The 72089-nt window shown below is 36.2% G+C and overlaps 1 protein-coding gene and 1 pseudogene across 4 annotated transcripts; both read right to left on the bottom strand.

Annotated features, from left to right (window-relative positions):
* Nucleotides 1-272: 272 nt before the first annotated feature.
* LOC143625214 (ras-related protein Rab7-like) lies at nucleotides 273-3937 on the bottom strand. 4 transcript variants are annotated; one of them, XM_077095633.1, is made up of 4 exons: nucleotides 1207-1817; nucleotides 900-1046; nucleotides 753-833; nucleotides 273-663 (listed from the first exon to the last, which is right to left on the bottom strand). In XM_077095633.1, exons 1-4 carry the CDS (start codon nucleotides 1282-1284, stop codon nucleotides 514-516), a joined length of 456 nt encoding a protein of 151 aa, XP_076951748.1. In that variant the 5' UTR covers nucleotides 1285-1817; the 3' UTR covers nucleotides 273-513. The 4 variants fall into 4 exon arrangements, with proteins under 4 accessions (XP_076951748.1, XP_076951746.1, XP_076951745.1 ...); XM_077095631.1 differs by adding an exon at nucleotides 3764-3937 and having other exon boundaries at nucleotides 524-833; nucleotides 1207-1692; XM_077095630.1 differs by having other exon boundaries at nucleotides 524-833.
* Nucleotides 3938-42991: 39054 nt separating this feature from the next.
* Nucleotides 42992-54929, bottom strand: LOC143625224 (protein SABRE-like; annotated as a pseudogene).
* Between the last annotated feature and the right edge of the window lie 17160 nt (nucleotides 54930-72089).

The following is a 72089-nucleotide window of genomic DNA, read 5'->3' as shown; positions in this document are numbered from 1 at the left end:
CCGCTCTGCCCACGAAGAGCTCACGGATTTGTTTTTGGTTGCCCAAATGGAGACTTCCCAGTAGGTCGCCCATATCCTAGTACTATTTCCACCTAAGCACGCTTATCGTGGAGTTTTCAGGTGTTCCACAGCCAACTAAACCCAAAACGCGTGGTGATGTTAAGAGGTAGGACATTACTTAAAAACCAAGGATCTCTCTTGTCCACAGCCAATGTGGGATAGCCTAAGAGTGGGATGATGTTGTGTTTGCTTCCAAGGGTGTTACAGTTGACTTGTGCTGCCTACGTCAATGGTATCCGGCAAGTATCTTCAAAAGTCACACAAAAAAATCAGACATGTTTGTCAAAATTCAATACTACAAAATGTTGCTCTTTTTGTTGACATGACATAATTTAGACACAAACATAACCAGGTTTGGTTAATAATATTTAGGTTGTTTAATAAACAGGTCATGTTCACCTGTTTAAAATTAGAATGAGAAATAGATATTTTAAAAGTTTAGCCCGTTTTGACTTACATCTCTTCCTCTTGTCCATTCTTCAAGACATTCTTAGGAATGACTTGAAAAGCTTCTTCAACATTAATCCTCTCCTTTGCAAACGTTTCATAATAAGGGATATCCCCTTTCGCGGCACACCAAGCCTTATCTTTCTTCTCAGAAACCTAATTATCATCATAACCAACCAACCAACAATTTTTAAACATGCGAAATTAACAAATAAAAAACCAGTTTCTTGGTGAAAAACACATACCACTCTACTGTTTCCACCATCTACATCAACCTTGTTGCCGAAAACTATAAACGGAAAATTTTCAGCATCCGACGGGCTCGCCTGCAACAAAATTATCAAGATTTTACATTCATACATTCAAAACTGATTTGCTAATTATTAGCATACCTGAATAAAGAATTCTTGCCTCCAATTGTTGAGATTATCAAACGACTTTTGCACATTCACATCATACACAATAACATAAGAATCTGCACCACGGTAAAACGCAACTCCAAGGCTCTGAAATATTTCCTGTCCAGCTATATCCCAAATCTACAAAAGCAGAATTTTGACTAAATATGTAAGACTGTTTCAAAAGAAATGACATAATTTGTCAAACACCAAAAAATCAAATTATCAGAGAAGGCAACCATATATTTAAAATAATTTAATGAGGTATAATGCATTAAAAATTAGAGTTTAAAAACGACACCTTGTTGAACTCATTCTCACCATTACATGTGTTTTCCCGGACCCCGTATGCATAAATACACAAGTCGTAACCATCCATAAGTGATCTTATACGCAGTTGATTATCTGCAGATACCTCATGTAATTAAAGTGCAAAATGTTAGTATTTAGTGAGCTTATAAAAGAAAAAATGTTAAATCAGATAAGTTCATAATCAACCACCTTGAGCGGTAGTTGAGAGATCTATAGCTAACAATTATATTTTTTGTGTCAACTCTTAATGCGGGTCTGATTCTAAATTATACTTGAATATTTACTTAAATATGTAAAAAATAGTTAGATTTTTCTCCATTTTGATTACATTAATAAGCAACAATATAAGAGATGCCTTTTAGGTGATAGAGCATATTGTATAATATCCTGTTTTCTTAAACAACCTAATGGTACTTCTATCATGCTTGTATAAGATGAAAGAGGCTCTACTTAAACTGCAAGTCTGCAACAACCTCTTTATATCTTAATTCAATTCATCATCATCATGTATACAATATTGATAACAATAACAATCAGTATAATATCATTAACAACAATCAAAGCAATGCAAGTCACCTGAAAATAATCACAACGATAAAAAAACAAGCCTTCTAAAAAAAATCACAATGAAAAAAATCTCACTGTTACAAAACCATAAAAAGTTAAACCTAAAACAAAAAAATTTGAAATTTAAAAATTGAAATGATACCAAAAATCAAGAAAACTAAATAAGACAAAACTAAGCTGAATGGATATGAAACCGAACTGAAAATAAAATGTATACAATAAAGGCAGTCGTTTAGGCTCGCGAACCAGCTTGATAAGTCACCGCAACAAGAAATCTTACTATAATAAAACCATAAATAGTTAAAAAAAAGAAAAAAAATTGGAAAAAAACAAAATCGAAATGATAACAAAAATCAGGGAAACTAAAATCAAACCTAAACTAAAAAAATGACAAAACTAAATCCTATATATACGAAAAGGAACTGAAAATAAAATGTATTTAATAAAGGAGCTCATTTAGGCTCGCAATCCAGCATTAGCTACACAAATCGGGTGAGGCAAGCAATTCTTTCAATTGCATTTCATAAACACTTTGATCTTGTACAGCTTGACGATGCCCAACAAAGCAGGTTTGAGAATTTATGAAGTTATAATCACTAACATGTGAAAAGACTTATTTATGTTTATGCCTGTTTAGTAACTATTATACATTTAAAACATGTATTTATATAAACCAATGAACTACTATTAGATTTCAATACTGATAAAAGAAGCAAACACGAAAAACTGCAACGAAAAAATCCTACGGTTACAAAACCAAAAAAAGTTAAACCAAAATGAAAAAATTGTGAAAATTCAAAATCGAAATGATATCAAAAATCAAGAAAACTAAAACCAAACCAAAACTGAAAAAACTAAACTAAACTGAATGGAAACGAAAACTAACTGAAAATAAATGAATGTATATAATAAAGGAGCTCGAAATGTGTAGTCACCGAAACTCGACCATTGTTTTAATACAATCTTATGTGTAACCGAACCTAAATGAAACCAAAAAACAACCCTGAACAACCAACTAAACTGAAACCAAACTGAATGAGACTAAAAAATAACTTATTGAAATTCAAGATAAGTAACAATGCCGCCGACAAATTCATGTTGCCAAATTTATATTATGGATGGTGGATGTTAGGAGATGCCATCTTTCTTCTTGTGTCCAATATTACATTACAGGTTAGCATTTCCTTCTGTTATGTTAGTGTAAAAGAGACTGAAATAATAAAATATCCCAAAGCTGTGATACTGATAACCAAACCGTATAACGGGCCCGTAGGCTATAGATAACTAAACCTTAATAACAAACGAATGACTAATATAACCAGCACTTCAATAAACTGCTTCCTACATATAAGTTCCACTTGATAAATTCCTCAACCAAGTAAATGAATAATTTCAATATTTTGAATAGGCACAATGAATCATCCATTTTATGTAATCCAAAAGTACAAATCAGTGTTATTGTAAGAGGTTGAAGATAAATAAATATGTGTAGGTTTTTTATATTGATCAAATAAGCTACTAATCCTCTAATAAATATAAAACATGAGTCATTAATCCAATGCAATTCCAGGAAACAATTTAAGATTATGTGTTCAATAGCATTATCAATAAGTGCAGAATCAACCAATATGGATCTCATATTCATTAAGAATGTATATTTCTTTTATCTATGAACACTAGTTATGTGATCAGACTACTGAAATTGTGCAAAATCACAAAATATAATTATAACTTTTGCATACTTTAATTCATGCGGACATCAGGACGTAATTGGCTAAACGGAGAACAGAATAGAAATCAAAACATACAACAATTCACTCACAAAATAAGTAGATCGTTAGCACTTAACTAGTTCCGACAACAGGGATTCAAACCAATACAATGGAGAACGAAATCAGTAGATAATCAATCGGACTAGGGTTAGGAAGTTGGAATTGTTAGGCAATTATAATCGAAATTTTTTTTTTATTTACCTAGACGGAGATCGTCGATATATATGCACGTCAAGGGAATCGTCGGTATAAATAGCAATGAATGGAGAAACCAGAAATGAATGGTGGAATATGTAGAGGGAACGTTGCCAAGCCAGAAAATTAATGAGTGTATTGCCGGCGAGAATATAGTTTAGCCTGAGAGTTAGAAGAGGCATTTAATTTTACAGCGTCTCATGGGTGAGATGAAAGGTTGCATATATACATTATAATGTAATATAGATATATTTATTATATATATATAAGTATAAAAATATTGATTATTTTCGAATAAAGAGAACTCACCAACATTCGCGTTTACGTTTATTTTAATATGTTTTTCAGGTAAATAAGTAAAGTATTGAAGATTCGTGAAGAGCGCGGAAAAATAGTGACGTGTGTTTGAATGAAAATGTTGAACTTGTAATTTGAATAAAAATCATGTAATATGACACATGTAATGACTCTGATGGTTAAATAAAGTTCAACTTTCATTAGAAATGTATACATAAATGTGATTGGCTGAAACGGCGTCTGTCACCATCCGAATGACTTAGTCAAAGTCTTCCACTATTTAAATTAAGATTTTCGGGGTGTGATAGAAGTTGGTATCAGAGCCAACGGTTATAGTGAATTAGAAATTTTGGATAAAAATTTCTAAACTATAACCCATGTATTCAAACACACGATTTTCCTTCCTCGTGAAGCAAATGTATAATCAATTAAATGATTATATTATTTTTTCAAATAAATAAATGAACATAATAATAATAGGTAAATAAATAAATAAAATTATAAAAATTTAAAGTTATATTTATATGAATATATAAATATTTACTAACGATTACTTAGTACAGATTATGCTACATGTCACAAAAGCCTAGTTCACACACTATTATCAAGATTCACAACATCGACATTAGGTTGAAGGATCGCCCCCAATGACCTATGTTGTGCCATCAATCGTGCACCGCGCTGGTGCCTTTTCTGTGAATCTCAATATTTCGTTTAGAAAATTTATTCACCCACACTCGTAGAGCCTAGTTCCCACTAACCTTAGGCCATCTTTCATCTTCCTATGCTAGATCTGTTTAAATCGTTGCTAATTAGAGGATAAGGATTTGAACATATCTCTCCAGATTCTCATGATGCGTAACATTGTTATCAATATTGTTGTTGTTTTAGCTCTTAGAACCTATTTGTGGAATACTTAGACTTCAAGTAATTTCCTCTAATTAATAGATGTCCTATAGCTTATATATTTTGGTAAGGAAAATTTTAAAACTTGTGATTGGTGCTGATGTGTATTCACACCTATTTAGTAGTTATTTTAGTAACTCTAAACAAGTACGATATTTTTCCATTATCACGATGATCCTTTGGGTTGATTTATTGATTATTATGCGGTTGTGAATATTTCCTATATTTATTTACACGCCTTTAATAATTAATAATGACCTTTGTCTATTTCTGCTATTCAAAAATAATAGAAATGACAATAAACCACCCAAATTAAGACAAACACCTGCCATTAGAAGATCTAAGATATTGACTTTCTTTGAAAATTAGTTCAACAAGTCAAACAATACATTAACGCTACATTAAAGTAAAAATCAAGGACATAGTGCAAATAAAGACACTAGCAATGGAGATACTATTTGAAATCTACTAGGAAAAATAAGATTGAAAGTGTCTGTAATGATTCCAAGAATTGTTATAACCCAATTGCATACATTAAGTTGAACTTTAGGTAAACAAGAAATTTGGTAGCTAGCAATAAGCAAACCAAATGTTGTTTTGATAAATGAGCGACACATCCAAAAAGGATTGTCCCAAAATTCAAAAATTAGAATGCTAGAGGAAGATCCATGAAAACTCGTAAGGATTCACTTAGTTATCACTGAATAACCATTATGTTCTTGTACTAATCTATACTAGATCCAAGTTAAGTTTATAAACGATTAGGGTTATCTCTTGCCATAAGACCAATAAATTTAGACAAAAGGTATTCACTAAGCTTATTTATGAAAACAAAAACCTTTGTAGTCATCTGTGACTGCAATATTTCGATAGAAACTCACAACCTCTATAATGATATATATACATATCGAATTACACAACCTCGATATAGGTACAAGCTAATTATCTGAAAATCATGCTGAGATCATGGGTTCGGAAAGGCTAGTACGTTTACCACTCGCTAGTGGTGAAACTCTAGCAATCCATGGTGATCAGTATGATATCAAAGTGATGATTGTTACAAAGAAATGCAAGCTATTGCATGAAGAATAACCTACACCTCGAGATACACCTACAATTTAAGATTATCTAGAAGCTTCTCCATAGATTTTCCTACATAATTCCCATCAAGACACATCGAGTTTAGACTAGATCTTGTACAATAAGACGCACCAGTATCTAGATCTTCGTACAGATTGTTGTCATTAGAAAAAAAAAATCTATCCAAACAACTCCAATAACTGGAACTGAACAAACCTACCATTAAAATTTGATGCCAATATTGAGAATTGATGATCTGTTTGATTAGATTCAAGATGGACCTTATTCATACTCGAAGATGAATTTACCAACTAGATATCAATAGAAGAAGACTTTCTAAGACATTTTAGAAACACGATAGGACCATTATAAGTTTGTAAGTCATACCGGTCAGATTGACAAATAAGTCGTAATGTTCCTGAATCTCATGAATAGGATATGCAAATTCTACCTGGATGATATAAGCATATTTATTCACAAACCAATAAAATTCATGAACAACACTTTTTGAGAATATTTAAATGTAGAAATTATTTAAGTATGATTTTTAAATTTGGGAAATTCATTGTCAGTAAGAAAGGTATACATGTAAGTGTATTAAAGATTGAAGCAATTGAGGATTGGGAAACACAAAGGTCTCATACCGAAGTGCGACAATTTTTAGGCCTTACTGGGAATTATTGAAGATTAGCTTGACCTTTGACGGTATAACCCAAAATGATAAGAAATATGCATAAAAGGAAGCTTCTCAATTACTGAGAAAGATTGTGTAGCGCACCTAGTTGTCCCTCCCAGAAGAAGCACATAGATTTGTAGTGATTGTGATGTTTTACACTTAGGTCTTGTATGCATGCTAATGCAGAAAGACAAAAGATGATAGTCTATGCATCATGATAACTCAATGTGCACAAGAAGCACTATACAACTCACATTTTAGATCTAAGAGTTGTTGTTTTTACTCTTAAGACATGAAGAAACCCCCTTTATAAAACAAAGTGTACAAATTACACCAACCATGAGAGTTTTCTATGTGTTATAGATCAAATGGAACTCAAAATGAGGCAGCCCATTTGAAGTAGAACTAATCAATGATTACAATTGCGATATTTGTTACCACATTGGTAAAATGAATATTGTAGCTGACGATGGAGTAGAAAAGAAAAGCCTTCACATATATGTACGTTGGGATTAACGTTACAAACATACCTTACAACTTAGATTAGAAATGTACAATGCATTGAAGAAAGAGAAATCTAAGCTGATCGAATAAAGCTTAGATGCCTTGATATGGAGATTTATGTGAATTAGTATTAGACGAACGCATAAGTCTAAATTCTCAATTCATCGTAGATTTCTTAAACGAATTCCCACAAACACCTAAGTAAGTACGACACTCTCTTGGTAATTGTAAATAGATTTATTCATTCTCTAAAAAGACAAGCTAGAGAATGTAACATCCTGTTTTCGATAAGAAATAATAAAATAAATTCCGTTTATTTTATAATGTGTCGTTATTCGGTTTAGATAAATAAACTAATAGAAGGTGGGCTTGGACTTTAAAAGATAGAATAAAAGATGGAATGGGCCTTAGCTCCATGGGCTTAACGGAGTATAAATACCCTTAAACCCTAAACCTTTCCATTTTTATTCATCTCTACACCATAGCCTACACCTTGGAGAACACTCACAAACACTATCGTTTAACCCGAACCAAGATCCGAAGGCGAAAACCCGAGCTTGTTGGTGCTAGATTGTTGTGAAGAACCAAAACAACATCAAAGACCAGCTCGTGTTCGTAGTTCGACTCTTTTAAGGTACGCTTATAACTAGAAATCGTTCATTTAGGTCCGGATTCATTTAGATGATCATAGATCTGTTTTAGTATGGTAAAAACAAATCCAACGAAGCCAAAATTACTGAAATTGATTAACGTTTGATAGGTTAAACGTTATTTAAAGAAACCCGTATTATAGATGTGTAAATCGCACCATGTAAACACAGATATTTGGATGATTGGACCCTTGGGGTTTGTAGACGTTGCATAAACGATTCCAATGAAACCAAAATCATGATATTTGGTTAAGAAACGAAGGAGTATTGCAGATCTAATACCTGTTGACTGTTATTTGTTCTTGTCAATTTTGACTTTGACCTCTGAGCCAAAGTCTGGATAAGAACATGGATGATTCGTTAAAATTGATTAATTCATTACGCGTTCATAACGAATGGGACTCATTCGTGTGACTTGATAATGAATGAGCCTTTAATTCGTTATCTACCCATTCATTACATTAAGATAACGAATCTGGTCACGCCAAGATAACGAATTAGGCTAACGAACTGAGATAACGAATCAGACGAATGAAGTGATTTGTTACTTTCCCAATTCGCTATGTTCAGATAACGAATCAGAATGACGAACCAGATGATGAACCAGAATAACAAATCATGACAGCGAAGCAGATAACGAATTAGACTATGATCTGATAACGAATTAGGCTTAGCTTAATTCGTTATAGCAAATGAGATGGCGAATTAGATAATAATTTAAAATCCTAATGGAAAATGTGTTAAGACAAGTAATGTAAATAAAATTTTTCCAAGCTGGCCTGGCAGCTTAACCCCAGCCAGGGGCTCTGCCCCTTGGACCCCGCTAGGGGCTGCCGTCCCTAGAACCCCGCTTCCAGGGGCGCTGCCCCCGGACACTTGTTCATTGAGGGTTATATAAAGATAGAAATACGATATGAGTAGTAATAGTTAATTGATACATGTAAATATTATACAGTTAGCCGTGCACAGCTCAAGAAGGGAATAACTATTAACAGTGAACGTAACCGCATTCAGGTGAGTTTCTAGCCCCATTTCCTTGTTACGTTTTCGGGGCTGTGTGCATACTCGATGTGATAGTTAATACACTTACCTTAACTGGTAAGTGTATGCCTTGTATGGTTTATATGTTATGTATGTATATCTTAAATGTGAATGAAAGCTTGTTGGTACGTGAACGATCTTCGGATATTGCACGTGCTATCAAGGGAGGTAGTTATATGATAGATGAATGTGCATGATAGATATATGTGCAATATATGAATATGCATGAATGATTAAAGAAAGTATGTATGTTATGGGTATGTAAAGACAATATGCATGAAGATGAAGAAAGAGGGATCAGACCCTAATAATATTTGAGATAGAGAAGAAAGGGATCAGACCCTAATAATATCTGAGATAGAGAAGTAAAAAGGGATCAGACCCTAATAATATCTGAGATAGACAAGAAAGGGATCAGACCCTAATAATATCTGAGATAGACAAAGGAAAGAGGGATCAGACCCTAATAATATCTGAGATAGAAAGAGAAGGGATCGGACCCTAATAATATCCGAGATAGAAAAGGACAGTAATTTATATAGTATGAAAGTAACAAAGTACGAACGTATGTATGAACTTATGTAATTAAAGTAAATTATTAAAGTAAATATTATGTATCTTCGGATGCATAATTGAGGGTTAGTGTATGTATTGTATTATGTGTGATTAACTAGAACTCACTCAGCATAACTGACTTTTAGTATGCAAGCAGGTGAGTAGAATGAGGCAGTTCGCTTGATGAGGACACATGGAATCGAATTGAAGACACTGGCGTCTCAAGGAAATGTTATGATATTTTAAAGACTATGTTTGGTTTTTTATAAATGACTATGAATGTTTGATGAGACAAGATTTGAAAGTTATGTAATGTTTTATTGTTGAAGTTTTATATTCTAGGTAAAGTTATATTAACTCTGATTTTTAGAACTGTGTTTATGAGTAAATCCAACACCAAATGTAGGGCACCGGTAACGGGGCCTTACAGAGAAAATAATTGATTCATGACGGAAAGAATGCCAGAGTAATCTTGTAAGGTAAATTGACAATTATGGTTCTAGAACATAATTGTGAATTTAGGGGTGCATTTGAACTCTAATATGGTTTTCTATGTCAAGAATTGGGTTAACTCTCCAAGAATCTATGAAATACTCGCCTAGGCTTATTTTCTTTAAGCATTGGGAGTCTTATATGGAAATAAAATTCGTCAATCGACACATTACTAATCTAAGCTAGGGGAAATTGAGTTTTCATTATATTGGACTCTTTCGAAATCGACAATCGAGCTAGTCCAATTGTGTGTAGGCTCGAATTACCTCCGACAGTTAGTAGAATAAGTGACATGTTCCACGTATTTAATCTTAGGAAATGCGTATCTAACAATTCGAGTCCGTGTGGACATCATGCTTCGATTCATAAAAGAACCTGCATAAGCTATGAATAAGAACATTCATAAGCGTAGGCAAAATTGAATCAACTTAGTCAAGGTCCCCTAGAATTCAAGACTTGGATCCGAGTTCATCTGGGAATATTAAAACCAGATGAAACATAAATACCCTTGTAATGTCCAAAATCAGTGCCATCTCCTTAATTTTCGGGATGAAAATTCTTAAAGGATGGGAGAATGTGATACCCGGCTAAAAATTAGCCTAATTCCATGACTAATATAACCGTACTTGTGTAACTAAAATAATATAATAAATAAGTGATATTATTTTTGTCCAAAAACTCCAAAAATATGTTAGACATATTTAATTAAGTTTGAAAAAGTCCAATTTTGTCGCGTAGCGAACACTACGTAAAATGACCTCGGGTGACGACTTAGAAACGGATAAAATCCTAAACGTGTCTAAATGGCCTCGAAAAATTAAAATTTATGTTAGAATATTATAGATAGTATATAAAGTTATTTTTAGAAGATTTGAATTCTCAAAAATTAGAAAATAAACGAACAAAAGCCAGTGTAGGACACCGTATGAGACCGAAACCAACTATTTAAAAAAAAAGTTTCTATTGGGATAAGGAAAAGACATAATGAAGATTGGAATCTTCTCAATCTCTCTGAAAATGGTTAAGTATGGAAAACGAGCACACTTAGGCCTCCCAACAAGCTTTTACTTAATGTAGCAAGGTATATTGCCTTTCGGGTAAGGTTATCTTCTTGAAGCCTTCTTAAGTGTTAAACCGAGCAAGGTTCACTTTGTCTAGCAAGGTTGTTCTTAAATTCAAGCAAGGTTTATTTTCGAGAAAACACTTGGCTAAACCAAGCTGATACCAAGTCTTTTGGAAGATCTAGCAAGGTTTATTCTTAATAAACAGTGGTCCTAGCAAGCTTAAAGGAAGTTAATAAAGAAATATGCTAAGGACTTCTTCTAGCAAGGTTCAACTCAGGACAAGCTACAGTGTCACCAGCACAAGCTACAGTGTTACCAGCACACTTTGGTTTGTTCAATAATTTAAATTTAACAAAGACTTAAAGGGATTTCTGAAGAACAAGTTTGCTCGTAGGATTATATCGAGCAAAGTTTGATATAGTCAAGATGATTAAAGTCTGCTAGATAGATATTTTCTAAGGAAATATCCTAAGTAAAGTCTGCCCTGAGAACTGTTCCCCGGCAAAGTTTATGGTTACCAGGTCTGCTCGATGAAGGCATAAGCTTCAAAGCTTGCTCGAACACCTGTTTACACTTAGAATCTTTTGTATTTTGTTTGAATATGTAATGCTACCATCATTAGGGTTTCTAGAAGGAATGTCAGGTGTCAGGGCATGCCTATAAAAGGAATATTTTAGCGCACGCCTATGACACTTAGACCTTACACCTGATAGTGATTTTGACGGCTGACATATTCTTGTATGGAAATCTGCCAAAAATCCAAACATTCCATTCTGAAACCCTAATTGATTTCTGATTGTTTCTGACATTATATTAATGGAAATCCTTTGAGTTACAGTGTGTGTTTGTTACCTTTGTGTCTAGCAAGCAACATTTAGTGTGTTAGTGTTTCCGCCATAAATACTCTATTGTTATTTCCTAAATTAGCAAGTCGTTAACCTTCTTGTCGATACTTAATGTGTGGGTTACGACAAAGTGGTTGGGCGATATTGATATGGGCTAAATTATATATAAATAATATAAGTATTTCTTACACTTTTGAGTAACTTTAGGGTTATTTAATTTATTATTACTCTCAATTGGCTCATATTTAGTTTTTAATGTTTCCTGATTAAACGAGCTAAATTAAGGTATTTATTCTAAACTTGAGACCACAATGGCGTCAAGGTAATAATTGGTGGAATAAATGGCCACATATTTTGTGGAGTTTCATGTTCACGTGATTATTAAAAGATAAATTCCATGTTAACCATGCTCCAATTACTTATGAGTTTTATTTCTTTACAAAGTGCAGGAGAGCTCGTTGAAATAGTTCAAATGGGCTTATGACTGGTGGGCCTATAAGAAAATACAAAGAAAAAAGAACCTAATATATTATGAATATAAATAGAGACGAAGACAAATGAGAAGAAAGGGAGAGGGCAATTATTAAAAAATAAAAACCCTACAATTGGTTTTGGGGGAGCCGACAGCAAAAAGTTAAAGAAAATATATATTATTATTGGTTTGGGGTTTTTTTTTGAGCTCACGTGAAGTCAGATGAAGAAAAGAAAAAAAAAAGAATATATATATATATTATAACTTTTGGTGGTGTGGCTACTGTGCATTGAAAAGGTGGAGCCAACAGTTGACATATACCTTTCAAGAAGAGATCAAGTTACCGGCAAGTTACTAAAATATTATTTTGATATTCTATTATGAACCATAATATTCACTTTATTTTTGTTTCGTATTTTATTATGAGTAACTAAACCTTTACACTGCCTAGATTTTGGCAGAATACTATGTTAGATTAATGGTTTGACGAACTATTATTGATGTTGGTTGATTTAATATTACAGTAAAGTTCTTAATTGATTTGTTCATGGTATTGTTGAGTGATTGAATCTAGTTTATTATTTTAATAATTATTCCACTTGTATTTAATAGTTTTTGGTGATTGTTAGACACATGATTAGGTTATCTACTTTGTGTTTTCAACTTGTTTGCGGTTTATGGTCGAAATAACCGTAGAAATAATTTATAAAAGTTTGTTATATTTTATTGTTATTTCATTAGAGAGGCCGGGAGGTAATTAAGTGTCGTCTGTTTTGGTCTTTTGTTGGTTTGGGTTGTGATTGCACGGTAGTGAGTTATCCTAGATTCCTTTCGATTCTTACAGAACCGAATTATAACCGAATTCAATAAAAATACCCCTTTACGCCTTCGGGTGTTTTGTGATTAGAGAGACCGGGAGGAAATTTAGTATTTGGGTACCTTAGCATAATTATGTTAGGTGAGACCGGGAGGTGAACCGAACTATTAAACCATTGAGCTTACATGATATTTAGGGTTCTTGGGTATTGTTGGTGAGACCTGGAGGTGATCTGACATGCTTTAGTTATTCCTTAAGTTTCATATTTTTAGAATCCGGTAACCAATCATAAATCCAATTCCGAGAGTTTACAAGTTGACTAGTAGTATTCCATGCATAGGTAGTTATTTCCCCTATTTGAGTTCTAGTCATATTTGTCAGTGTCTAGTTTCTGTGTCAGTTTTAGTTTATAATTAATAATTAAAAAAACATAAAAAACAATTAAATATATTTATTTAAGTTATTAGTCAGAGTCTAGTTTAGGTGTCGCTAGTGTCCTTTGGGTTCGATATCCGGACTTCATTAGGCTTTACTACAGTCGATATGTACACTTGCCTGTCTAGTGCTCTAGCATTAAGAGAGTCTAGATTTATAAATTAAAAACTAGGGTGTTTAGGTTAAGTTATATTTTTTTATAGACCGCATTTTGCATATCAAGTTTTTGACGCCGTTGTTGGGGATACTTGGGCGATAGCAAAACTATCTTTGATTGTACTTAATTGATTAATTGGTCTTTTTGTGTCTCCAATTGTGGTGCGTCTTGTGAGTGAGTGTCTTAAATTTAGCATGTCAAGTCGTGTTTAGGATAATTTAGTTTGTGTTTTATTTTATCGATTCTAGTTAATATGTTTAATAGATCGAGCCAGTTTAGGAGTATTTTAAATCAAAGATGTTGGAAAGAGATGATGCTGGAAAGAGCCGAACATGAGGAACGTGAAAGACTCCAAAAGATTCAGGCAATAGAAGCCTAGCTTGATAAGTTGATCGAAAGAGAAACAATCCGTAAAATAGTCGAATTAGAAGCCAGGCTTGATAGGTTGTTAGAATTAGAAAGACTCCGTAAGATAGAGGAACTCGAAGCTAGGTTAGATGAGATAAGTGCTAGATGTCAAATTGAGAGTTTTTCTTACAAGGAGCAGGAAGCCGTCTATAAAACATATGATGAATTCTGGAATGATGATGATGAGGGCATGATAGAAGAAATGGAGTTAGAGCTACCTGATTACACGAATCTGAGTGAAGATGTCTTTGTGGAGCCACTTGACAGATGGAAGATAACGAAGAGGAGGAGCATGTACCATCTTGGGAGGATGAGTTTGGTGATGAATTGGTGGGTTTACCAGTTTTTGAAGTACAAGAAGAATTTGACCCTGTTGGCGACTTATCTATTTAGAAACACTAATCATGGGGAAGCCAACAATGGAGATCAAAACATCACCAGGAGAAGAAAAGAAAGAAGAAGTGGCAACGTAGAAGGATCAGGATATGGTGGTAGTTGAGTTGTCACAGCATAGGAATGTTAGCAAGTCTGTGGGGGAACTGGATAAGGGATCGCCACCGAAATCGACAAAGCCATAAAAGAGGACTCGAAAGTGCTTGTATCGACAAGTTTTGAGGATTCAAAAATGGTACATTAAGAGTTATAGGACAACACTAAAATGCAAGAATAATCTTTTTCATCATTATATGCCACGTATTAGGTTTTGGTCCGGGTACATTTAAGTATTGGTGGTCCGACCCGTTTGAATGTTTTAAAATGTTTTTAAGTTTCACTGTGTGCTATTTGTTTAAATATGTTGAAAGGGTGGAATTAAACGGTTTAGACCAGGATTAGATAAAAGAAAAGCCTCCTGATTGAGATTTCGGGAGCGAGTCTGGCTGAAGACTCTTCTATAAACTTAGCGCTTCCCGGGAGTCAACCAGGTAGAATGTTTTTGTTTTACTTTTATTTTTGTTTTGGGTTTTCTTGCTTTCTTTTGTTGGCCGTGTGTTTCTGTTTTTGCTTTCAGGTTGCCCCAGGATTGCTTGTGAAAGTTTGATGATACATGGTTTGATACAAGTGTGGGGAGGTCATTTGTTGATTGATTGTCTTGTTCGTTCATAAGTGATAGCTTGGTAGAGAGCACTGGAGTGTGAGGCTTTCGTTCGAATTGGAGGGCATGGGGCACGACTTGTGAGGCAATATCGTCATATTTACCAGGGGAGTCTGTTTCACTTTACTTATATTTAAATATGCTTTAATTTTTGTCTTTTTCCTGTCTCATTGAGGACAATGTGACATTTAAGTGTTGGGATGGTAAACTGACGTTTTTATATAAAAAAACAAACAAAAAAATTCAAAAACTTTAAAAAAATATAATAAAAAAAGATTAAAGAAAAATACAAAAAAAAATTTTGAAAAATGTCCCGAATATATATTGAAATTTTTTTCAAATAATGGAAAATGATAGAAAAATTTGAGATGTGTTTTTAAAACTACTATTATATATGAGATTAAATAAAAGATAACGCACTAAGCTTGGGATGTGTCGGTAGGCCCAACTAGCTTTGAAAGTCCTATTTAGAAAATTTTATATATCGAATAATTTGAAAAACGGTGAAACCGAATTTCGATGCTTAGGGAGGATTACCAATATAAAAACTTTGAGATGGTAAGACTTAGATGCACTCAAACCAGCACACCACCGCCTTGTCCATTTTTATACGAGCTTAGATAACAGTTACATATTTTTAGGGTAAAAGATGCCTAAGAGCACCAAAAAAAAGTATGTTATGAAAGTTATAAGTACTCCAAGAGTAGGTCCAAAAAGCAAAAGAAAGAGAAAGTTACGTATTGTAAAATACCAAAGAAGCATTCTCGAAAATAGAAAAAGAGGCCAAAGTGCATATACTAGACGGGACTGAGAGTTTACGTGTTACCAAGGGGATGGCGACTCTGAGGCTACACTATTGGGGCTCAAGGTTTTTAGTCAATAAATATTTTTTATTGGGAATATATAGGACAAAGTCCAATAATATTTAGGGTATGCTCGTACGGCCTCCAAATGACCATTCATTCATCAAATTTCACCGAGTGCATCTACTTAGTACTATCAACGAGTCCTTGGCTTATGGTGATTTGTCAAATTAGTCTGCTTTGACTCTAGTTTTTCTAGCTCTCTTTGTCTGAGATGGGGTAGGTGTAGCCGTGGTTTTTGAACTTAAAACGCTTAATGCAATTTAGGGCTTGATAGGCTGCTGGCTGAGTTTAAGTGGACAACAATATCGGAAATTGTAGTTTTTGCGTTTATATGTGCTTAAAAGATAGCCAATATGCTTTAAAGATCAGTTTCGAATTATGATTCCATTGCAAAATACTTTTTCATGGACGAAAAAGGTTTAAGTGCGGGAATATTTGATATGGGCTAAATTATATATGAATAATATAAGTATTTCTTACACTTTTGAGTAACTTTAGGGTTATTTTTATTTATTATTACTCTCAACTAGCTCATATTTAGTTTTTAATGTTTAATGATTGTTGGTGCATGATGTCAGTAGTTCAGTGTCTAGTGTCTGTAATCGAGTCGTTTGGATTTGAGTTTGTATCTAAGCGAAGTTGCTAACAAGTTCGCTGATATAGGCGAACTTGTTAGACAAGCGAAGTTAGTGACAACTTCGCCTGAACATGCTAGGTGAAGTTGTCGTGTCTATATAAGGTTTAGGTTACGGCTTACTTCAAGATAGACACACAGTTTTCCAGAGAGTATTCGAGAGAGAGAGTCTGTAATCAAGTGATCATCGTATCACGTGTTTAAGGTTGGTATACAACGTGTTTGATTATCGTATCGTGTGTTAATCGTATTGTTTCTATACTCGTAACGTCTTACGTAGGGATTCCGCACCTACGTAGAACGCGATATCTCGTGTAGATCCGGCTGGGAACCTACAATTGGTATCAGAGCATTTGCTCGATTGTGTGGTTCGGGATTATCACGCGGGTATAGAAATCGTTCCGTTCGACTATTCGCGGGACGAGTTTTCTGAGCTTTTGTGCTATACTCTCCTCCTACAATATTAAACAACCCATAACACCTTCACACACCTCGAAAAACCCAGAAATCTAATCTGCAGAAAGTTCGTGTTCATCAGGCGAAGTTGCCGTCACTGTTACTAGGGTTTCGGCGAAGATATAAGGTTAAGCGAAGTTATCCACAACTTCGCCTACCTCTTCAAGTTCGCTTACTTCAAGCGAAGTTACCCACAACTTCGCCTACCTCCCAAGTTCGCTCAACTTAAGCGAAGTTATTCTCAAGTTCGCCAATCCGGCGACTTTAAGAAAGTGAGCGAAGTTACAAATTCACGCGAAGTTAAGTTTAAGCGAAGTTATCCACAACTTCGCCTACAGTGCTGTTTGAAAATAAAGTTTTTTATTTTCGGATTTCTTTGAGTTTTGAGAAAGATGTCTTCGATAAATATTACCGAACTGGTAAAGATGGAAGCAATATGTCAAGTATCAAGATGCCAAGATGTGGGTATGCATACAAGATGGTTACATTCCACCTACTGCTGAGTATGAGGGTCGTGATCAGATCAAGAAGTACAAAGAGATGGAAGATGAAGAGAAGAAAATGTATGAGGCCGAAAGCAAAGCTCATGCAGCAATTACAATGGCTCTTCCACAAGAGATACTTCACACCTTCCGAAAGTATAAGACTGCTAGAGAGCTTTGGGAAGCACTTGAGAACCGGTTTGAGGGCAATGTGGGAATTCGTGCCTCGAAAATTAAACTTCTAAAAACCCAATTCTCGGTCTTCAAGTATCTGAAAAATGAATCACTTAATGATATCATCACTAGATATTATCATCTGATGACTGAACTCAGCAACTATTCAATTGCTTACAAAGAAGATGAGATAGTTGAAAAGCTTCTTGATGCTCTCCCACCAAAATGGGAGATGTATACTGTGTTGATGAGAGAAGATAAAGACTTTGCTGACTATGACCTGGAGACAGCTGTTAACAAGCTAAGAACGTTTGAACTAAACATGGTACGAAAGGAGACACCTACCGATCAGGTTCAAGATCCGGGTATGTATGGTGCAAAGGTTAACTCTGGATCAAGTTCGAAAACTGAATCATCTGCTTATTACTCTAAGGGAGAGTCAGGCGTGAGCTCAACACATGAGGGACATGTATCTCTCAATATGAACGGTGATGTGTGCTATGTAGCTGGAGGGTCAAATGCTTCTCAACCTCAAGCGACCAAGAGTAGTTATTCCCCAAGTGTTTCAAACAACAACTACTCGAAGATGCCCATGAGTGTCAAATCTGCTTAACAGCAGTTTGCTCTCTATGCATCTTTTATTGCTTCGTTTGAGAACTACATTCAGGGTAAGATCGTTGATCCTGCGGTTTTGGATGAAGACTATAACCAGATCGATGCTGATGATCTGGAGGAGATGGATCTGCAGTGGCAGATGGCTATGATTGTCAGAAGGGTGAAGAGGTTCATGAAGAAGACTGGCAGGAAGTTTGTCGGAGAGAGGCCAGGGTTTGATAAGACGAAGGTTCGCTGTTACAACTACCAGCAGAATGGCCACTTTGCAAAAGAATGCAAGAATGAACGTGTAGAACGCAGTCAGAACAGATCTACACAGCAAAGTGGTAGTGGTAATGACTATAGAGCCATGATTTCCAGACAGAACGAAGAGTACAACTGGAATCTGCATGTTGAAGAAGTATTTGAACAGGCCAACTTGGCAAACATCGAAAATGCAGATAGTGAGAAGGGAACTGGCGAAAATGAAGCGTACATGGCAGATGTAGCAGACCAGCTCTCCGAGGTAAGTACCGAACTCCCTTGTACTAAGTGTGAACATCTGTCTGAACAACTGACAACTCTAACTGATCAGTTTGTTAGTTTGGATGCACAATATAAAACTTTAAAAGAAGATCATCATTTCACTAAAGCTAGAGAAAATAGTTACAAAGTAAAAATTAAAGCTAGTGAAACAGATATTAAAAGTCTTAAAGCAAAGCTTGCTGAAAAAATTAAAGTGATTGATCTTAGCTATGAAGTTCTAGAAGAGAAAACCAAACTAATAGCTGAAAGGGAAAAACAGATAGCTGATCACCAGGTAAAAGTGGTGGAACTTAACAGGAAACTTGAACAATTCAGAAATTCCTCCGCTATACTTGATCACCTCGTTAGTGATCAAGGTTCCCCAAAAAGGGGAGGAATTGGTTATCATGAAGTTCCACCACCTTTCAATCATAATTACACTTTGACCCTAGTAATCAGAAATCTGTCGATGTAGACTATGGTCAGACAGTTCCGGTTAAAGTAACGATTAAAGAACCAGAATTTAGTAAGCCTGTTGCAAATGTTAAGATTTCTGCTCCGTGTCCTGTCTCATCTAACTCGGACAAGTCTTCTGAGTCGAGTGAGACAAAACAAGAGGAAGTGTTACCAAAAAGTGGAGAAAAAAATAAAACACCTGAAAAGAAGTCTCCACTAAACCCGTATGTCCCACCATATGTGAGACAAACAGGCAGTAATACAGCCTCAACATCTAAGACAACTTTTGATAAGAAAGTTGAAAACAGGTGTTGTTTTAGATGTAATCAAAAAGGACATCTTGTTGCTGATTGCCCTCTGAAGCAAAAATTCAGAGGTGTGAGGCCTTTAAAATCTGAGAAAAGAGCTAACAGTAATCAATTTAATGATAAAACTGAAAACCCATCGAATTTCAGAAAATGGACTAATCCAGGTTTTCAAAGAAATAGATCTCAGTTTTTCACTGGTAACACCCAAACCATAACTAATAATTCATTTAATTCAAGACGGTTTGGATGGCCTCATAGACAATCCACAAGAAGGTATCTTGTTAGGACTCACAGAAATGATTATGATACTAACTTTGGACAGCCAAGGTACGGGATGTATCGACCCAAGACCAATCGGTCTTGGGTCCCCAGATTTTAACTCTCTGCTTTAATCGTGCAGGAACAGTTGAACAGGGCTGCCAACAATCAATGGGTTGTGGATAGCGGCTGTTCCCGGCACATGACGGGTAACAAGAAATTGTTACAAGACTGGAAACCTGTTCAAGGTGGTAGAGTGAGTTTCGCAGGAGAGAGCGGTGGAAAGATCACAGGAATTGGGACTGTGACTAACGGGAAGATGACGCTAGAAAAGTTAACTTTGTTGAAGAACTGAAGCACAATCTGCTGAGTGTTTCGCAGATTTGTGACAAAGACTACACCGTACATTTTACAAAGAATGAGGCGATTGTATTGTATCCTGGTTTTAAGATACCAGAGGACTGGATTGTTATGAAGGCTCCAAGAGTGAAGAATACGTATATCATGGATATGAGGTCTACTTAAATGGCCACTAAAGAATCGTGTCTTTTGTCGAAAGCGACTGAATCAGAGTCCGAATTATGGCATAGGAGAATGGGGCACATTCATCTTCGTAAGATGAACTACCTTGTCAAAAATGGGCTTGTGTTGGGTGTTCCCTTGAAGAATTTCAACTGCGAAGACAAATGCTTATCATGCAAGAAGGGAAAGCAACACAAGAAATCCCATCACACCAAGAAGGTCAACTCAATAGTCAGTACCCTAGACCTACTTCACATGGATCTCTTTGGTCCAGTGAATGTAAAAAGTCTAGGGGGAACATCGTACTGCTTGGTGATTACTGATGATTTTTCTCGATACTCGTGGGTATATTTCCTGAAGTCGAAGGATGAAACTGTTCAGATGGTAAAGAATTTGATTACCAAGGTGGAGAATATCATGGGGAAACGGGTTAAATTCATCAGGAGTGACAATGGAACTGAGTTCAAGAACTATGAGATGGAGATCTTCTGCTTACAGAAGGGGATAGAACATCAATACAGCGCACCGTATACTCCGCAACAAAATGGAGTGGCTGAGAGGAAGAACAGAACTTTAATTGAAGGAGCCAGAACCATGCTGGCTGATTCGAAACTTCCCGTGGTGTTCTGGGCTGAAGCTGTTGCAACAGCCTGCTATATCCTTAATAGAGTGTTAACTGTTAAAAGATTAAATAAAACCTGTTATGAACTTATGCATGGGAGAAAGCCTAACTTGAGTGGTCTTGAACCATTCGGTTCCCCATGTTCGATATTAAAGACCAATTCTAAATTTTGGTGAAGTAGCCGACGAAGGAATCTTAGTCGGATACGTTGTTGGGACTCCCAACAGACGGGTCTTTAATACATCGAACAGCAAGGTTGAGGTGGTGTGTAACACTGATATCACAAGTTACAAATCACCAAAACCAAGCACGGGACCCGCTGGGGTTTTTGACTATGATAGACTTTTTAAATCTTTTAACATGCCTTATTTGGATTTTGCAAAAGATGAGGAACGAATTGCTACGAAGATGATATGTGATGAGGAAGACACTTTGGTGCAAAGACCACAGTATGATGAATGTCAGCCTTCCTCGTCAAATGCTGTCAATACCCCTGCTGCCTCTACTGAAGAGGAATTCATCAATCCGTTTCACTCTCAACATCAATCAACCATGGATGAGCTATCTTCGAACTTGGAAGATAATCTAAATGTCAGTTCGGTTCCGACTACGAGAATTCACAAAAATCACCCGTTGGAGAATGTGATAGGTGATCTGTCCGCCGGTGTACAAACAAGAAAAAGCGTGAATGAGCACACCTGTGTTTACACAAGCATTAAAGACACAGGCATTATCAACGAATGCTTGTACACCTGCTTCATCAGCCAGATTGAACCAAAGAACTATCAAATGGCTCTTAAGGACAGCTCGTGGATCGAAGCCATGCAAGAAGAGTTAGCTCAGTTTAAGAAAATGGAAGTATGGAATTTGGTTGAAAAACCGAAGAATGTGCATGCGATAGGCACGAAGTGGGTCTTCAAATGTAAGAGAGATGAGAAAAGGGTTGTTATCAGGAATAAGGCGAGGCTGGTTGTTAAAGGCTTTAATCAGCAAGAGGGGATTGATTACAATGAAGTATTTGCTCCTGTGGCAAGATTGGAAGCCATTCGACTGTTTTTGGCATTTGCTGCTCATAAGGAGATGAAAGTTTTTCAGTTGGATGTGAAGAGCGCGTTCCTAAATGGTAAAGTCGATGAGGTTGTGTACGTTGAGCAACCTCCGGGTTTTCCTGACCCTGACTTTCCCGATCACGTGTACAAGCTAAGTAAAGCGCTGTATGGATTACATCAGGCACCTCGTGCCTGGTATTCAACCTTATCAGATTACTTGCTTGAGAATGAGTTTGAAAGATGTAAAATTGATAGCACATTGTTCTTCAAGAGAAAGGGTAGCGACTTTCTGCTGGTGCAAGTCTACGTGGACGACATTATCTTTGCTGCATCAAAGGTCGCCATGTGTCAGGAGTTTGAGGCCATCATGAAGAAGAGATTTGAAATGAGTGCTATGGGTGAACTAACTTTCTTTTTAGGATTGCAGGTTGATCAGAGGAAAGACGGGATGTTCATTCATCAGACGAAGTATGTCCATGATGTTCTCAAACGCTTCAAGATGGAGGACAGCACTCCATATGATACTCCAGTCTGCGTCAATCACAAATTGGGTGCTGATTCAGACAACGATGCAGACGTGGACCCAACCCAATATCGGGCTATTATAGGTTCTTTAATGTACTTAACTGCTTCTAGGCCTGATATAATGTTTGCTGTTTGTCTTTGTTCACGCTTTCAGGCAAACCCAAAAGAATCTCATTTGAAGGGTGCGAAGAGGATATTGCGGTATCTCAAAGGCAAGCCGAAGCTGGGGTTGTGGTACTTGATAGGAGGAGACTTGGAGCTAGTCGCTTACACAGATTCTGATTATGGAGGGTGTAATCAGAGTAGGAAGTCTACAACTGGTGGATGTCAGTTTCTTGGTGGCAGACTAGTGTCGTGGCAATGCAAGAAGCAGACCTCAGTCGCAATTTCAACCTGTGAAGCAGAATACATTGCAGCATCCAACTGCTGCTCCCAGGTTCTTTGGATTCAACAACAGTTGCGCGATTATGGTCTGAATTTCTCACTTACTCCTATTTGCGTTGATAACACTGCTGCTATCTCAGTAACTAATAATCCCGTGAATCACAGTAAAACTAAACATATTGACATACGTCATCATTTTATACAGGATTGTGCTGAGAAGAAACTGATTGAGCTCGAAAAGGTTGACACGTTAGATAATTTCGCTGACTTGTTCACGATAGCGTTTGACAAAACTAGATTTCAAAACCTTGTTGAGCTGAATGGGATGATCAATCCCGAGTAACCATGCTTTGTGTTTGTGTTATATATATATAAAATAAAAAAAAAAAAAACGTCACTATCACTTAGAATTATGTCGGTTGCCTCAGTTTGAAGGACATGTCTTAGGATATGTTTGGTCCTCATTTCTACTTGTAGAATATGAGGATAGCCATTAACTAGATGACTGAAAGTGACCGGGGCTGTTTATGATGAGTTTTCATTCTTTCGTTGAAAATTAGTCGATCATACTTAGTTAGAAGGACACATACTAGTATGTGGTCGGTCCAGCTGATCCATTGGATCTCCGGGATAGCCGTTTACCTGAAGACTTTAATCTGGTCGGGACGATAGAAGTTAAAATTTTTTCTTTTCGGGAAATGAAATTATTTTTCAAGTCTACTACTTCGTAAGAAGTTACTTTACTATGTTTAACAGAAAATTGATCCAACCTTGGAAAGTGATAGATATACTGATTCTGTGTGCTTAACTAGTGAAGTTATTAGGCATAAAAGACTTTAGAACAGTCATTGTATGTCATGGTAGCTTTTTATGGTGCGTAAAAGTAGAAGTGATACTAACTAAATCTACTCGATTATACGTGGAAACTCCTTAAGAGTTGTGCATGTCTTCATAAATATCTTTCCGAATGATAGGCAGAAAAGCGATTACCCAGTCATACACGAGCCCGTGAGTGTTCTGATTCCCGTGAAGATAGCGTGTCAAGACACAGCAGTGATCCAGATTCGGGACTTGCAGTTTTTTTCTACTTGAAGTTGTGTATATACATATAAATCGAAAAAAAAATGTGTATTCTAGAGTTCATAAGGTTAATGATTCTCAATCAAGACGCTAGAAGGTGAACGGGAAACAGAGTCTAAGTTCGAAGAGTAATTGTTACTTAATCAGACACTACGGGTCGAGGTCAATTCGGGGTGACTTGGGGAAAGCCAAATACGCTTTGAGAATAGATAGGAGGCATCATAATCTCTGAGTTGTTGCCCACCTAAGTTTTGAGCTTAATTGAACCTAACTCGTATCACAGAAACGATGAAAACCATTTTAAGTATATTACCTGCTTACAACCTGTTTCTTTATGTCATAATACAGCTGAACACGGATATGTGTGACAGTCACGTAATTAGTATGATTCCTGTTCGGATCTTTTCTAAAACATGGTAATCCCTGTCGAGACTGAAATTTGATCCCGTGTACCTTTATTTTAAAAGTTTTTCTATTTTTGGAGTTGTATGATTTTATACCTGGTTACTTGGTCTTGATCGTTTCATTTAACGCTTTAAAGGATGTTTTAAAACTTAATTGCAAATTGTTCAAATTATGGGGTTTGTTTTGAAAAATTTTAATATCAGCGAAGTTCGGCATAACTTTGCCTGATAGGCGAAGTTATCCACAACTTCGCCGATACATCTGTGGCCCTATAAAAGGAAGGTTTAAGGTCAGACTTGATCATTATTTCAAAATCAGCGAACTTATCTTCTGTCAACCTAGGCGAACTTATCGATTCTATTTCATCAATCAATCTATGTTTCTTTCTCGATTTCATTGTCGATTAAAGGTGTGTAGGGTTCTTTTATCATATAATCTCTGTCTTTTGAGGTTAAACATCGGTCGTTTAGACTCGATTAACGACCTCGATCATTCGAACCTTAAACACTCAATTTCAAACCTGTTATTACGTGTTCGTATATACCTGAACGTATAAAACTTCATAAAATCATGTTTTACGGAGTCCTCGATCTCCAATTTCATCATCTACACGTCGTTCGATAAACCTATCTGTTGCCGATTCGAATTCGGCGAAGTTACAGTTTAGGCGAAGTTATCCGTAACTTCGCCTGAGGTTTATCTTAAGAGGCGATGTTGTGATTAGGCGAAGTTCTCATTAACTTCGCCTGGACCATTTTACATAACAGTTATCAGACGAAGTTCAAGTTGAAGCGAAGTTGTTTCCCAACTTCGCCCCACCTTTAACTTCGCCTGTACATAATAGATCACAACTTCGCTCATGGTAACAGGCGAACTTGTGATTCGCTTTGACGTTTATCTAACTTAACCTGTTTGTTGCAGATATGGTTGTTGTTGCTGGAGCATGTGGTGCAGGCGGTGATGATGGAGGTGATCAACAAAGACAGTTCTTCCCGGGTCACAACATGTATATCACCTTAGACCCGGAGGCGAGCGGAGTTGATGATTTCCACGAAATCATCACATTTCTGTTACGCTCGAGGATATTCCACGCCATTACAACAACTCTGCCGATATCCTTACCCAACATTGAGGATTTCTGGCAGACCGTGGAATATGACTGTAGAGTCGAACCCCCGGTGATGCGCGCAACAGTAAACAATCAGATTGTTCAGTTCTCTTCTGAACATATCCGGGCGGCTCTGCGGTTTGGAAACGAGACAAGGGATGACCCAACCGATTTTGTAGCTCCTTTCCGTGATGGAGCATTTTTGAGGATGGGTTATTCTGGTCCCTTGGGCGATTCGCAGAGAAGGAAGGGATTTCTGCTTGACCAGTGGCGCTTTCTCATGCATGTTATGATAGTATGCATGTCAGGGAGAAAGGCGGGCACTGATGGCATGGGCACGACCATGCAGTCAGCGATGACTGCTCTGACTTACAACAAGCGATTCAGCTTTAGTCAGATGGTCTTTTATGAGATTGATCGTCAACGAAGAGCGATGGCGCGTGAGCGATTCATCATGTATCCAAGATTCCTTCAAATGATCTTGAATCATGTTGCTCCAACGCTTCCTCAGCGCCGTCCGATCCGTTACGTTGAGAGTGTGAACAAACGGATCTTCGCCCAATGTCGATCCTCCAGTGCGAGGAGCAAACCTGAGCTCCGTCCTCGACATACTCCACTCTTTGGGTACTTAATCAACCCGGGGTATGTGCCTGCTCGAGGGGACGAGTTTAGGGACCCGGCACCACAACAGGCAGGAGCACCTCAAGCTATACCTGCTGCTCCTGTTGTGTCACCGGAGGAGAATGTGGACCTTGATGCAGAATTTGGTGGTCAAGGCTTCTTTGATATGGATCGGGTGGATCCAGAGGAGAATGTACAGGTCCCAGTTGAACGTGCTTCGACTGTCAGTGTTACTAGGACAGCTGCTATGGCGGCTGGTTCTGATTCTGATGACGAAGTGGCAAAGGCGAGAAGGATTATGGTAACTCGAGAAAGACTACATGGGAAAAGAAAGAGAACAGATGATGATGACGAGTCAGACTATGAGGAAGAGGTACAACAGTTGATAAGGAGGTCAAGAAGGGAACGGATAGGTGCAGGATCGGGAGCCGGTGAGAGCTCTAGGGTGATACGTTTCACTCCACCAGCACTATCCGGTATGACAGTGGTTCCCTCATCACTACAGGTTACAAGGCCAAGCGCTACGGGTGTTCCCGTAGTGGCTACCTCATCTACATTTCGCCTCCCACCCACTACTTTCCAACTTTCGACTCCTGTGATCGTTTCATTGCCGCCTCCAACCGTTACTCCATCGGAGGTCGTGGCACAATTTATAGAGTCGACTGTTGTGGCCACTGCAGGGCTATCGGTGACGATACCACCTGCGGTTACGTCTATTTCTACTTCTGAGGTCCCGGTGACATCGGAAATCCCTCCTCAGTACACTCAAGACATATCACATATGAGGTTCGATTTCAACGCAACCCTCTCAGACTCAGAACGAATAGCAGCACTTGAACGGGTCGTGGCAGAACAATCAAGGGTGAATCTTATCCAGACCCAGGCTATTCAACGCCTAGTTGCAGAGAATCAGATGTAGTCGTCCCTGCTGGTAGAACATGGAAAGATCATAGATGCTCTAAAGGAGTTCTTGGCATCTCAGGGGGAGATGAGCTGTAAAGGCGATGAGTTGAGGACCAAGAGAAGGAATGATAGAGACGATGATCCCAATGCGTCGAAAGATGCAGGTGGTGAGCTACCAAGAACTACTCAAGCTCTTGGAACTTCCACAACTCAGGGGGATTCGACAACTGCAGCTGGTGGTGATGATGTGGTGGTGGTGGACGTAGAGGAGATGGATGATGGTTTGGTTGGTGATGATGATGTATTACCGAGTGATGTGATAGAGAAGATTGGAGAAGATATTGTGATTGATTATAAGATTGAAGAGGGAGAGATAGTAGAAGAGAATGTGGAGCATGACATTCCAGATGTTGAGAAAGCCGATATGAGTAAAGAGATGGCAAGTGATGAGTCTGAATGGGAAGAGCAGTCTAGGTGGAAGGAAGGCTATGCTCAGTGGTTCGTCAAAACGAAGAAACCGGCGGTCCCTACAATGTTTAAGAAGAGTTACAACATTAAAGGCTATGCTGAAGCGAAGAAAGGGATTATTTGCTGGATATATGATGAGCAGTTGAGGCTCTTCGTGATTAAAAGGTATGACGGTGTTCAGTACTTTAGAAGGATGTTAAGATCGTTGAATACACTACCGGAATGTGAAGTGAAAGACTTAGCCAGATTGGGATTGATAAACAGAAGTGACGATAATATGGCTAGAGTCATTGGGAAAATTGTGTGGAAAGAGAGTATAAAAGAGAAGAAATTTGAGCTGTTAAAACCACAAAAGGGAAAACTTGTTGAAGACAAGGATAGAGGTTTGAGAGCTGATGGAAAACCTTGGATGATTATGAAGCATAAACCGATCCGGTGCCTTAAAGAAGTACCGATGAAACTAATGCCCAAGGATGTGCTTAAAGACCTAAAGTGGTGGTTTGTAGATCGTGAGACAGCTGAGGCAGTGATGGAAGACGAGGATGAACAAGAGGTGCTAAGAGTTTACGATCCGATGCATTTGGTAAACTTATCGCAAGCTGATTTGCAGGTGCTCAATGAGAAGAAAATCTTTTATATTCCTGCTTGGAAAGACGAAGCGAGGAAATATCAAAGAGTTGTCTCTGTTTGTGTTCGAGAAGGAGTGCATGCGTGAAGATACAAGGTTGAAGATTACAAGACACGTGTTTGATGCTAAAGAGATGAAGCTACTGCCAAGGGGGAGTCTGTTGGTGCATGATGTCAGTAGTTCAGTGTCTAGTGTCTGTAATCGAGTCGTTTGGATTTGAGTTTGTATGTAAGCGAAGTTGCTAACAAGTTCGCTGATATAGGCGAACTTGTTAGACAAGCGAAGTTAGTGACAACTTCGCCTGAACATGCCAGGCGAAGTTGTCGCGTCTATATAAGGTTTAGGTTACGGCTTATTTCAAGAGTAACTAAACCTTTAAACTGCCTAGGTTTTGGTTGAATACTATGTTAGATTAATGGTTTGACGAACTATTATTGATGTTGGTTGATTTAATATTATGGTAAAGTTTTTAATTGATTTGTTCATGGTATTGTTGAGTAATTGAATCTAGTTTATTATTTTAATAATTATTCCACTTGTGTTTAATAGTTTTTGGTGATTTTTAAACGCATGATTAAGTTGTCTACTTTGTGTTTTCAACTTGTTTGCGGTTTATGGTCGAAATAACCGTAGGAATAATTTATAAAAGTTTGTTAGATTTTATTATTCTTTCACTAGAGAGGCCGGGAGGTAATTTAGTGTTGTGTCATCTTTGTCTTTTGCGGGTTTAGGTAATAATTGCACGGGAGTGAGTTATCTTAGGTCCCTTAGATTATTGTGATACAAGTCATGTTCGAGTTAATTATCAATAGCCCCCTTATATTAATATATATTGTATTCGAAGAGACCGGGAGGTGATTTGGATTTTGGGGTACCATAGTATTATTAGGTAAGTTGAGACTGGGAGGTGATCCAAACCTTTAACAATTGAGCTTCACGTGTCATTAGAGTTTTAGGGTGTTGTTGGTGAGGCCGCGAGGTGATCTAGCATACTTTAAGTGTCATATTTTTTAAGATATTGTTTTCCAACCGAGTCAAGTTCGTTAACTATATATTTAGCTAGTAGGATTCCATTACCTAGGTAGTTGTTTCTCGCATATTATTTAAACACAATTTATATAAAGTTTCGTTTTTAGTTTAAGTTTTAGTTTTAGAGTAAGTATTATTTAGTTTATATTTAATAATTAAAAACACAAAAATCAATTAAATCTATTTATTTTAGTTTTTAGTCAGAGTCTAGTTTAGGTGTCTCTAGTGTCCTTTGGGTTCGATATCCGGACTTCATTAGGCTTTACTACAGTTGATAGGTACACTTGCCTGTCTAGTGGTCTAGCATTAGGATAGTCTAGATTTATAAATTTAAAACTAGAGTGTACAGGTTAGGATAAGTTTTTATAGACCGCGTTTTGCACATCAGATATAATCGGGACCGACAGTTTCTTAAACTCATATTGTCTGGAATTTGATATCGGACCAAGTCTGATAAAAATTAATCGAAATAGAGTTCTACTAATTAGCTAAAATTCATAATACGTAAACAAGGAAGTTTAAGACTTTTATTAATTTACCTACAAGATCCCAACCCAAACCATATGCCCTCCCATTGTCTCTTCTCTCAAAACCAGTGGCCACCACCCATTGGTTTTCCTTGTAAAACCATGTCCTCAACCTGCTATATATATATTAGTTTTTTGTAACTCACTAACACCATCGATCTTTCAAATCTACACTACACATCACCAACCTACTCTTTCTCTTCCTCCATATAGCCCACGTCACACCACCACCACCTCCCTTACACCACCATCAACCCAAATCACAATCACACTTGATCAACAACACACACTACAATGGAAAATTAAGCATTATAGGAAGCAAGAATCAAGCTAGAAAGTTAGGAAAGCACCCACACACAAGATCTTTCTTTTCATCATCTTACTAGTTTCTTCAAAATCCAAGGTAATATATATAGTTGATTAATCAAGTTTGATTAAATAATGTTTCACACAAATGGGTTAGAATCAACCTTAGAAACAAAAGTAGTGAATACTTGTGTGTGTATGTCATTAAGCCGTGAGTGTGTGTGTGTTTTGAACACTCACATACATGCATACACTCATGGTATTAAGCTTGCTTGTATTGTTGAATATGATTAGAGATTTCATTTGTTGTTAAATTGTGTAATTGGATAATTTGGGGAAGAACGTGGATGAATTTGATAAATAGGTTTGATGTTAGAATGAATTTTGTGTAAATGATGACCAATGATCTTGCTAATGTGGTCATAATCTATCAACAATAATTAAACTCCTAGAATTAAAATATAATTCGACAATAGATTGTTCATAGATTGAAAATTTTGCGAATTTAGGAATTTACTTAAATATTTGGATGATTTGATAATTATTGATGGAATTTAAAATTGATGATGATGATAGGTTATATGTTAGAGATATCATAACTTGTTTGTTTAAAGACAATGTTTAAAGTTAGATTATAGAGAATTGTTGGTTTCAAATAAAGGAAACTTTTTTAAATACATAGTTGAGTTTTGATTTTGATATTGTTGTGCAACATATATGAACTTGATTGATTGTTGATTATTAACTTAAGATTATGAAAGAATACATCATCTAAATACCTATTGAATTGTTGTAAAAGTTTCTTGATAACTACTCACTAGAAGTAGAAACTTTATGACTTGAATAATAGAAAAAACTAAAATAGCACAATAGGATGCATGAAACCTTGTAAAGCTAGTTGAATGAGACGAATAAAAAAAATCATACATGATTATATTTGAAAGTTTGAATTGAATGAAAATGGTGAATAAAACAAAGTCATTAATTATGAAAACTTTATTATTTGAAGTGTTAAGAATGCTATTGTAGATGATGATGATGGGATAAAATAGGACCATGCTATAAGTTGTTATGATCTGGAAAATTTGATGCATAAACACCATATTAACATTATAGAAATAACATGCTCATGTGTTGATAGAAATTCGAAGTTAAGGTTTGAGCATGTTTAGTTAAGAAATTGGTTTAGTGTGCATATTTGGTGCTATATGATCAAACATTAATGTGATGGTGAATTACTTGTTATTATGTGTGTTTTCTGTAAAAAATGATTTAGTTTAGATATTATGACTTAAATAGCTTGTCGGTAACATTAGCGGTTGAAAAGTTCGACTTTTACTGTGAACCGACATGAGTTTTTGAAAATGTTTTAAAACAGATCTTAAAGTCAAAAAACTCTTATATTTAATATAAATTAAAGTAGAATAAAAGGGTCAAGATAGCAAAGCTTGAACCTACACGGTTCGTGTCGCGAAAACCGACACGAAAACGTTAAAATTGACGTTTTTAAGAAAGCGGAAACAAAAATAAAAAAACGTATCATATTTATTAAAAAAGTAATGGTTCTTGATAAAAATCATATATAAAGTGTTTTTAACAATTTAAAGCTCAAATTTTCTCGAAAAGTTAAATGGTTCGCCGTTAAAACACGAAACCGGCAAAACCAACCAAAACCGACAAAACGACACCATAATCACAATAAGAAAAAAAATTATAATTTTATAACATTCCAGCAACTAAAACATATTTATAAAAATTTATATATATTATTAAAGAATATAATAGTTTGTTAGAATGGTACAAAGTATAATATTTGGTGTTTACTTGTATACATGTATATTTGCTAGTTGTTAATTAAGATACATATATATAAGTTAGGGCCTTGCGTGCTTGTGTGAAAATATAAATTGGACTTGAAACAAACTAAAAGTCGTCAACGGATCATTCAAACTTGAACTAATAAAAAGATAAAAATAAGCATTAAAAGAAAACTAAAACGTTTGTGTGAAATATTTTAAGTTGAACAAACAACTTGAAATATATAGTTAATAAATGTGTACTATATATTTATAGGACACGAGTCTTTTTGGACGTTACATATAACGAACTACTACAAAGGTGAGTTTCTCTATCGATCTCTCGTTTTCGAAATGTTTTATTGTGTTTTGGGGGAAAAACATATTCTTTCTACTAATTTTATTGAAAGTTTTATAAAGCATTTTATTTTACAAACCGAGTAAAAAGTGGGATGACTCAACAATTGGTTAAATAATTGTTTACCGAATTAATAAGTGCACAAAAATATTGGTAAATCTGTCGGGGTGACGCCCCCAATTTCCAATCGCATTGGGTTAAAAGTGGGAATATTTTGAGTATGGTATGTATCGAGTTATCAATTTTGATAGTCATACACTTGTTGTATTCCTTGCTCGTCTACAATAGTACAATTTGTTTAAAAGATAAAATGATTCGTTTTTATGATAAACTCGATTATTATGAAGTTTAAAGATATAATTACCATGTTAAAATAACGGTAGGAAAAGATTACCGTCGTTGCTTATGGTAATGGACTATGAAAAGAATGCTCGTTGAACCATTGTATGGAGAGATTTATAAGTATTCGTTTACTTAATTTCTTGATAAATTGGTATAATGTTGTTTATTATGATTTTTATGATGACTTGTATTGAATTTTCGTTTGCCATTCATAATATATATATGTGTATGTGTGTGTGTATGTGTGTATGTACTTATATAAATATTGATTATTTTCGAATAAAGAGAACTCACCAACATTCGTGTTTACGTTTATTTTAATATGCTTTTCAGGTAAATAAGTAAAGTATTGAAGATTCGTGAAGAGCGCGGGAAAGTACTGACATGTGTTTGAATGAAAAATATTGAACTTGTGATTTGAATAAAAATTGTGTAATATGACATGTGTAATGACTTTGATGGTTAAATAAAGTTCAACTTTCATTAGAAATGTATACATAAATGTGATTGGCTAAATGACGTCTGTCACCACTTGAATGACTTAGTCAAAGTCTTCCACTGTTCAAATTAAGATTTTCGAGGTGTGACAGTATTCTTCCTTGACGGCATTGATCTGACATGTGACAAATCAAAAATTAATCTTTAATAGCACAAAACAAAAAACTGGATGAGTTTTATCGTATGACATGAAATAAATTATACTAATGGAATTAAATTGGTAAATCATTAGATTTGTTCGAGGCATTTGAGAAAATGAAGTGGTGATCTAATTAAATTAAGGGAAATGTTTTTCCATAAGAACTAACCAAAAGAGATATCATGTATGCTTATTGTTTGACTTTGCAAAAGGAGATGATGCCATGGTGTGTCTATTGCCAAAAATATACTGTGCTTGTGGCTTTCTAGTAAGTGCATGTTATCATCTGCAAGATGTTTATTAGTAGCACTTTTTAGATACATATTTGGTTTCAACACATCACACATAACAATTGTAAGTAGGTATTCTTTATTATAAACTTTGTTAGCAACATGCATTTCAATTAAAATTAATCAAAAGTCTGTAGCTCAACTACATGTATATCACCAGAGATTATGGGAAAATACATGCTGCAAACTCCAATTTCCAATAAGCTTCGTTAAGGTAAAACAAAAATACAAATACCTCTAGAAGTGATCGACAACTTGTCAAGAGATGAACAAAAATATTTTGAATCAACGCAGATCTATAGATCATCATAGCATCATTACAATACAAAGAAGCTCAGATACACAGTTTGTCATTGCCATTGTTAACAAAGTACGCTTCACGCCGCACAGCTGCAACAGAGGTTGCCACACCAAGTAGCTAACCAGCATCGATCATCACTGGATAACAGAGACAGCGAGAAACCGAACCTTGCCACGCCATGATCAATACTCTCATACAATACCAAAGAAAGCATGCACCATAAACAGTAACTTCTAAGCTAGGCAATGTGCATTAAACATTTCATATTTAGCAGTAACCACATCAGTTCAGAAAATCAAATAGAAAACAACCACATCAGTTCAGAAGATCAGATAGAAAACAACCACATCAGTTTTACGGTTTATGCAATTATGGGTTTTCACGGCCATCGGACCACGTCGCAACCAACCACTGTCACATGGGGTTTCCAAACGAAACCCGGCAACAGTAGGTCAACCATCTATTCCACCCTTTTTTCGGTCGTCTCCCAACACCGTCGCAGCACCACAGAACCTGCAAAATACCGATACGTCGCCACAACAGTCGGCCACCAAACCCCGCCTTCAGCACACCATTTAGGGTTTCTAGATGGTGATGATGACGGTGGTGATTGAATACGGTGAACACGTTGGCGGTGACAGTGGTGGTTGGGTAGAAACGATGGCGGTTGTTCAACACCGTATAATCCATAATTACACGATGGTGGGACTGGTTTCGCAGTCGGTGTGATATTTTTGAGATAGAGAGAAGAGAACTAAGAAATTGTGAACAGATGAATGATGTGTGATTGCATCAAAGCTATAACCATGATCATTTCATGTGGTGGTGGTGGTGGTGGTGGAGGAGGAGGAAAGCAAAAGGTCTCCGACGATGAGCATGTGGAAAGCATTATTGTAAGGTGGACAGGTGAAGGTTCAAAACATGGTACAAAATCTTAAGCATATTGTATATGCAAGTAAAGCTCATATAACCATTAAAGCATGAGATGCATGTGAGAGATGCGTTAACATGTTGCAAATTAAATAGATGTATAATATAATTTTAGAATAGAATCCTTCCAATCACTCTAATCGTACATCTTCAATCAATCAATATATCATGATCTCCCCTTGTGATTTCATCGATGGGTGCGTTTTTTATTAGCAAATCTAACTTTGAAGCTTTGATGATTCTTTTTTCTAAAAGACAGAGAAACAAAGAGAAGTTTATGGCTTTACGCTGACCTGATATCGCACCTGCTTTTCTTCATCTTCAACTGCAATCAAGCTATGCGATCATGATGGGAAGGTCTCTCTATGTTACGATACAAACGAGCAATCAAGAGATTCGATAAAGAGAAAGAGAAAGGAAGAAGAACAGAGAGAGGAAAACCAAATCAATTCATCGATACATTCCACATACATGGTTGATGTATATGTATACTAACCTATTACAATTATAACCCTAACTATTGAAAATTTACACTTTTGACCCTCTACTATGTACCACCTAACATTACTCCACCCTCAAAGATTTTTGTCCTCTAAATACAAAGAAGAAAACAAAATTCTAATCAAAACTGTCAAAACCATATAGGGAAAAATTTTGTGCTCCATCGAGTTTTGCTATTGAAACATCTTCTTCAGAAAATGTAAATTCAAAACTGGTAGTCCTCACATTTATGATCATTGTGGTTATCAAATAAAACTCTTTGATGTACAGTTGCATCACCACCATCGATTGGTTTAGGAGGACCATTTTCTTAAACATGTCCTTGTGAGGGAACTGAAACTAACATCTTAGAGCAATATCAAGTGTGCATGTGGGAGTTCTATAGTAAACACTTCGACACTTTAACCAAATAAAGAGTTGTGGCACTATCGAAAGCACTATCCATAATATGAAAATTATTATACTTCTTGAATCACTTTTTCTTGCTCCTGATAGAATATCACAAACTTTTAGCCCAACGGTATTCCATCTCCTTGGTTCCATTCTATGAGCCTTAGCACACAACATCATTTGGCAAAGGTATTCCATTTAGAATAAATGTACCAAAAATTAATGTTGTCATAATATTCCAATAACAATTGTGTGGACAAGCACCATGAAAATAAGAGCATGCAAGGCTTACCAAAGATTCACCATAATGATGGGTCAATGGCACCTCTGGTTGAATTTTATTCGCTTTATACACCTGAAATATGTCCTTAGGCCATCCATCATATTTGATCATACTATTATTTTTAGTGCTCCAACATGGAAGCCATGTCTTCCAAAGTGCCACTTTCATTAATGATTAAGCCATAACACATATTAATTCTTCGACACTATGCATTGTTTGTTGTTTACTTGAGATTTCACACCAATAGCACCATAATTGATACATACACCCACATTTTATCCTAAATGTCTTTGAAAATCTTATACTATCTGGTAATAATCCAATAATACTCTTGTTTGGTCGAATGAAACAATTGCATTGAATTTTTAGTGGAAATATGCAGCAACATTTATTTTGTGTCGGGTTTTTGAATTTAGAAATTATCTTCCCTGCTTGCGAAGTCATATCGCCAATCAACGAAGCAATGAATTTGGCAACTTCCGACTCCTTCAAACAATTTATATTACTCTTCCACTTCCACCTAATGAGCCAACTACTCACACATTCTCTGTTGTACTTGAAAATCAATTCGTCTGTCCCATAAATCCATTTGAACTTGTCAAATTCACACATGTCGCTACAATCCTTTAACCATTCCCATAGAGATGGGTTGCTACACCAACCTGACCTACTGATAGAATAAGTCACCAATCGTTCATCCAATGTGAATGACTAAAACTTGAGCTTCTTTTATTTTGTACTTGAACATCAAATGAGAGAGATAACATGCAAAATGATTACTGTGATATTCAACTTCGTACTGATTGTTAAACAAATAAGCCAAATCACACTTAGTATTCTGAATAGATTCATTGTCCCTCCTATTCATTTCTTTTGTTCCATCCTGATGTTCTACGATCTCTTTTTCCCTTTATTTTGGCTCCACTTCTAAATCAAGACTCATATCATGTCGATCATTTTTGTGTCTAACTTTACAAAAATCACGATAAACCAAGTTGTTTTATCAGTTTTAGATGGCATTTTCAATTTCATTTTCTATTTTTCTAACATCATAGTCGTTAACATCAAGTGAATCTTTAATATAACCCATTGATTCATTTTTGTCTAATATCTCATTATTCATGGCTTCTTGAATCTTATTATTGATTTCAGATTCATACTCGTGATTAACGGGGTTATTATCACATTTAGGCGTTTCTTCAAACACTTGGTGGGCAGATTCTATTTTGGTGATTTGAGAAAAATGGGGTGATTCCAGAACACATTCATTATCACTAGAGATACCGAGACTACTTAGTTGATGTGAATCCAACGCACTTACCTCACAATTTGCATGTAGTTGACATAAATCTTGAAGAATGCTAGTTTGTTTTGTGGGTGCTAAATTGTATCTCTGTTTCCAGCACCTGAAGCCTAATTGAATTGTTGATTGAATGAATTGTTGTCAGCAGTTTCTTGAAGTTTTCATCCATCTTAGCTTCTAATTTCAAGTAAGTCTGATTCAACTGCTCCAATTTTGATACTGAGTAGCCATGGTTCAATTGTGTGATAGATTGAGTGAATTGTGAAAAGGAATTGGTTGAATTAATGTTCGGGGTTCGTGTATTAGGGTTAGAACTATGATATGAACGGTTTGAAATTGGAAACAACTGATCGATTACAATCAATTTAGAACGACAAAACTTATAGAAATTGAACGAATTTGAGGTCGTATACAAGTGGGAAATCAAGAGATTAAGATCGATAAAGAGAAAGAAAGAAAGAAGAATAGAGAGAGGAAAACCAAATCAATTCATCGATACATTCCACATTCACAATTGATGTATATGTATACTAACCTGTTAAAATTATAACCCTAACTATTAAACATTTACACTTTAGACCCTCTACTATTTACTATCTAAAACTTTATTTCCTCAAACTCCGCCGGTTTTCATTTATGCAACTTAGTGAACTTCCTATATGCATTTGTACATATCATACATGCATAATGTTTGAATTTCAAATCTGGTTCGTATGTATTTTAACTGTTCCGAATTTGATTGATTTGATTCACACCAAACTACAGGCCGCCAACTGTTTGATGAAATGTCCGAATGAACTTTTAACTATGGATTATGCTTAAAGAAGATACTTCTTTTTCCACTTTTGATCTAATCAAAACTAATTTAGTTTCTCGATATATGAAATGGATGATTAACTTTTCAAAGGTGGGTCAGTTAATGGTGGAATCATTTCGCTCGGTTTCTTGGAGGCGGAAGTAAGCTATTGCCCACTCCTATTATGTAACACCCACCAAAATACCACTATAAAATATTCGTGTCAAATTGCCAACTTACAAAAATTTAAGGGCCAAAGTGTAAAATACCCAATATAAGAAGTGGATATATAAACATATAGTATGACCAATTTCTATATATAACAATCAGTAGCTTTTGAACCCGTTTATTATGCGGGATTTGTCATTTGAGTTAGATATTTAAACGAGCATTAGACACCATATAACAATTATTGTTATTGTAATAATAATAATAATAATAATAAATCATGTGTTCATTACAAACAATTTATGTATATATAGTATTATAAAATAATTAATTACATACATACGTAAATCGTTAAATAAGAAATCTTGCAAAATATTAATATATTATATTAATAATAAGAGAAGATATATTCATATACAATGAAAATAATAACTTTCTTAAGTGAGAAGATTTCTTAAAATAAAAATATATAAGTTATGCTGCCATGACAGTTTCATCCCATATGCCACCAAAGGACCAAATTAACAACAAAACAAACACGTGGGGGGGCGCATCATCATCAACCGATATTACCTTTGATTTAATTTTAATATCCTAACATGTATATTAGTAGACTTATTGATCATAAAGAGAAAAGAATAGAAACAAAGAATTACTTAAGTGATATGTTACTTCACTAAATAATACTCAGCATATAGTTTGTGAGATGAACGAAGAATGGTTGATTGGTAGCACCAGTCAACGGCGATTGGTGGTAGTCATGACAATTTCTTAGTGGCGACAATCCTAACCTCTAATTTGTGCCCTTAACCGACGATTTCCTCAAAGTGCGTGCACGACCCAGCAACCCCGATCATTGCCTCGATTTGCATGCCAAGAAAAGTAGATCGAGAATACCCCGATATTCGTGCAAGTGCGGAAGTGCTGCCGAGAGTCTAGGTCAATCATTCATTCATTCACAAAGGTTTCAAACGAGATCACCACATCATACAGAACAGACAATCATATGTGAATACGTTAAACCTTTTTCAGTCAAGATAAACGGGTTGTTTATCAAAGACTGTCACATAAAGATTTATGGGATTACGTGATTCCTATTAAAATACAAGATAGAAAATAAAAACAAACTCAGACCGAGTACACATGTGTCTGGATCCAAACATAATCAGTCAAGGCTACGTGGCCGCAGACTAGAGATCATAATAAAAGTTCTCCAATGGGCTTCAGTTCCCAATGCTCGTCAGTTCCCAATGGGCGCCAGTTCCTAGAGAACCGTAATTGTGTGTGTATGGCAAGTGGTACAAATCCCAGAAATAATAGACGTTTCTGCTGAGATTGTTTCACGAAAACTATCTTGTCAGTCAAAGAAAGATTTATAGAATGTTTTTAGAGTCAACGATTCACCAGCATATCGCTGACGTATTTTTCCTTCAATGTCACAGGAAATAAAGTTAGCATAGGTAGCAAGAAATTATAGCAATCCAAGAAGATAGATACTCGCAAGGTAGAGATGACTTAGTTTTAAATATTAAAATATTGTAAACAATATTTAAACAAGTTTTATAAATCAAACAAGAGTTTATAAATCAAACCCTCGAATATTTATTATTCGAGAAGCTTTCTACTAAATCAAATATTTTATTAATTTTACAAATAAACTAATGTTTCAAAATATAAATTAATATTTTATTATAAACTAAAGACTTCCGCTAAAACTCTAATATATTTTTAAAACAGGTATCAACTATTGGTCACACGTCTAGGCCCTAAATTGGGGTGTGACATATTTGATGTTTGGTGTCTTCCCTTTTATATTCTGTGATCATGCTGTATTCGTGAAAAACATTTAACTCTGTTTAATATATAAACAATCAAACTAAATATGCCTCGCTAAGTTATTTTATGTCATGTATTTACTATTAGATCTCTAAATATAGTCAAATTTAACACACAAAATAAGGTTTTTAATTAACGGATCAAAATTAACCTGGTAACAAGTAAACTTTTTGTTTCATTACTGGGTAAAAGAAGGTTTTTACTATCGGGTCAACTTTCAACCGGTAGCGAGTAAACATTTTGTTTCCTTAAGGTGTATAAGAAAGGTTTTCTGTTTAAAATTTGACTTTGTATTACATATTATTAAACATTTAAGCTATAAAAGGATTTAATAGGCTTTATGTATCAGAAAATGTACCTTTTAGAACTTCTATTAATGTCTATGTTTCAGCCATAATGAAGAGTAACAATTTTTTCAAGTAACAATTAACCACAGATAATTTTTTGTTAACATTTGAATCGGGTTGCCGTACAATCCAACTTGCGGTCACGTGTTACAATCGTAATACTTTACAAGCACGTGCGTCGTTCGCTTTTAACGTTTACTACCCGAAGATGGGGATGCGCGACTGTTAATCAACTCATATTATAACATTCTGGTAAAAATGTTTGTTTTCTTTTTTGTCAGCGGATTATGATTCTTCCAGGTTTGTTTTTATGGTGTAAGTCAATCAGGATTTATATTATGGTTTTTGTTATTTCATAAGAAGCCATGTATAATACCTCTAATATTCACAACTATATTTCTAATGCAGATACATAGTCTACAGGGTACATTAGTTCGTTCTTCTGGCAGGTTTGTTTTGTATCTATGTTATTATACCATGTTTAGAGGAAAAACATCCAAGTGCATATGCGTTTGGTATGATGCAGGCTCTGTTTGGATTACCTATTCTTGGTTATCTACCAAATTTAGGCTGCATTGATCATATCCCACTTCAACCTGATCCTCACGATTATATTAAGTATATCTAAATTTGTAGATTTTTAAGTGTAACATAAGAAAAATTACATGAATTTATATATTGTGACCTTTTTTAGTTTTGCTCTAGTATATTTTTAAACTTTCAAATTTAGTCTAAAATGGATCTTTATTCAAAGCTGCATAAAATGTCAATGATTTTATTTGCATATGAATGATTGTTATTTCGTTTCCGGGTGTTTATGTCATCATAAAAGTCAACAATATCCCTAACCAAAGTTTATATATTGAGTTCTTAATGTTCTTTATTTCTTTCACATATTATAATTTATTTGTGTTGGAATTTATGTTTTGAAGATGTATGAATGAATGTTTTTCACATGAAAACTCTTGTATGTGCCTTTTTATGAATGAATGTTAGTATATATGGATTGTCATTTACACTTTGTAAAAGATGTTAGCTTTTTAATAATTAATCGTGTTAATAGATGCAACAAGTATACTCACCAAGGAACCGATGGCTGAAATGGATAATTTTAAAGCATCGAAGTTGTCTATGAATTTTAAATTGTTAGACCATCCGTAGTCGCACCGTTTTTGCGGCGTTTTGAGCTATAACACCGGGGGCACGCCCCCCGGCGGCGTTTTGGGTTTTCTTTTTTTTTTTCTTCCGGCGTTTTATATATAAAGCGGGTGAAGGCAAAGGAATTAAGAATCTTGAGGTTTTCATGGTGGGTTTCATAATCAAGTCAAGATCTGATGGTTTTCATGGTGGCTTTCATGGTGGCCGGAATGATTGAATCCGGTGGTGGCTTTTCATGGTGGCCGGAATAATGGATCCAGTGGGTTTCATGGTGGCCGGAATAATTGGATCCGATGGGTTTCATTGTGGCCGGAATGAATGGATCCAGTGGTGGGTTTTCATGGTGGCCGTAATAGTGGTGGGTTTTCATGCTGGCCGGAATAATGGATCCGGTGGGTTTCTTGGTGCCCAGAATGATTGGATCCGGTGGTGGGTTTTCATGTTGGCTGGAATAATTGGATCCGGTGGGTTTCATGGTGGCTGGAATGATTGGATCTGGTGGTGGGTTTTCATGTTGGCCGGAATAATTGGATCCGGTGGGTTTCATGGTGGCCGGAATGATTGGATCCGGTGGTGGGTTTTCATGTTGGCCGAAATAATTGGATCCGGTGGGTTTTGTGGTGGCCAGAATAATTGGATCCGGTGGTGGGTGCAAAAAAGTGTAAACGTGACTGGGCGCCACGTGACGCATAACGCCTGGGGATGGGGCATTTTGACTACACTCAGTTTTTATAAAAAACCATAACTCTGACTGGCGCTATGTGACATAACGCCTGATGGTGGAGCTTTATGACTACTCATGATCTTAGTCTTATCAAAATTAATCCAATCAAGCTATATGGGTCTAAGTATGTGTTTAGCCCAAAGACTTGAAAATTGTTTTGGGATGCTATATATAAATTTAAAAGCATGTAATGAATTTGACGATGTTAATTTTTGGGTCCACGACCCACGTTATCAAATGCTTTTTATTTATATATTATAACTTTTAGTTACGTATTATCTGATCATGTTATTTGACGATGTGCTTTTGTCAATGCATGTTAAACTAATTGCTGATGGTAAGTTTAGATTTTTTGTACACAAGCCCGTGTAGTACACGGGTTTAAAACCTAGTTAAGAAATATAGATTTGCTCCAAAAGAGAAGTTGTAAATATAGGTTAAGTTCCATTTAGGCTGCTTACCATAACAAAAGGGGGGGGGGGGGGGGTTGGACCTCATTCTAGTTACCATAACAAAAAAGATGAACAAGAAAAAAAATCCCTTCATAGTATACAACTCCCACAAAAAGAGGATCAAAATTGCAATGAGATAGTAGATAAAGAAGCTAAAACCTTCTCCTATCTAGCTACATAGTTCATACAAAAACTCAACCTTGCCGACTAGTTCAATGACATACAAAATCTTTATGAATCACTGATTTCAGGTTTGTTTTGGGCATCCATGTCAGTATTTTCCTGGGCAGTAGTAGCTTTCTCTTGGGCAGCCTTGTACTCAAGATATTCCTCAAAAGGGTCACCACCCGAAGAATCACTGTCATCGTCTCTTGGTGAAGATACAGAAAAACCTGATAAATAAACGGTTAGTTAGAGTTCGACAAGTCATTGATCATAGTAATAATCTTAACTTGGCTAGGCTAACCTTTTCTTGAGTTAAACTTTCGGGTGTGACGTCTAATAAGCTGCTTAGTCTTTGTTATGGTAAGTTGTCTAGCAAAAGGAGAATAATCTTCATTATCACTCCATTCACCAGGCATTGGCTCTTCTCCTTCATTTCTCATGGTCCTTAACACAAATGCCTTTGCCTTACGCCGTTGTATAGAGAATAATCCTCTCACCGACGTCACAAATCCATCCCCCGCACCATCAGCAGCTCGTCTCAATCCAAGATTATCCTCACCCTCACTATCCTGATCAAGGGTAGGTACATTTGCCAGATTTGGTTCTTTGTGTGTTGCCTTGTCTTTGAACTTCTTACCCTGCACCGACCAAATTGTTAATCAAAGAATAATAATAACATTAACAATAATCAGTCACGTTCAAATTACCTGCATTCCGGTGACTGACTTGAGGACACTCCAGATAACATGCTTTTGTACTCTGGCAAAAAGCTTCTTCCAAGTTCCAGTGAATTCAGCACGGTGGAATGAATCCATTAGAAGTCTTAGATCACTTACAGCAAATCTAGGCCCTTCATAGGTCACTAGTAATTCAACCTGATGACATTTGCAAAATATTATTATTATTATTATTATTATTATTATTATTATTATTATTATTATTATTATTATTATTATTATTATTATTATTATTATTATTATTATTATGTGAGAAAAATGACTTTTAACATCCACCTGACTTATCTTGATGTTATGAAACTCTCTCAACACTTCAGGCTTGCCTTTTTTATCATTACTTGGTTTTCCTGACTTCTTGTCTTCTTGACCCGTTTTTGAAGCTTTTGAGTTTTTAGAAGATTTTGCGGTTTTTGAATCCTTGGACTTTGGTTTGTTACTCAATTCTTCCTACTCTAGAGAACGCATTTCTTCTAGAAGCTCATTAGCTACGGATTCGGCCACACTTTCTTCCCATGTTTTATCAAAGGAAGAACTTCTTTTCAACTCGCTCGCTGGTTTCCCTTTCTTGGATGTCTACAGTAAAATAATTAATAATGGCAATTTAATTATAAACGGGTTCATTCGGGTTGTTTTTGCAGTCAAATGAGTAAAATAAAATAAAAAGGTTGGCTAATATATCAAATGGTTCAAAAGTCACCCAAAGTTTATTTAAACGCATAAGACATCATAAATAATTTTAGCTAAAGTTATAACTTATACTGAAGTATTTTTAAATACTAACCAAGGGATCAACTGTGTTTGATTTGGTGGAGCCCTCTTAACTCTTTTGTAACATCATTCCCTTTTTTCCCACGTCGTAAACCAGCAGTTGTTGAGACCTTCCAAACTTCCTATTTGTCGAAAAGTGGCATTCAGTTTCACTGTTTTCTAAAGCCAAAACTAGAAATATTAGTATTTATGATCGACTGTTATGACCTGGCGGCGATGGCTATCCTGTTCCTCTTCAGGAAAGAAATACCCCCACATCATGCGGTACATGGTCTCAGTCAAATGTATTTTCAATGGGTAAACATCCGCCTGTTTATACATAATAAACAATGTAGTGTTCAAAACACAAAAATCTTCTACTTGCTTTGTTCCATTCCATGAATTGTTTTAAATACCTGAAAGAGTTCAATAGGTGAGGCACCATCCTTTGGAGCACCTAGTTTTGCATCTACTCGAATCATCACTTTCCTGCAGCCACTACAAAAATATAATAATTGTTTTAAATAAAACCTCTAGATTATAAGAATAAAGGTTTGTTCACATACTTTCCCCATTCCGATGGAGGATTCCATGCTGCCAGAAGAGTATCAGATTTAGCATTAGGCAGGCAGTTTTTAATAACACAATACTTTATTGTGAATCTAGCAACACCAGTATCTTTGTAATCTCTGTCAAAATCATATATCTGCATATATATGTTTGTTTAGCAGTGAGGGTAAATAAAAAAGAAAATGAAAGGCTTTACCATTAATCTCAATCTCTGAAATAGGTTTCCCATCCAAAAGCATGCTCCATGCAACCTTTTTCAATTTGAAGGACAGGCCCATAGCACATGGTGGACCCTTATTCTTCTCTTTCTCCATTAGCCTTTCTTGTGCAGCTTTCCTCGAAACCATCTTCAAAGAAGCAGCCGCGGCCTTTCTCGCTCTTTGTGCATTTACCACTTCGTTCCTAAGTTTTTGCACCTGCCAGTTTATACCCAAATTTTAAAAAGTACAAAATAATATTATGATACAACATATGTTTTATTTAAAAAATAAGAGCGTACCAGTATGGATCTGCTGCCAGTTACCATCCATGTATCACTTTCTTTTTCCATTATAGCAGTATCAGTAGGAATAACAAGCTTTCTAATATCATCATAAAGCAAGTTCTCGGCTCGTTCCTTTTGTTCAAGGTTGACTCGTTCTATGTCTACCTCTTCAACACCATCAGGAACCACCTCATTACCTTCATCCTCTATCTCTTCATCATCTTCTGCTGCTTTTGTAACGCTGCTTTTCTCATGCCTAAATTACAAACTTTATTCAAATCAAGGCTAGGAATCACTAATTTTAACCATGGTTATCAAACACTAGCAAGTTTATATTACAAACTTGAACTTCACTGACATGGTTTCTTGATGAAAGTGAAACTTACTGTGGAGGCCGGGCCATGAGCGTATTGCTCAAAGAATCATTAATAACTTGAAACTGGCGAGATGTCATAGTTGCAATTATATTATCAGAATTAAATGCAAGTTCCTTCAAAGGTTTTACCTGTAAAAGAAAGGTTTTAACTTGAGCTTTAGCATTGGTTTATTTGTCTGAAATTAAATGCAAGTTCCTTAAATATCACATTGTTCTTCACTGAAATTCAAAAGCAGGTTATCTTTAACGGCCAATTGGGTTAACCTATAATGATTTACTCAAAAGGAAACGAGTCAAAAGTTGTCCAAAATTGAACAATATCACATCATTAAAAGAATGATATAGTAATCATATATTGCACATTTTCAGTTTATAAAAGAACTAGGTAAAAAGTGTTTGACCTGCCCATTTTGACTCGTATCAACCCTGTGATGCAGATATATATACCTTTAAATCCTGAGTTCCAGGTTTGTTCTGTGTGTAGCGGAAGTACATAGAACATGGCATAAACACCTGTTCAAGTAAGGTCCCGGTTCGCTTTACTTTAGGTGAGCTTTTGCATATCTTTGTTAGCCACTGTACCCCAGCACCGGGGTCAACATCAGTTGGAGCCACGTGAGCCTGCACATGTTCCAACATCACAGTCACCTCTGACCGGTTCCATATCAATTCAGGATGCTTTTCAGCATTAGCGTCCCCTCCATCTCTCACAGCCTGCTCAATCACGTCTATGCCAACATTTACAACTTTATGAAATGAACGAGATAAAACTCAGCCACTAGCAGCAGCAAGCAAAAATCTACCCTGTTCACCATAATGTATCCATCCTTTTTCAACCAAATGATTAAAAACAATACATAAGTTGTTTTAAAAGTGCAGTTCTAACACCTCAACAACTTACATTGGGCTCTTCAGAGTGGAAATTAAATTGTGGCCCGATAACATTTACCATGAAATTACATGTGCCCTCCTCGTCCTCCTCAGAGCCATCAACATTCACATGTTTTGCTGTAACAAAATCACCACATACCGAGTGATTACATTTTCGTCTAGTTTATGTATGAACAAGTTGATTTGGATTGTGTTTTATCTCAGAAAGAATCAAGTAAAAATATTTAGCTAAAAATAGAAACGAATTAAAAGTCACCAAACATCCATTTTTGGTAGCAATAATGTTATGATGAAAAAACACATTGCAGTAAGCTGTCTTAACATGATACCCAAAGCAGCCCATGTTTCAATAGATACTTGTTAAACAAATTCTTTAACGCGGCATTGCACGTACCAGTATCATCAAATGTTTGATGTTCGACTTTATTTGGATTTGATGGAGACTGATCTGACGTTGGTGCTTCCTTTTGACTTAAAGGACTTCCTGTTTGAACAGAAGAAGGTGTCTTTGAAACATCTTCTTGAACAGGTTGACTATTGCTTTGATCCTGGGTCTCCTCAAGCAGTTTCCTCTGGGCATATTGACGAGACGGAGATGGTTTTGGTGGTGCAACGGCTTTACTTAACTCGCCACCCCATGACACCATACCATTTCTGTTTTCAATAGTCAAAAGTAGCTTCAATCCATATACAAAAACCCTTTGGCAATTATCAGCTACCACCACATTATATCCATCCTCATCACTTGGGTCTGATCTTTTTCGTTCATCATTATCGGATACAGGTGTCGCGTATTTCATTTCGATACTTTTGTTGCAAGCTTCCTGCCATGCTAACAATCTAGAACAATCTGCTTTCGGGGATTGTTTTCTGATAATAAAGTAATCAGATGATAATATAAACCCATCATCACGATGCCGATCAGTGGTTCCAACTGCATTACTGGAATTATCAGTAACAACTCCATCTTGTGAGGCTGCTTTTTTAGATGTTTGAACTTTAATAATACATGTTGAATCATCTTTATTCAGAAACACCTTGGGCATATGAAGATCAATCCCTTGGTACACAACAACAAGAAGATCGCGTGGGCTATCAAATGTAAACTTTTGCTTTCCACGACCCAAATACATTTCAGATTTTATCTTCGTCATTTTAAAAGTCAACCCTTTAGCTGGATCACTTTCATCCAACGACATATGCCTTATAACGGTTGGAGTTGAATCGACACGAACCATAAACTCCGTCATCACTTTGTCTAGTGAGAGGTTGCCAGATCTCGAAAGTCTTGGTACACCATAACGAGGGTATCGAGAGAAAAACCGTAATTTAACTGGAGGGAGGTAATTTAAGTTCATGAACTTTATAAGCCAAGCAACATCATGAGGAGCTACATTAATTGTAGGTGAATCAGTTGGTGAGTCAATAGAAGGTCTAAGTGCCAAATTTACCCTCATGGAGAGTGAAGTAGATCTAAAAGGATCATATATAAATTCACGCGCAACGCCTTCAGAAGGAAGCGCAAACAGAAAATGGTTAAGTGGGGCACCAGAATCACAACCCCAGTCCATTGCAATTTCAAGAATAAGAGTTGGTGCAACTAAGAAAGAATACATTTCGCCTGCTAGTGGTTTGGTGGTTGAATTCCTTAACAAATATTCTAAACTGGTTGTAAATATCTTCAATTCTTTTGCAGAAACATAAATACGCCCATCTGACTGTTGGATTTCCATGTATCTAGAACACATTTGGAATTTATCTGACTTTTCATACGGGTCAGTTGTAGCAAGAATATTAAACAATGTTTCTGAGAAAGTTAAGGTCGTGTTTCCATGGATATAGTTTCTCATTTCGTCCCACCATGGCAGGCTTTTTTCTTTCTTTGGAGGGATAATAAAGGGATTCGGGTTTCTAACGCTTAAGTTGGCCCTGCGTAAGGCTACTGTGAAGGAATAGCTCAAATCAGCTAAAGGTGGTTCAAAGCCCACACCAAAGGATACTTCACCTTTCTCAAAATGCAAAGGTAAATCCAGAAACGTTTTCATTGGCAGAGTTGTGCCGCTAACGGAACGATACATTTCCACTTTCCTCCATTTACCGATATAAACTTCAGTCAGAGTTTGAGGCTGAAATGGCGTTGCCTGCAATCATTCAATAACTTAATTATTTATTGCATACATGTTCTAGTTATGTCCCTGACATATAATAAAAACAATCTGTCTATATAACTAAAGCACATATATTTCTGGTACAAAAATAAATACATATTATCAACATTATACATTAAACAATGCAATATAGGCACACTGTTAGGCATCATTAACACTAAGGATCTTGAACAATGTTGTGTCCAACACGTTTATATTTTAGACACTCTTTCTTCCAAAATTTAGGCGCTGTGTCTTTGTATTCTGTGTAAATAATAAAAAAAGCACCTAGCCGCAGGCTAAACACAAAAAATGGCCCCTCACTGGCCTACCTAGCTGCTAGATAAACACTCAAAGAAGCGTCTAGCCGCTGGCTAAGCCCTACGTTTCAGTTACTATCATGGAATTTTTCTTGATCAACTTGACTCATCATCATCATCATCATCATCATCATCGTACTCAGTATATCCCACCAATAGCAAAGCTATGGTAGGGTCTGAGGAGGGTAAGATGTAGACAACCTTACCTCTACCCCATAAGGATAGAGAGGCTGCTTCCGGTGAGACCCCCGGCTCGATAGTAGTTTTGCATCAAGCCTTGGACATAAGGCACATAGCACTCAATCATCGGGACACCGGCTGATCGGTGCATGTACCCTTGTCTTTCGGCTATCAACGCCACTACATGATGCCTTATTAACCGTCCGTCACTTTTAATGTTATTTTCACGAGATTAGTAAAATAATGTCAAAATTAGTGCAATTTCACTTTTGCCCACCCGAGGGTTCACACATATATACATCATATGTGCGCACCGCAAGCAGGGCTAGCGAGCAACTTGATCAACTTGACTATTTAGGTAAATTTCCCATAATATCATGGAAAATACCTTGTATTAGGTGCCACAAATTGCCCGTATTACCTATATGAGAAATACAGTTACAATTCTGTTTTCATTATACTATCACCAATGTGGAGAGTTGGTCAGCAGAAGCGTATTGCATTTAGCATTCTTTATATCATTTTGTTTATACAGCATTATATGCATAAAAAGATATATATGTCACAGTGGTTACCTTCCCTTAAAGTGTTGATCAACAGTGATATTCACAAAAATTTATAAGTTAGTGTTTTGTTGCAGTCTACATGAAAAACTGAATACTTTTAACAAAAGACAAGGAAACGCTATATTATGACCTGTTGAGCTAGCACAGGCCGACCTTCACATTTACCAGAAGTTGCAGCAAGAAGGGGATATGAATAGTCTCTTAACTGAGCAACAAGCGATCCCGCCTGCAAATTAAGGTTGCATCCATAAACACGAGCAAATGGAATGTTGCTTTCACGAGCAACTGGATCAAGTTTCTGTACAACTTCTATCATCCCCGCCTCACCCCCTTTGATTGCTGTCAACGTTAAATCAAGGGCTGTAACAGTAATGGAGAAAAGAGACGATCTTGATGCACTAAACTTAAACCCTGACTCAAATCCTTCACGACACGCACCCGAGCCTTCTGAAATCACAAGATTTTGACACGCTTCGTAATAAGATCGGAATGATTTCTTATAAAGTTCATCCTTTTGTTTTTCGATTGATGATGCATCATACACACATGTTCTATCTTTACCATCTCTTTCTTCATGATTAGGGGCCACGGTATCTGCAGTAGCAGGAGATTTGGATAAACTATGATCTAGAAAGTTTAACCGAACTGCCATTTCATGAGCATCTTTCTTCCTTAAACGATAGTGCTCATCAAGCCACCCTTGTAACGGTTCCTCCTCAATTTCAGCGGTTAACTTCCGCACATACAATTTCACACGACCAAGTTTTGAAGAGCTCGTTTTTTTTGCACTAGAACTCTCACTTTCTTTCTTGAATGGAAATATTATTTTCTTTTTGGCTGCAGCCACAAGCTTTAACGCTCGGATCATTTCCTCAACAGAATCATCAATCGCACGCAACTGCAACCTAAACGGCAAGCAAATATGCATATCAAGGCCTTGAACCACGTAATCCCATTTGACAGCTGGCTCAGAGCCACTCGGGATTCTGGAAAGTTGCATTCGACCACTTCTGAAAACTCGCACTGAGTTGAAACTAAACATCAACCCCTCTAAAAGTACACCTATTTGTGCATTTTCAGAGAAAATCGACTGAACCTGAATCATGGTCTCGACACCATCTCCGGCTTCAGCAGTAACAGAACCTGCAAATCCACGTCAATGGCAAAAAGAGATTCTCTCTTCTTCTGGCTTCTTTTAACCGGAGGAGCTTCTTTCTTGATCTCATGATCCTGTGGTTCTTGAAGCTTATGATTGTGCATGATGAGCTTCAACCGTAACCCCAGTTCAACCAATGCTAACTGAACATCCGGCTCCCACCTGGCGGTTATACTAGTCGCACTGAAAAGCGAACAAATGGACGTCCCTCCAGCTCGCTTTACAAACTTTGCTTTCTGAGTGTCAAGCAACGCCACGCTTGGGGTACACGTGTCTTCTGTAATCTCACGGTATGCGGACGTGACAGTATCAAGCTCCACCTGAGTCAGCTGTTTCTCTTTGTTCAAAGACAAACTCAACTGAACAATATCTAATCCGATGGAACATTTTACCGTTTTGTACTTAATGGATGCTACTTTTGCAGTACGTAGAGTGCCATCAGGCATATTAGTAATAAGAACACGGCCACCATGCGATCCATAATTCACACGTTTTGGGTCGTCAATGGTTTCATTATCCAAGCTTACGTCGCCACATATATTTACAGCACACCGTTGGAGATTAAACTTTACCAGTCGGACCCCTTTCCCCGATGATTTAACCGGAGGGGCTGGTTCACTTTGAACAGGTGGAGCAGAAGAAGAAGATGGTTTTTTTAATAACGCCTTGAACCACAAAGCTGTAGATAATAAGGATTCGACACGTGTGAATGTTAAGCACATGCCAATACCGATTATATCAACGGATAGCACTAACTGTTGAGCTGAATCCACTTCTTTTTTGCCAAATTCAAGAATGATCTTTGATATGTGCAACACTGCATCCGTGTTTGTTTCCACAACAAAAAAGGTTGATTTCAAAGATTCTTGGAAGTCATCGGCCATTTGCGAAGTTAAATCACCGAGTTCAAAGTGAACTGCATTGGAGGTGTTGTTGGAAAAGGCATGTGAAGACTGCAAAAAACCCTGTAACAAGATGGAAACTAATTATTTAACCATCAAAAGAAAAGTAATAATAAACGGCACAGTTTGAAAGGAAGCACTTACATGATAAAGCAGCAATCCATCCATATTAACAAGTGCAATGGATGTTTCTGGAACTGAATAAGTGAATGTCCACACAATGATCTTAAATTCATCACCTACTGGATGCCCAATTTGTTCCTTTGGTGCTGCAGTCTTTTTCTTCTTTGGGGGCTGCAACTGCATCAATGGCTTTAATCTTGCCATAATTATGTTCAACTGTGTGCCTCCAAGCTTAATATCGATTTCAGATTTTATAGGCGAGGTAGGCTGCAAAAGAAAATAATTAGTTTATAAACTGGCCGGCCAAGTGAAACACATCTTCAAATTTGAAAAAAAGCTGACCTGTAATGGAATATAAACAAATGAAAGAACAGCAAGCTTCTGTAAATTAAGAATACAACTGCCATCTTCTTTAAGAATCTATATAAAGAGGATCTCAGAATGAATATTAATAGTATTAGAATGAGAAGCTGATATTCGTACTTACATGAATCTCACTGAAATCTAATTCAAGATCATGGCGTGTGCTTTCTCCCACATCCTCAACAGATCGAGACTTTATGCTCTTGAATTGGACGGCCGTGATGCTGTTCTCCATTATAACATGGTGCTCTTTATGTACAAACTTTACATCTAATTTTGGCATTGTGAGGGCAAACTAGCACACGCAGAGTTTATCAACTATCATGCTTATGATGATTAATGAATCTATTAGGCTTTGACAAATTGGACACTTGCTAACCTTTTCAGGGAACAAAGGAGTGTTCTTTGTGATGGCTGCAGGCGTAGCATGTTTCTTTTGCTCCTTTTTGGCAAAAGTGTCAGATTGACTGATAGGTTCATCAACATGAGTGTCACATGATTTCTTGTTTCTGGAAATCAGATCTTCATTTAAGTCTACACTAATCTCTCCCAAAGATATATCTACGTTTTTAACATTCACACCCGTCTCCCTGCAAAAAGAAGGTAAGCAATTAGAAGACCATTCAAGAATCAGCTAGATAACTCCTTTCTTACAGATATCCAAAACACATTTAGATGCTAAGTGGATATTATATTAAGTTCAAGTACAAGAAATACTTGAAGAAATTTGAAAAATAAAGAGAAAGCAAACCTGTGAGAACCAAACTCGAACAAGAGACCAAATTCTTCACAAATAAAGTGAGCAGAGGACTTCTCCATTGTGGATGCATCTCCTGTAACATCATGTGGTTCTCCCAGGTGGACTGCTATAGGCAAAATATGCAACTTCAAATACATAGAAGGCTTGGAACCTTGGTCTTTAGACATATCAACCCCCAATTCTTTAATTTCTAGAGTAGCTTTAGGTGTCTGTCTCAAATTTGGAAGAAAAGAAAGCCAAATAATGAATTCAAACCACTTTAGAAACAAAAGACAGCACACATAATAGAAAATCAAAGCCATAGATACTTCTAAAACTGATTAAAAAATCAAAGTCATAACAGTAATGAGTCCACTTCTATACATGTGAGGTGAGTTGGGTAAAGGGCCAGAATGAATGACGTGTTAAACATGATAAAACTAAATTTTACTACAACATTAATAACTTTATTTGCTGTGTAAAGTGATTTGAGAGGTTTTATACTTTTAAAACACATTTCGTGTACATTTTAAGTAATTTTAAAACACATTTCGTGTATAAAAAAGATATAATCAACCAATTCTAAGTAATAGGGTCAAAATTGCCACCTCTAGTCCCTTGTGCCAGCTTCTATAGATAACGATATCAGGACTTTGATCATGCAAACATAAAGTCCATGGTGTTGTATGACCAAACCAAACATTCAAGGTGCGACGTAATTTGATGAACCATAAACGAAAACAGACTTAATGAACAAGCGCAAACAGAAAACTACCTTCACGGCCAACTCTCTAACAGAAAGAGACAAAAATCTTGCAATGTTAGCCACAGCCATCACCTTTCCTTTCCCTGGCTGACCGCCAGAGCTCTTTTTGGGTTTCCTTGATGTCAGCTTTTTAGAACTTTTGTCGGAAATTCTTGTAACAACTTCTACGTCGGCAATCAGCAGCTGCAGTTTTGGGTCCCTAGAAATAAAATCACCTCCTAGATTAACCAAGGATTGTTGCAGGCAAAGTTTGATTTCACCAACCGAAACAGATTCAACAGCCCCCTGTAAATTTCCAACAAGATGAGCATGTCCATTAATATATATATATATAGAAGTAATTATAAAAATAGAAATTCGTTTATCATGTGAATTGGGTGGTCATTAATGTATTAGTTTTAGAAAGTGATGATAGAAAAGGAGGAGTAGCCACCCTTTGAAACTTGATCCTAACATCTTTCAAGCGTCTGAAGCCGCAAAGTCTAAAACCCACAGATGCTTTGAGGACCCGGCTCAAAAACAAAGCCACTATCCTGGAAGCAAATCTGAAACAAGCATGTGTAGGCAGGTTGTAAAAAGTATATTAACTAACAAAAAGCATGTATAGGCAGGTTGTAAAAAGTATATTAATTAACCGAAAGATATGTTAGACTGATGTTATAAGTATGCATGATAACCATATGTCCTGAGTACGATTAAGTTATTAGTATTGTTGAGTTGTTGGTACTGAAGTTAAAAGTATCCATGAACCAATATATATGTATGATGTTTATGAGTATGAATTATCAAGTTAAAGAAAGAAAACATGGAATGGCATGCATAAATGAATTGAAATGGTACTACTCACAATAAGAAGAGCCATAAACCGAGTGATATGAAGAGGAACGTGAACAGGAATTTGGCCGGAGACATAATAATAATTCAAATAATAATAATAATAATCTGTTTCTCCTATTTGTGCATGGATTTCATCATTAATTTCCACGACGACCTACGATTGATGGATTATTGATTTGAAGAAGGAAGAGGTCGTGAGATTGATTGATTGATTGATTGATTTCAAGGAGGAAGGAAGGAAGGAAGGAAGGAAGGAATGTGTCGATCCGTAAAATGCTCAGTTGCACGGCTAAATTTAGTCACCAACTTATCATTTGTAAGACAAATTACTTTATGTGTTTCTTTCTTTCTAGGTACACCAGTAATGACTTTCTAATATACGTCCCTCGATATTATTATGCATTGAATTTAATAAATATTTTCCATTTTGGCATATATTACAAAAGTTTGGTATGAATACATATGACCGAGTTTGGCTAAGTTTTTAGAAAATGTTTATTTGTTTATGGTTTTTAAAAAGGCCAAAACCGTCTATGTATCATAAAAATGCTTTTTGTTTTTGTTTTCTGTTATGAGTTAAAAAGATGTTTTTAAAAGCCATAAATTCTTACATTTTATTTATGCTTTTGCTTTTAATATCAAATTTCAAATATATCAACATCTGGTGCTTAAGCACAATAGTTTACACAAAACCACCGATATCTCTTTCTTACGTCTCACACTGCTAACCCTATAGTAAACCTAGTTACATGGTTTATATAGAGAATACATACAAGCCCAATACTATCCAAAAGCCCACCGTGATCCGTGTGATCTCGGTTTACAATGTAAGCCCAAACTAAGAATATATAAACCATATTAATGCTAGCCCAACAATCTCCCCATTGGTTTGTATCTTCAACATTAATCGTGCTCAAGATTATTTGTGTCCGCCTCTTTGTAAGCACTAGCCCATAAACTTGTTTGGATAATAGATCCCACCATTCTTGTATACTCTTTAGCAGTAGGCTCGTACAGTGGTTCAGCCATGATTTGAAAGTTGCTAAAAGTTTTAATATCCTTTTCGCCAAACTTCAATAAATCACGTGGATCAACAAATCGAAATTGCCCTTTTCCTAGACGGATAACGACTGTTGTCGTCTCACCATCATACGTCAGAACGTCATCTCATCTAAAGCACCATCTGGAATTCTGGTAGATAGAGGAATGTGACTTGCCTTCTTAATTGCCAGCCACATAACATTGACCGTTGTCTTCCTCGTCTTTGGATCTCGGACCCCTTGTCTTTCTTTAAAAATAATTCAGCTGTGGTCATATTCGGGAATCCTGGATCAACTTGATTACTCAAGAAGTTCCAGATATCTATAGCCTTTTTGTCGTTGTTGGGGTTGTGAAAAAGAGCATTAATCAGGTCACTGCGATCAACCCTCGTCCATGATCCAAAATCCTTCATCATCCTGTAGTATTCGGTATTTCCGAACCTCCTTTTCACCCACTACAAGGCTTTATCGATATCAAACCCCCAAGACACGACACCTGATCGATCACCATAATTTTCTGAAAAGCCCTTTTTGAATTTAAAGATAAATTTGTCTGGGTGAACGGAAGATTCCACATTCTGATTTGAGTTCTTCATAATAAGAATCTTCTTTGAATTCTTTGACTTTGTTCGGCTGTCTTTGGAGGGGCAGCAAGATATTGTTCCAGTTTTTCAGAAGCATTTATGTTTGAAGCAGGACGCGCACTGGAACTACCATCTTGATTGTCAGTAGGTGCCTTTTTAGCAATGTCCTCACCACTTTTGAATTCATCTCCAAATTTCTGAATGAGCTTTTGTTGGAGATATAAGTACATAGCAGTGAGGCCACCCATGTTTGCTTGAAGTTCATTGATCTTTAAATCTTTATCAGAGTTACTTGCTTGAAGCTCTTGAATTCGTACATCCTTCACAACCGAGTCTTGTTCAAGTTCAAAGACTCGTCGTTGTAAGGACTGTACATCAAAAGGTTCAACATCAAGAGTGATCCCCTTGCCCTTATCTTGCAAAAACTTGTCTCGCATCGCCAGAATGTGTGCAATCTTGTCAGCGGCGCTTGAACTTGATTGACCAATCGGGTCAGACGATCCCGATGGCTCATATGTGGACTAAATATTAGCTTCAAACTCGAACTAATGAGAAATGTCATCAAATATCTGATCTTGAGTTCGAGGTTCAGCAGTGGACGCACTTGTTTCAACTTAAGCTTCAATAGTTTCAGGCTCAAGTTTTTTTTTTTGCTTGTTGGTGTAGTTTCTGTAACCAGCACACCTGGTCTCGGATCTTTCTTTCGCCTTTTTCTCGGAATGAGATCGGTGGCTAGTTCTTCTAGAATATCTTCATATTGTGTTGCAGTGCCTGATTGAGGAGGCTTCAATGTAGTCGAATGGAGCTGATCTTTAAATATCTAAAAGTCTTTCAACTGATCAGCAGTAGGTACAGTTTGTTTTTCTTGGTGCTCAATCTCCATGTGTTGTGATGGAGAACTATCTGGCTCATCATCATCAGAAATAGTCTCATAAGCTGCAGTGAACCTCTAAGCAGATGTCACATGCTCATCAGCAATCGAGGCACTAACACTAGTAGGGACAACCTCAGTTTCAGCAAATCTTCCAAATTTGATAAATTTGTGAAGTCCTATGTATACAACTTTGTCCCGTTTTTGTGACTTCTTCATCAACCCAAATGTGTTGGGATCCATTGCTTTCAAATCGAGCTTTTCTATATATTTGACGAGGTCAGGATAGTGAGAGTCGAATATCATCTGTAGAAACCTCGGGTACATATGGAACATCTCTTTCTTTTTTCCCTTGAGGTTGCTCATCATCTCATCGAACAAAAACTTGGAATAGTTATAGTTCTAGTCAATGATCAAAGCAACCACAGTAAACATCTAAATGTGGCTGATCTAACCTGAACCCCCCCCCCCCCTTTCGTCCTGAGACACACGTGAAGAATGTGTGAATCAAGAACCTCCAGTAGGTATGGAATAACTTCTTGATGGCTGGAGGGTAGGATCCTTTATATCCCATTCTCAGATCTACTTCAGCAACAACATCGGTGGGGTATTCTGTTAGGTAGTCGGGTTGATTACCAAAAAATAGAACCTCACGAATAATAGCCTCTGAGATAACAACAGGCTTTTTCTTGATCTTAGAGTCATTTTTCACAACTCCCCCAGCGCCCCTCTGGTTAATGGAAGCATTATTCCAAAACTCTGTCACCATCTTCTTGAAAATGACAGGGATTTCTCGTATATCGTGAGAAATCCTGCACGTGTTGAGCCCCACTATCATGGACTTGAATTCCTTGTGTACGAGAGGTGGATCATATAAACATCCAACAATGTTGTGAGTATCCACAAATTTCAATGGTGCTTGATCGGCCATGACCGCAACAAACGAGTCAAGTTAATAGTGTATTCACTTAATTGGATAATCACTCAGTATTATAAATATAATTGACAACTTGGTTAAAGAACAGGGACCAAAAACACAAATTTAGATAATATTAGTCCTTATTTGAAAATTAATATCAGTTTTAATTGATATATATGTGGTTTTTGGTCTGTAAACTGAGTTTTCTATCAAAAAACCAAGTTTTCGGTCCAAGTAATGAGTTCTATGTCCAACATTGTTCATGAATGGTCCTGTACAACCGAAAACATGAGTTCTCGGCCAATGTTGGTTCTCGGTCAAAGTTCTCGGCCAATCCGTCTCGAAATACTTGTCATCTTCCCTAAACTATTAAAAACACCATTGTCGGTGAAACCTGCAACTCAAAGAAAACACATAAGACATCAAACATGCAACCCACAAACATCATAATTTTTATTTTAAACAAGTTTCATAGCTCAATCATATAATTAATCCCAACCACTTGTTCCGTCCAGAGAACATCCAACAGTGACCCGAGAACCCGTTTCTCAAGATTTCATTTACCTATAATTTATCAACGATTTGATGATTATGTAAGTTTTTTATAAAAACAAATATGAATGACTTAGAGGCTTAGGGTTTTTGGCTAGAGAGAATGTCGGTCCCGTATGATCACTAAATCACTCAATATTAATGTCGCAACCCACACAATGATGTGTCGACAAGAAGGTCAACGACTTGCTATTTAGGGTAAGAGTAAAAGTATGTTAACGGCGGAATCACTAACACACAAGATTGTTGCTTAAAAATTGTTAAATGTAACAGACACAAACATTAACTCAAAATATTTCCACTTATAGAAAGATTCATACAAATGCAAATCAATTAGAATTTCAATAAGGAATGTTTATTAGTACTATTCTTAGGACAACCGTCACACTCAATCAGGAATATTCAGTAGGTCTGAAAAGTGTAAAAGGTTATCTGTGGTAGGCATACCCTAAAATACTCTATTTATAGGCCTGGCACTACCTGACAGCTGTCCTGACTTCTAGACATCCTAATGATTGATAAATATTCATTAAAACATATTACAAAACATTCTAAGTGTAAAAGCAGGTCTTTGGGTAGACTTTGTGTCTTTTGTCTTCTTCGAGCAGACATGGTAACCTTGAAGTGTGCTGGTAAACAGTTCTCTGGGTAGACTTTACTTAGTGTATTTTCCTAGCAGACTCCAATCTTCTTGACCATAGCAAACTTTGCTCGATATGGTCCTACGAGCAAACTGTTCTTCATGAATCCTTTCAACTCTTTGTTAAAGAATAACTTATTAAGCAAACCAAGTGTGCTAGGAACACTGTTTGACTTGTGCTGGTAGCACTGTAGCTTGCTCGGATTTGAACCTTGCTAGAGAAAGACCTTGGAATATTCCTTGAACAACTTTCCACAAGCATGCTCAGACTACTGTTTATTTATCAAACCTTGCTAGATCTTCCAAAATACTTGGCTTTATCAGCTTGGTTTAGTCAATGGTTTGCTAGTTAGCAAACCATGCTCGACTTGAAGAACACCTTTACTGGACAAAGTGAACCCTGCTCAGATAATCACTTAAGAAGACTTCAAGAAGATAACCTTGCCCGAAAGGCAAAATACCTTGCTAGGACAAGTAAAAACTTGCTAGGAGGTCCAAGTGTGCTCGGTATCCATACTTAGCCATATTTGAGGAGTGTTGAGAAGATTCCAATCTCCCTTAAGTCACATCATGTCAAATCTTTGACCCAACAATCTCCCCCTAGATTGGAACACCTTAGCTATACCAAAACACCTCTAAGGTTACATACACTTAGTCAAAATACACATTAAATCAAAATCAGATTACATTACAAAATCAAAAGATTACATAGTTGAAAATTCTGTCCAGTGGACATTACAAAGCAAAGCTTAAATTAAAACAAAGTCTTCATTTTCTTGAGTTATAGGCTGCTTGTCGTCTATCCACCCTCACTGTTCCTGCCTTTTCTTTGAAGATAAACATTTTTTGTTGATGAGGATGGTTGATAGGAAGTTTCCAGTACATTATGTCTTTCAAGTCCTCATCATGCAGGAAAGTCAGATCCTCATCAGTCTTGATAATACCCAAAACCAGTCCATCAGAGTTGCGAAAAATGTAGGAGTTAACATTGTTGTTGTAATCAATATGGGTAATCCTACCATTCCTCTGGACTTCATGGTTGGGTCTTGTCATTTGTCTTCTCATACTGGTGCAAGTGTTTAAATTTTCAAGTGGATTTTTGTTTTTGACTCTTGAGAGGTACCCAAATTCAGCATGCTTTATGTCACTCAATCTTTTGCCTCTCTTAGTCTTTTCATGCTCTGTTAACTTCCACGTTTTCTTTTGATTCAGCAAAGGGAATCTCATCCCTGCTTCACTTCTTAAATACGTAGACAACTCATTTTGTTGTCTACCTGCAAGTTTGTTCATGTTATGGTAGTCATACAACTTCAGAGTTCCCATTTCTTCAAGTTGTTCTCTCTTGTAGTCAGCAAAGTCATCTTTGAAGACAATCTCTCTTAATTCTCTACTTTTCATTATCACCTTCAAAGTATGAGAGACAGAGTCATAGAAGAGTTTTATTGGCAGGTCCACATCAGTTTGTGGAATTTCTTGTCTTTGTGATTCAACTCTTCTTGGCTCATTTCTGGTTGTTGATCTTTGTACTCTTGAAGCCGAGGGCCTTGAAGGAATAGACTTCATGGTTTAGTGGCCCCCACTATTCCAAATTTCTTTTTATAAATTTCAATCACCATTTCAGCTGGATATTCAACAGATCAAGAAGATTTTCACCTCCATCCCTGAACAATCTTCCAATCATATTCATTACATTGTCATCCCCTAGCTGACCGGCTGGTACAAATCTCACTCCACCAGGTCCAGCTACAAAGCTTCTGGGGTTTCTTTCTTCAGTCAATAGTTTCTCCCATTCAGCCTTTTGATCATAAAATAATTCTTTTAGTTGTGCTTTTCCTAGCATATCAGAAACATTCTCCTTTATACCCTTATTTTTCATTACTTATTTCAGGGTCTTGACCATTTCCTCATCTTCCCATGGATCTCTGTGTTCAACAGGTTCTGGTTTGACTTCCACATGAATCCTAGTGTTTGAGGCTTCAGCTCTTTCCAAATCATCCTTCTCTAATTCAGATAAGTATAGTGTCAGTCTGTCTGATCTGCTCATCCCTTCAAGTTCATTTAATCTCCCCCTAGCTTCCATCAACCTCTCCAGCAAGGCCAATTGTTCATTTCCCACTTTTTCTTCTTTTCAATTTTACACTTTTCAGCTAAAGTTACAAGTCTTGGCCTTTTTGCAGAGGTTTCTGGTTGATCTTTCCTGGATAATCTTCCAAAATGAGACTCAACTGTTTCTTTTGTTAGACTATCAACTAACTCAGGAGCCATCCCTCTCTCTATCAAATATTTACATTTTCCTCCATACTTCTTTATCACAACATCTATCTTTTCATCTAGCTTTCTTTCTCTTTCAAACCTCTCCTTCTTCTCTTTCTTAATTGTTTCTCTAGTTAAGTTGTAATGTCTTTCCAAATCATCAAAACTCATTCTGCTCAAATCGTTTTCACTCAAACCATGTTTTCTCAAATATTTTCTGTACTTCATGGAATCTATATTCTTCTTTTCAACTCTCGTCCTGATTTCATAATCTTCCTTATCAATCAATTTTTGCAACTCCTCATCAGACAGAGGAGCCAATCTTTCAAATCCATATCCAAATCTTATCAGTTTTATCACCAATGGATTATTCCTTCTTGACTCATCCAGACTTTGTTGTATATTTGCCCTTTGTTCATCAACCATTTCAATTTTAGCACAATATCAACTTTTTCAACCTTATCAGCTTGACCATCATCATTTTCATCATCATTGTGGTTATCATCAGTATCATCTTTAGCACTTTCATCAACTTTTGTATTATCATCATGTTAACTTGAATCATCAAGTGCTTCTATTCTGGGTTCATTCAGTTCTGTTCAGCAACAGGCATAACCATCTGTATAGGAACAGCCATCACAGGGCTTTCCTTTTCCATAGGACTTTCAACAAGATTATCAGGATCACCATCCTTCTTAGCCTTTTTTGCTGATTTTTCTTCATCAGTCTGCTCATAAACCTTCCTCTTTCTGGTATAAGTCTTTCCAAACTTCTTTTGAGGTAGTGAATCATAACTCCACATATCTGCTCACCATCCTTCTTAGCCTTTTTTGCTGATTTTTCTCAAGCTCCTCCTCAACTTGTATTATCCATTGCTTTGAAGCAATTCTTGTTAGTGATTCTCCAGCTTCATCTACCACAACTTGTTTTTTAGTTTCATCAGCAGCCTTTTCAGTAGTGGATGGTGTTTCAGGTTGAGCAAATTTGCGTATACCAATGCTAAGGTGTTGTTAACTTCCTCAACTAGTTTCATTTTAATTAGCACTTCAATCACCTCCTACTCAACATGTTCTTCTTGGTCAAGAGTTTTGGCATTATTTGCTTGTTCAATTAAGGTTTCATGTTCAACCAGCTCTTCTTCAGTCATGGTTTAGGCAATGAATTCCCTCTCCAATGCTTCTTTTACGACCTTTTCATGTCTTTTGGAAACCAGTGCATCATCATCTTATTCATCCTCAACAATCACCTCATGTGTATCAATAGGCTCTTCTTCATCATTTACTATGGCTTTACCCTTCTCCTTCCTTCCTTCTTTTCTTCTTCAGTTTTAGAAGGGAAATTTTTAATATCATCAAATAAGTCTTCCATCTCCTTATCATGCTCAACCTTCTTGGAACTTTCTTCGTTAGTTTCTTGTTCAGTCAAAATCAGTTCCTCAGTTGCAGCACCCTCATCCATCACATCAGTTAATACATCAGTGGAAATGGCTTCAGTTAAAGCATCAGTAGCAATAACATCAGTTGCTATTGCCTCTGTAGTTACCACATTATCAGTAGTTTGATTTTCTATCTCAGCATCAATATCCTTCTCCTTTCTTAGAAGATCATCATCAAACTCTCCATACAAAGTATTCAAAATCTCATCATCCACATCATAATTTTGTTCATCATCACCAGATTTATCACCCTTATAGTCTTCATCAACAATCATTCTCTCATCACTATCACCGTATGTATTCAAAATATTTTTTAATCCATCTAGCCTCAACCTCCACTTCCACATCCACCATCTCTTCATCCTCATCAACAACAACATCAGCAACAGTGGCCATAGATATATTCTCCCTGTTTTTGGGGCAGCTGAGGTCTTCTCAACTTCTACCTCAAGGGTTTGAATTTTCAAAAGAGCTTGGACTAGATGTTCTTTCAAATCAACATTTTTCTTCTTCAACTCATTATTTTCTCCCCTTAACTCCATTTTCACTGATCAAATCAAGATTTCTTCTGAACACATAAGTACCATGGGGAGGGGTATCGGGTGGTGAGTCAGAGAAAGGATCTGGTATAGAATTAGTGGCTGGATTAATGGTTTGGGATTTTGAATGGATTGGGTCAGTGGGAGGGCTTGGATTCTCAAATATGTTTTCACTGATTGAGGGCAGATGATTGATGTTTTGTACTAAAAGTGTTCTAGAATGGGTTATTGTGAATGTAGGTTGGTTGGGTTGGTCTAAGTGTTGGGAGTGTGTTGATGTTGTAATTGGAGTAGATGGGAAAGTTTGTAAGTGAGTAGGAAGTGCTTCTGGGATATAGGATTCATGTGTTGTATAGCTTGGGTCTTGGGTAAAGGCTTGGTCTATGGTTTCAGGTGGGCTTTGGGTATGGGTGGGTGGTATTTGGATAGGTGGGGATTGGTTTGTTTGGTCATATGGTGATGGTGAGAAAGGTGGTGTGGCTGGTGGGGTAGGTATAGGTGTTTGTAGTGGTGTAGGCAATGGTTGATCCTCCCCCTAAACCTATGCATCATCAACAAAATTTCCTCCATCTCCCCTTTCATCTCCATCTCCTCCAATGTCTCCATCATCTCCAACCGACTCATCATCTGATTCCTCCACATCCTCCTCCTCTGAGGTGAACTCAGGAACCGACATAATCTCAGCATCATGGTCAACCAACCATGGTAACATATCAAACTCAGCATTTGGATTGAATCTGCTTGTGCTGGACAGATTAGCAATCCTCTTATAGACATTCGGATTCTGAAGCACATGTGTTGTTCCCAGAGTTGGAAAATCTTGCAATTCATGATTAAAAATAATTTGAAGGAACCTGGGATATGCTAAGAACTTTTCTTTGTTTGGCTTCCTGAACATACCAACCATCCCTTCAAAAATCATTGTTGAGAAATTGAACGGAAGATCATATACAACAACTGTAGCATTTGCTAAGTCACGACTCATTAGAGTCCATGATCCCTTCCGAGGGGCAAAGCCCTGAATTATGTGGTGAATCAAAAACCTATAAAGGTTTGGAAACATGCCTTTCTGGAACTGTCCTTCTTTGACGTTCCCTTGGTAACCCATTGTTTCTGTGAAAATCTTTAACAGATGATCAGTTGTGAAGTTTATAGGGTTATGGTCATTATCATGTAATTTAGGCATGTACAGATCCGTCTCTCAGTAATTCTAATCTAATGAGTGGCCACGGTAGCTTCCAGATGCCTACCATTTATATCATCATGTAAAGTGGCTGAGCGCCAGAAATCCAGCAAATGATTTCTGTATAGAACAGGGCACTCTGTTAGTGCAAATCATATATTTGATCTTTGAAGCCATCTTATCATGTATGCCACCTCCTCATTGTCCTGAGTTACTTGTAACAAAGCACACATGTTATGCTTGTGCTCAAATGGGTATGTCGGTTCATCATCCGCCATATATGTTCTAACAAAAACACATTCAAAGTGAAGATTAGTCATAAAGTTCATATCTTTGAATATTTTTTAAGTGATAATTTGAGGAAGATAAGAAGAAATTTCTTTAAGAACCTGATCTTCGACAAATTAGTAACCTACAAGAGGAACAGAGAGTTAGTAAAGATGAATATTAAATGCCCATAATCACATAATCATTGTCGGAAAACACTTAATTGATGCTTACCTAGTCGGATTGTGTGGGCCGATAAATTAGGGTTAGGATGTTTATTTGATTAGGTCGGTTGGAATTCTGAAACGAGAGCGAAAGTGGAAGAAGAGAGAGATGAAAGTGTGAGAAATTTCTCTAACTCCCTCTCTTATACCTTTTTGAAAGTGGGTTTTACATGCATTTTGTCATTTAATGAGTAAATAGCTGTCAAACACTAACATTATCCAATTAAATATATTCTCATTTAAAACCTTGCTCGATAAAAGTGAGTTTTTCACAAAGCGTGCTAGGTATTTTACACTTTTTCAATGCTTGCTCGTTCCAGATTTATTTAAGAAATTATAAAGTGTTTAGAAATAAAGCTTAGTAAAGACAATGAAGGAATCCTACTCGAAATACAAGAATGCTTGAGAAACAAATCACAAGACATATAATCAAGTATAAATCATCAAATAGGAAACCTTGCTAGGAATCAATTAAGAATCCCAAAATAATATCATAGACCTATTTCTAAATGTCAACCTTGCACGAATTTCTGGATAACACAAACCTTACCCGAAATTTCATAAACAGTTAATCAATATTCAATCAAGTATACTTTAAAGCAAAGTATGCTTGAAATACTTCAACAATACAAAGTGTGCTAAAGAAGGACTCTAAACACAAAGTGTACTCGAAAAGCAAAGTTTTGAAATTACCAAGTATGTTACGAGAACATTTGAAAATTTCAAAATGTGCCCGAAAAATAAAGTATGCCCGGAAAACTAGGTTTGCCCGAAAACACTTGTAATTTCAAAGAATCATATTCACAATTATGAACTATGCTAGACATGTATTTATAGCAGTTAATCATAACAAAGTTTACCCGAAATAAGCATTCTAAGCATAGTTACATGTAACACATAATCATTAAGTGTGCTTGAATTTGAAGTGTACACTATAATATAAGACAAATTCACTTACACATTCACAATCATAAAGCTTGCTAGAATGAATTCAAACAATCAAACAAAAAACACCTAAGTGTGCTAGAAGATCAAAAAACATTAAATCTTGCTAGTAGTAACATATTCAATCATAAATCTTGCTAGAATGACCTAAACTACCTATAAAACAGTTAAGTTTGCTAGAAAGTTTAGTAATCAATGAAGCTTGCTAGTGAACAGTGTAATCAATCATATCAAATAGCTTGCTAGAAACAGTTGTACTTTCATTCAAAACAACAAGGTATGCTAGAAAGTATAAACTATATAAAAGCTTGCTCGAAGCATCATATTCAGACATAAACAAATGTCCAGCTTTCTAGGAAAGTTGAATTTCAAGTAAAACAGTAAACTGTACCCGAAAATGGTAAAAACTTCAAAGCATGCTCGAAAAGGATAAACTTAGACCAAAATGTCTAGGTTTGCTCGAAAAGGTTATAAAACACCAAACCTTACTCGAAAATACATATTCAGACCTTTTGAAGGTAAAATGCAACTCTTTTAACTTAAACCAACTGTCAAACATATTTATCTTGAAAGATCATTGTTTAAGAGCAAATGATGCATTAAGAGATCAAATTTCAGTTATCTTTCCTTTCAAATCATTTTTCTTCCTTTTTATGAAAAGATCTCAATCATGGGATCATATTGACTAAGTAGCTTTCTCAATACTTCATTCTCAACATTATTATGACAGTATAGACAGGTTAACAGCAGGTCTAGACTAGCATGGATTTCATTTCTTTGGTGATATGATTAAGGTTCATTTAAGATGGATAATACTAAATGGATAACATATATTCTTTTATGATGCTCCATATCTATTCTCAATGCTTATTTGGCTTTCTCCAGATCATCCCTATTTGACTTTGACCCCCTGATATTTGGTAAAATCTTTTTAATGACAGATTTTATGATTTTTTTATATATATCATAAGGTTGTGAACATATAACAACATTGTGTTGTTTAATGAACGTTTTTTTCACTTGTGTTCTTTGTCATTTTCATATAAATACTTCATTTTGGGGACCAAATACCAACGGGCTCGTGTATGACTAGATATTCACTTTTCTGCCTATCATTCGGATAGATGTATCTTGGAACATGCATAGACAACAATGTAACTCCAAATTAAGTTTAGAAGTTTCTTTATGTTTATATCACATTAGATATTATTCATCATGGGAAAGCAACCATACATGTTAATGACTGTACTAAGTGTCTTTTTAGCATATTAAATCCATATGATTGGCCAAATAGTCAATATACTATCATTTCCCATGAAAGACCTAACTTCAACATGGCTAGAGCCCTATCATCCACTTTTCTCATTCTAGCTTCAACAGCTTGACCAGCAGCACCAGTAGAAGTTCCATCAGGATTATAAGGCCAATTCTTAATAGAATTCCACATATCCACGTCATTATAGCAAACATCAGCTTCAAACAGAACCTTCCATTTAATGTAGTTTCCTGTCCATACAACCTTGGGATTTTGTAAGTGGAAACCTCTTTCTCTTCAAAACCAGACATATTTTTGGTAATTTATAAAATGATTTTAAAGAAAAACAGAGAAAAGTTTAAGCAGATTTGATGTGCACGAAGTGGTATATAAATATTTAGCAAATAATGACCAAGCACAACGAGTAATAAAAACCTAGAATACCCTAAACCAAACCACTAGCAACAGGCAAGTGAACCTATCGGGTGTAGAATAGCTATGGGAAGACCGGGAATATCGAACCCTAGAGACACTAATTTAAATAACGAGACTAGTTCTAAAAGCTAATTGAATTGAAAGTTAAGAAAATATTATTTTTGGATTTTTATTTATTTTATTTTAAAAGTTAATAATTAATTAAACTAATTACTTAATTAAATTAAAGTAAACTAGAAAATTAAATTACCGGATAAAAAATTTGGCAAATTCAAATGAGAGCAAGAGTTACCTAGGCAAGGAATCCGAATTGTGACCACTCGGGCTTTTATCGGTTACGAGTAAATGCTACGGGAACCGGGAATCTAAAGGTATGAAGCTCTAGGAAACTTAATGGATCCATAATCACTCTCAAGGTGTCACCTAAAAAGAAATCTTAGAGATCATGTAAAAACACCGGCTTATTGGTTCACCTGTTAGTTCACCAACTATAATTAATTACCCTAGAAAACAGCTAACCCGTCGGGTTCACTATTTCAATGCACCTAAGTACATGGGGTGGTTTTTGAACAGTCTAAAAGACACGGGTAAACAGTGAAATTAAGGCAAAAATAGGCAAACTTCATGTCAGATAATTTAACCCAAAACCCTAACAACGCAGACAAACCCGACAACTTATCAGCCGTCGGATATTTAAGTTAGTAATAATATAAAATTCTAATAGTATGCCAAAATCTGTTTCTATGGTAAATGAGCTCAATGAATCATAAACAAGTTGCAAGCACACAGTAAACAACCCTAACATGCAACCTATAATCAAAAGACATTCAATCAAGTAACATGTGAAACATACATTCTAAAACAAGTCAAAAGTAAACACGCATGTGACACATCCAATAAAACTAATCAAAACTTTTAATTAATCAAATTCCCAAAAACAAAACCCAAAAACCGACAAGCCCAAAACAATCAACAAAACATCATCATAAGCCTAGATAACTAAAAGTGTTTAGCCAATAATCATGCTCAAAGACATAAAATAAATAAGTTCAAACATTAAGTTCGTAATATAATAAATAATTTCAAACCTTAAAAACGATGTATGGATGATGAAATCGAGTGCCTTTACTTGAATAAGAATAAGATTCCTTTTCTTTTGCGTGGACTCCACAACCAATCAATCGTAACCCTCCAGGGCTATAATGATGATGTCAAAGCCAAACTCCAATTCAGCCTCCTTTTCAATTATTTTTATTTGTTTGCTATCAGTTGTGGCGGCTGTGGTGAGTTCACCAAAAAAACTCTCATTTTCAAAAGTCAAAACATCATAATATATACTAAGGTTTTCGACCTGTAGTAATAGCCCACCGCCAATGTAGCCTCTTTTCCAAGTAAACTTCTTTTCCACCGTCATAAACCCATCACTGATTGAATCTTTCAAATTTGTTTGGGCCTTCTAACAAGTGCCTCCATGAAATAAATTATGATTTTTTTATAATAATCCCCTCTTCAAGGGCCTACGTAAAAAAGAAATAAAACTAACATCAACATTCAATATTAGTAATATATTTTTATTTTTTCTCATTATGATAATTGTGTCTTATTTAAAATAAACGAATAATCATTAGAGTTCTAGAAAATTGACGTTGAAGAAAATCTCCATATATTAAACTTGTTTTAAGTTTCGCTCAGTGGTCACAAGTTTAATAAAAGTACTTCATATTATCTTGTTTAATCATTAAACCTTTATAATCAAAATACGAGCCAGTTAGGTGTAATATTCAATAAAGACATGGCTCAAAAGTATTTTAAAGTGTAGAAAATATTAATATAAAAATATATATAATTTAGACCACAACAAGATTGAAAAATCAAATTTGAAAATCAATCAGATCTGATGTATCTGGTTCGATTGGAGCAAGATCTAATGATAAAAAATGAAAACTTCAAGTAAAACAAGTGAACTAAAACACCAAATATTGTAGATCTGGAAGAATAAAGAAGAACATAGTTGCTGACGTCAGGAATCAATGAAACAGTACTCATCTCACGTCATTCTTCATCTTCAAATAATCAACAATAAGCAACGATTCTTCACCCAAACAACAACAAACGAGCTCTGATACCACTTGTCGGTCCCGTATGATCACTCAATCACTCAATATTAATGTCGCAACCCAAACAATGATGTGTCGACTAGAAGGTTAACGACTTGCTATTTAGGGTAAGAATCACTAACACACAAAATTGTTGCTTAAAGATTGTTAAATGTAACAGAAACAAACATTAACTCAAAATATTTCCACTTATAAAAAGATTCATACAAATACAAATCAATTAGAATTTCGTAAGGAATGTTTATCAGTACTATTCTTAGGATAGCCGTCACACTCAATCAGGAATATTCAGTAGGTCTGAAAAGTGTAAAAGGTTATATGTGGTAAGCGTGCCCTAAAATATTCTATTTATAGGTCTGGCACTACCTGACAGCTGTCCTGACTTCTAGAAACCCTAATGATTGATACATATTCATAAAAACATATTACAAAACATTCTAAGTGTAAAAGCAGGCCTTCGGGCAGACTTTGTGTCTTTTGTCTTCTTCGAGCAGACCTGGTAACCTTGAAGTGTGCTGGTAAACAGTTCTCCGGGTAGAATTTACTTAGAGTATTTTCCTTAGAAAATACTCACCTAGCAGACTTCAATCTTCTTGACCATAGCAAACTTTGTTCGATATGGTCCTACGAGCAAATTGTTCTTCATGAATCCCTTCAACTCTTTGTTAAAGAATAACTTATTAAGCAAACCAAGTGTGCTAGGAACACTGTTTGACTTGTGTTGGTAGCACTGTAGCTTGCTCGGAGTTGAACCTTGCTAGAGAAAGTCCTTGGAATATTTCTTGAACAACTTTCCACAAGCATGCTCGGACTACTGTTTATTTATCAAACCTTGCTAGATCTTCCAAAATACTTGGCTTTATCAACTTGGTTTAGTCAAGGGTTTGCTAGTTAGCAAACCATGCTCGACTTGAAGAACACCTTTGCTGGACAGAGTGAACCCTGCTCGGATTATCACTTAAGAAGACTTCAAGAAGATAACCTTTCCCTAAAGGCAAAATACCTTGCTAGGAGGTCCAAGTGTGCTCGGTGTCCATACTTAGCCATATTTGTGGAGTGTTGAGAAGATTCCAATCTCTCTTAAGTCATATCATGTCAAATCTTTGACCCAACAGAGAATTAGATAATCCGAGGTCTAGCTTAATAACATCAATAATGCAGGTTAATGCATTTTAAACTTCAAAAAGATTTGTGGGCGATAAACCTGATGGGCTAATAACATGTGTAGTTCTTGGGCCAAACCATCAAAATAAAGTTTTCTTCATCAAAAATTTTATGGGCCACAAAGACATGAGCCGAGAACAGTTTTCAAACCCAAACGTGCGCTTCATCCATGGTTTTAAAAACGATCTCTTATAGCATTCGTTTGGACAAGATTAATCATGAGGTTAAAATAAAATTAATAACAAATAATAACAAAAACAAAAAATAAAAGTAGAAATAATAACACAAAACAAATTTAATTACTCGGTTTTCTTGTAATTTAGCAAATTTTGGAATTAGATTTCAGTTTTGATAAACACGCAACCTCTTAATAAAAGATCCGAACATGGAATCATAGTGATTGAGATGCTTTCACAATGATTCATGTTCAGTACTATTACGACACAAAGAAACAGATTGATTGCAGGTATAGTAAACTTAGCATGATTTTCATTGCATCAGTGATACGAGTTATCTTCAATTAGGCATAAATCTTAGATGGACATCATTCATGGACCTGTGATGCCTCCTAGCTCTTCTCAAAGCGTATTTGGTTTCCCCAGATCACCCCAATTTGTCTTCAACCATCTAATGCTTGACCAAAAGATTTTCTTTATATAAAATTTTTTTAAGCTTTAAGGTTGAACATTGGACTTACAAGTCATCCGGGATTACATACCTTACATTCAGAGTGTTTATAACTTATTTGAATGCCCCACCCTTGTAGTTCTAGTTTGACCCTCTAAGATTTTGAAAAATGAAATTTAGTAACA

This window comes from Bidens hawaiensis, unplaced genomic scaffold (genome assembly GCF_021521415.1).
Source record: "Bidens hawaiensis isolate Kalapana, Puna unplaced genomic scaffold, B.hawaiensis_p1.1 tig00004021_1, whole genome shotgun sequence".
Classification (NCBI taxonomy): Eukaryota; Viridiplantae; Streptophyta; class Magnoliopsida; order Asterales; family Asteraceae; genus Bidens; species Bidens hawaiensis.
Note: the sequence above shows the minus strand (reverse complement) of the source record. Positions and strands in the feature narration are given on the sequence as shown.

Bases quoted from the DNA above. Each gene is read 5' to 3' on its own strand.
- LOC143625214 (XM_077095631.1), bottom strand. From the start codon at position 1,284: ATGGATGGTTACGACTTGTGTATTTATGCATACGGGGTCCGGGAAAAC. The intron at 1,047-1,206 runs GTGTCGTTTTTA...CTGCTTTTGTAG, and splicing joins GTGAGAATGAGTTCAACAAG to ATTTGGGATATAGCTGGACA. The intron at 834-899 runs GTATGCTAATAA...ATTTTGTTGCAG, and splicing joins GGCAAGAATTCTTTATTCAG to GCGAGCCCGTCGGATGCTGA.